We start from the raw sequence: 71,636 nt of genomic DNA, 5'->3' as shown, positions 1-71,636 counted from the left end.
AGGGAAGAACCCAGAGAAGGCACAAACATCCAAAATCATGGGAAAGAGGAATAATACTGGAGCAATGAATGCACACAACCCCACAACATCAGAACCCGATAAAACAGAAAATCAAAGATTTCTAGAAGATCAAATCAGGAAAATAACTGTAGAAATAATAGAGGTGCTTCGAAAAGAACTCAGAGAGAGCCAAAAAGAGATAAAGGATGCAATTAATGAAGTAAAGGCCTCAATTCAAAGCACAAACAACCGATTAGAACACATGGAGAACAGAATCTCGCTCTTAGAAGATGATCATTCTAAAAATGAACGCATAGTTTCTAATCTAGAAAAAAATATCCGACAGCAGGAATCTGATATTGAAGAAATATGGGCCCATTTTAAGAGAGCTAACCTAAGAATAATTGGAATAGATAAGGGAAAAGAAAATGAAACCAAAGGGATCAACAATCTCTTCAAGGAAGTAATATCAGAAAATTTTCCAGACATAGAGCAAGAGGTTGATACACAGGTCCAGGAAACTTAAAGAACTCCCTTTAGACAGGATCGGAGAAGAGGATCCCCACGCCACATAATTGTCAAAATGACCAATGTGGAAGCCAAGCAGAGAATCTTAAAGGCAACAAAAGCAAAGGGCCAAGTGACATTCAGAGGCAAACCAATTAGAATCACTCCAGACTTCCCAAACCAAGTCATGAGAGCCAGAAGGGCTTGGAGTAACATATTCCCAATTCTGAAAGAAAACAACTTCCAGCCAAAAATTTCCTACCCAGCAAAACTTTCTATCAAATTAGATGGAGAAATAAGAAGCTTCCATGACAAACAGAAACTGAAGGAATTTATGTCTTCAAAACCAGCACTAAAGAAAATACTCAAAGAGATTAACTACAAAGAAGAAATAGGTAACACACACCAGAACTAGAGAAACAAGATTTTCCATCCAACAGACAACTAAGATTGGTTATCTGTGGAGATTCATTATTTATGTTAGTCTGTTACCTATCTCTAAAGGGTATTGTTTGCCTTTATTGTTGTTAATTTTTAGGATTTCTAGTTGGAATATTAATATACCTTCAGATATAGCATTTGGAAATATTTTATCCCATTCTATCAGCAACTGTTAACTCTGTTTACATTGTCTTTGGATATACAATACTTTTTTTTTTAGGGAGTTTGTATACTCTTCTGTTGCCTGTGCCATTGAAATCATAACCAAGAAATCACTGCCAATTTCAATGTTGTGAGGTTTTATGACCCAGATTTTCTCCTAAAAGTTTATAGTCTTAAGATTTATATTTAGGTCTTTTATCTATTTTGAGTTAATATTTGTATATGGGATTAGGTAAGGGTCCAATTTTATTCTTTTCCATGTAATTATTATTTTTCAACAATATTTAGTTAAAAGATTATTATTTCCACCACCAAATGTTCATGGAAACCTTTTCAAAAATAACTTGACAATATAGGGAAGAATTTAGCTCTAGGCTTTTATTTAACTCCAATGGTTTATATATCTGCCTTTAGAATAGTACTACACTGTTTCAATTATTGTAGCTTTATATGGTTTGAAATCAGAAAATATATATCTTCTAGCTTTGTTCTTTTTCAAGATCGTTTTGGGTACCTAGAGTCCATATTCCATATTAGGATAGATTTTTTTTCTGAAAAATAAATATATAAATATATGATAGTTTCACCTAAAAAAATAGAAAAAAAATTCTCTGATAAGAAAGAAAGCAAAAAGAAATATTGAAAAGTTATCTTTAAGTCATCAAAAGCTTGGTATCAGACAACTGAAACTGTTATGTGAGATTATCATTTTTAATTTTGGATAAATTGCTATAATACTAGATGTCAACCACTAAGCCAAGCATGGGAGGGAGGGATAGGGAGAGAATGGGGTGGGGATCGGGTGGGGGCTGACTGGGCAATGTGTGCATGTATGTCTACAAAAGTATGTATCCCACTATGATGTATGAATACAGTGCACCAATAAAATAAATAAATAAATTAATTAATTTAAAAAAATAAAAATAAAATTAAAAAAAAAAAAGAATCAGGCATGGTGACGCACGCTTGTAATCCCAGCATTCGAGGGGTGGAGACCAGAGGACCATGGTTCGCAGACAGCCTCAGCTACTTAGTGAGGCCCCCTCACAACTCAGTGAGATCCTGTTTCAAAAAAATATAAAGACTAAAAAATAGGACTGGAGGTGTAGCTTAGAGGTAGAATGCCCCTGGGTTCCAGCCCCAGTACCACACACACACACACACACACACACACACACACACACACACACACAATGTGGGTAAGAACCCAAGTGCTGGTGTATGTACGTGTGGAGCAAGTATAGTGCAGGCTTTAGGAAGTCACTTTACCGCCTAGCTGCAGTTTCCCCGCTCAAAAACTAGAATGATTTCCAGTGTCCTTCCTGGCTTTGCCCTAACCCCATCCTTTCTCCAGGCTGCAGACAGTGCAGGAGCTGAACTCCTCTGCTGAGCCACTGGCCTTGGGAAGCGAGCCCGCGGGTGCGTGGGCCTGCAGCCAGAGGAGGGCAGGAGTAAGGGTTTGGAGCTTTGTTTTATGGGAGGAAGCAGTGCTGGGCCCAGTCCCTGGAGACAGCCAGTGACCTAATAGCTGAGGAATGACCCCAGGAACAATTTTAACTTCAGGGGGAAAGCATTGTGGAGGTTTTTGTGTGGCTCTCCTGAAGAGACAAGTGGTGGTACCCAGATTTATAGACCCTCACGCTCCACGGGGTCCCCCAGGCCTTATTTGGGAGGGCTGCTGGCCAAGCAATGTATCTGAGTCCCAGGTACCTCTGCAGCTTGGGAATCCTGGTGGCAGCTCCACGCCCCCAGCCAGCCCTGGGGCTTCGAGGCCTGGAAAGGGCAGGCCTACCATGTTGAGGTGGGAAGACTGCCAGGCGGTAAGTTGGGAGCTGAGGTCGGAGGAGCTGCTCTAGGCTGGAGCCTCCCATCCCCAGCTTGGCGGAGTAGACTTCTGACAGCGCCTTTCTGTTCTTCCTCCCTTGTTGCTCCCCTGGGCAAGAAGCCCCCTGGCATCTCCCCAGCCTCCTTTCCTCTCCAGGCCTCTGTGTGGGAGGCAGCCGGCCAACGGGAAGGCCCAGGAGCCCAGGTAGGGGATGGACAGGGCTGGGCTGGCCTCTGCAGACTGGCACCAGGGCACATCTCTGTGGAGTGAGGCTGGGAGCTTGCTGAAGACAGAGCTGGTAGCCTCTCCCTCAGCAGCCCTTTCTTACAGGGCTCCCCCACTCAAGGTGACAGATAGACAAAAGAGTTAATGGCTCCAAGCAGAAGATGCTGCCAGTGGCGTCTTTGCCAAGATAGGTTTTGGCAGCTGAGGTGGCCCTGGGCCACACCCAGCGTGTTGTGGATTTTGCCATCTCAAGTTGTGAGTTTTGTGTGGTTTTCCCTAAGAAACCACAGCCTATGTAACTGGCCTGGGATTTTCCCAAACTACTGTATAGTCTTGGGTCAGAGAAGTCCCCTGACATGGGGACCATGTGCCCTGGTCCCTGAGAAAGTAATCGCGGGGTGCAGCTCTTGGGGCTGTGCTCCAAGGAGCAGGCCCATCTCTGCAGCTGGGCCAAGTAGGGAGATTTCGGCTGTGGCTCCCTCTGCCCCAGCAGCTCATCTCTTCCCACATTGGGAAAGCAGCCAAGGCCAGGCCTGCACCTGCCTGCGGGAGGACCCTGGCTAAGCAAAGGCTCTCCCTTACCTCCATGAGGACCTGGCTGGGGGAAAGGCTCCCAGACCATGTAGCTGGGTTTAGGAGGTAGAGCTCAGCTAGCTATAGCCCGCATCTCAGCTCAGCCACTTCCTCTGCATGACATCGGGCAAGCCACCTGGCCTGGCTAGGTCTCAGCCTTGTCATCTGAGAACCGGGGATAGCAGTATTGACTTGCAAGGACTGGCTAAGACAATGTCTATTAAGCAGCTCTGAGGGCCTCACCTACAGGAGACCGTCAATACAATGTTGCTGTATTGTTATTCCTATCCCTTCCCCCTGGGCTTCAGGAAGTTTCTGGCAGGCTGATTACAACACAGCATACAGACCTCTGCAAACACAGGATATGTTTAAGACTTGCTTTATCAGCCTGGAGTGAGGCCCCAGGAGCCCCTCTTGGGGCCTCTGAGGGAGAGCCTTGTCCCCTGCAAGAGGCCTCGTAACCCTGCCCCATGGGAGTTGCAAGTTGTCCAGACCTATTCAGGCCAACAAGGACACTGGCCCGCACTACCCTGCCTCTTCCAATGCAAACTCTCCATCTCTCCTGCCATCTGGGAGACACAGCTGTCCTGCACCCGCACTCCTGCTTCCGAAAGACAAAGAGCTGCGTCTGCTTATTTCAAGACAATCAAGGGTTCAAAGGCACATGCTTTATTTGAACCAGCAACAGTCTATAGCTTAGTGGTTTGGAGATGACACTGTGCGGTGGAAAGTGCTGAGAGGATGGAAATGTCCTGTGCATGCCCAGCCCAGCACAGTGACCACAAGCCATATCCAGTCACCGGCACTTGAGGTGTGGCCAGTGTGGCCAAAGAACTGAATATTTTTTTTGTGTGTGTGTGGTATTGGGGAAAGAACCTAGGGGCACTCTACCTCTGAGTTACACCCTGAGCCCTAATTTTTTTTTTTCTTTATTTGGAAACAGAGTCTCACTGAGTTGCAAAGGGCCTCACTAAGTAGCTGAGGCTGGCTTCCAAACACGATCCTCCTGTTTCAGTCTCCCAAATGCTGGGATTACAAGCGTGGGCCGCCATGCCAGGCTTCAGGGAACTGTATTTTAACTTTAAACAGCCTCGTGTAGTCAGGGGCTGTGGTACTGAGCAGTCATATTCTGCGCATTGGCTCTGGGTCACCCTTTGGCTGGGTGTGATATTGACCGTTCTAGGGCTTTTCTCTTCTCATCTGTGTAATGGAGATCATAATGATGCCTGTCTCATAGAACCGACTTGAGGATTAAATAAGTAAAGAAATGTAGGCACTAGCCCAGTAAAAACTCAGTAATGACCAGCTATTATTGTTGATCTTTACAATCTCTAAGTTTCAGGGTCTTGCTGATTTAGGCACCAAATATCTGACATGACAATCCTTCTGACAATCCTTTCAGATGCCAAGGATATAAAAATGAGTCTTTCATGATTTTCCGTTATATAGATACACTACCTTTTATTTATCCACCCATCTGTAGGTGAACATGGAACTTGTTTCCATGTTTTGGTTAGTATGAACGGTGCTGCAAATGCCAGTCTGTGTACAAGTTTTGTGTGCAAACAGCTGTGTTTTAGTGCAGCATTCTCTCTGCTGTGTCCCAAACATCTGACACTAAAAACCTAGAAGAAAGAGGATTTTATGGGGCAGGGGGGTACAGTTGTGGGGATTTTAGTTCATGTTCAGCCAGCTTCCAAGCAGGAGCTGTGGCTGCAAGTCCTCACAGCATTGTGGGAGAGAGCAGAGAGTGAGAGCTCATTGACAGCTCAGAGAGGCAGCAGAAAAGAGCTACATCCCCAGGGACCCACCCCAGCCACGTGCCATTTTTGAACATGCTGCATAGCTTGACACATGAATTTTAGGAGATATTTAATTTCTATGGTACTCGGGATTAAACCCAGGGGTGTTCTACCTCTGAACTAAACTACACCCCCGGGGTTATTCTATTTGTTATTTTGAAACAAGGTCTCACTAAATTGCTGAGGTTGGCCTCAGACCTGGGATTCAGCCTCCAAAATGCTGGGATTACAGGTATATGCTACCACATTTGGCTTTGGGAAACATAAATTCAACCCATAACAGTCTGTTCTCATTTATGCTAGGAGTGGATTCGTTAAGTAGGATGTGGACATCTTTGGGGCTGGTTATTCTGCCTTAATTCAAAGTTTTGAAAGAATATTTTCTAGGGATCTCTGCCTAAATGAGGGAAACTAGCAGGTAGTCAAGCTCTGTTGTAGAATCACAGGTGAGTTCAAGAAGGACTCTTAAAGAAAACAATGTTACATTTCCCTGTTCAAGTACTTTCATAGCCCCCAAACCCACCACCGCTTGCTCTTGCCTCTGAAACATTTAGTAGCTTCCTTTGCTGCTGTAGAAAACGGCCACAAACTTAGGGCCTTAAAAACTTGTTCATTATGATATAGCTCTGGGAAGCAGATGTCTAAAACAGCCTTCACTGGGCTAAACGCAAGGTGTCAACAGTGCTTGGTTCCTTCTGGAGTCAGTAGGGAAGAATATGTTTCTCTTCTAGCTTCCAGGCTGCCTGCATCGCTCAGCTCACGGCCCCTTCCTTCTGCATCTTCAGGGCTGAGGAGCACCTTGAAATCTCTCTCCCTAACTTCTTTTTGTTTTCACCTTTACATCTCTGTCTCTGAGCCTCCTGCCTTCCTATTTCAAAACCCTGGTAACTACAGGGAACCATCCAGGTTGTCTTCCCATCTCAAAATCCTTACTTTATTTTTTATTTTGGCACTAAGAATTGAGTCCAGGGACATTCTAGCTCTAAGCTACACCCCTAATTTAGCCACACCTGCAAAGCCCCTTTTACCATTTATCACCCCCCTTTTTTTTGGTGGTACTGGGGTTCCTGAAAGCCCTTCTACCTCCGGGCTACACTCCCAGACCTATTTTTATATTTTTATTTGGAAACAGAGTCTCATAAGTCAGCGCTGCTGGCTTTGAACCTGCAGAATCCTCCTGTCTCCACCTCCCAAGTGCGGGGATTACAAGCATGCGCCACCATGCCCAGCATTACCATTTACCCCCCCCCCCTTTTTGTGGTACTGGGGTTGCTGGAAGCCCTTCTACCGCCGGGCTACACTCCCAGACCTATTTTATGCTTTTTATTTGGAAACAGGGTCTCTTAAAGTCAGCGTGGCTGGCTTCAAACCTGCGCGATCCTCCTGTCTCCGCCTCCCAAGTGCGGGGATTACAAGCGCGCGCCACCACGCCCAGCACCATTTACCCCTTTTAAGGGACATTTTTACAGATTCTGCAGATTAGGACATGAATATCTTTCTGTTTGTTTTTAGTGGCTTTATTGAGATGTAATTCACATCATAAAAGATGTCACCTATTTTAAAAACACAATTCAATGGTTTTTAGTGTATTCACAGTTAACCATCACCATTTAATTTTACAAATTAACCATCACCAGTTAATTTTAGAACATTTTCATTACCTTAAGAAGAAACATAGAGCCGGGTGTGGTGGCTCACGCTCGTAATCCTAGCATTCGGGAGGCTGAGGCTGGAGGATCGTGGTTCTCGGACAGCTTCAGCTACTTAGTGAGGCCCTCCGCAACTTAGTGAGACCCTGTTTCAAATAAAGAATAAAAAATAGGGCAGGGGGTGTAGCTCAGAGGTCGAATGTCCCTGGGCTCCATCTCCAGATCCGGGAGGAGGAGGAGGAAGAGAAACAGCCAGGCATGATGGTGTACACATCTAATACTAGGACTTGAGAGGCTGACACAGGAGGATGGCAGGTTTGAGGCCAGTCTCAACAACATAGTGAGATTCACAGTAACTTAGTGAGAACCTATTTCAAAATTTAAAAAATAAAATATAAGACAGGTGTGGTGGTGCACTCTCATAATCCCAGTACTTGGAAGGCTGAGACAGGAGGATCACAGGTTTGAAGATGGCCTCAGAAAAGCCCTCAGCAACCTAGTGAAGCCCTGTTTAAAAAAAAAAAATAGGGCTGGAGGTGTAGCTCAGAAGTAGAATGCTCCTGGCTCAACCTCAGTACCACAAAAAAAAAAAAAAAAAAAAAAAAAAAAAAAATAGGGCCTAGGGTGTGTGGCTCAAAGGTTATAATTCCCTGAGCTTAATCATCAGCACTACAAAAAAAGAAAAAGGAGAAAAAGAAGGAGGAGGAGGAGAAGGAGGAGGAGGAGCAGGAGGAGGAGGAGGAGGAGGAGCAGGAGGAGGAGGAGGAGCAGAAGGAGGAGGAGGAGCAGGAGGAGGAGGAGGAGCAAGAGGAGGAGGAGGAGCAGGAGGAGGAGGAGGAAGAGGAGCAGAAGGAGGAGGAGGAGCAGAAGGAGGAGGAGGAGCAGGAGGAGGAGGAGGAGGAGGAGGAAACTTGTATACTTTGCCTCTCATTATTTTTTTTTTTTAATTTTGTGGTACTGCAGATGGAACCCAGGGGCATTCTACCTCCGAGCTACACCCCAGCCCTATTTTCTATTCTTTATTTTGAAATAGGGTCTCACTGAGTTGCAGAGGGCCTCACTAAGTAGCTGAGGCTGGCCACGAACAGGAATCCCCCTGTCTCAGCCTCCTGAACTCTGGGATTACAAGTGTGCACCACCACGCCCGGCCATTTTTATCCCCTGTCTTAGCAACCGTTAAGCCATTTTCACTCTATACAGATTTCTCAGTTTTGTAATTTCATGGCAATGGAATCATGCAATGTGTAGTGTTTTGCATCTGACTTCCACTTAGCGTGTTTTAATGCTTTCCCTATGGTGTAGCATGTGTCAATAGTTCACTTCTCTGTGCTGCCAAACAATTTTCCATCGTATGGATATACCACATTGTGTGTCCATTCATCTGTTGATGGGCATGTGAGCTGTTACCACATTTTGGTGAGTATGAGTGATGCCGGATGCAAATGTGTGTCCAAGTTTTTGTATAAACATCTATTTCCATTTCTGTTAGATATATACCTGAGAGTGGAATGGCCAGGTAGGATGTGGACAGACATATTTGGTGGAGGATTATTATGTCTTACTTCAAACTCTTGAAAGAATCTGCTAACAAATTCATTCACTTGAGTTAGGCGTGCAGCCACTGCAGCACGAAAAGGCAAATTCATAGGCATACAGAGCGGATGAGATGGGACAGTGCTAGTGACACCTACAACAAGTCAGCCATCGCAACCCTGCGCACACCTCCCTCCCCCCGCAATGGTTAAGAGCTGTCAAGTGGCTACATCCTTTTCCCCTTAAAGTATCTGCAATGAATCCTTTCTTATAATCCTTTGAATTATAAACCTCTCCTTCTGGTTTGAACGGGTCCCTGCTCCTCACTTAAGGTACTAGTAATATGTACCTCGCAAGACAGATCTGAGGATTTCTTCAAGGCTCGATGAGGACTTATATGGAAATGATGAATATGGAGTAGGAACTTGGCAAATATGGCTAAATCTAAATCCCCTGTATATTTTTTTCCATAGATGAAGTTAAGAGGGAGACCCAGGTTGAGTTCAGGCTCTGTTCAAGCTGGATCCATTCCTGGGGAGCCCACACAGCCTCCAGCAGTGTCAACCCCAACAAAATTGGATGCAGGAGGTGGTGGGCGCATCCGGAGGTGACAGGAGCTGCCCATCGGGGGCCCTGGAAGGGCAGATGGGAGAGCGGGTGGGGAGTAGTGTGGGACACTTATGGGATACACCTGGGACTTCCAGGAGCTCTACAGAGAGCCACGTAGGTGTCTAGCCAGGTGGGAGGGCAGAAGCTGGGGTGACAGGGACAGTCACAGTGCAGCTCTCCACAGCCCATGAGGCTCTAGCATGGGATTCATCCAGATTCCCCATCCAGGGGAACAGAGCACTGCACAGGGTGCCTCCTGTGGGCAGGGTGGCAGGGGCAGCACAATGTCTCCTGGCCTGGGTGGGACTCCGGGCAGCCACCTCCACCGGTGCCATGCACTCCTGTCCCCTCTGGACACCTTGCCACCAAAGGCTCTTTCCAGGAGCTGCCTTCAGTGAAAGACTTGAATTCAAAAGGGTCTGACTTTTTTTGCAAGAGGGACAAAGGAAGAGTTGAATCGATCAACCTGGTGACATCACAGGGTAGGGGCTCCGTGAAAATCTGGATAGAATCTGAAAATAACTGTGCCTGCACTGACATGCACAAAGTCACTCTCGTCGTCACTCCCTAACCAATACGAGCATAAAACTGCTTCCAGCCGGGCATGGTGGAGCACTCTTGTAATACCAGCATTTGGGAGGCTGAGACAGGAGGATCGTGGTTTACGACCAGCCTCAGCTACTTAGTGAGGCCCTTTGCAACTCAATGAGACCCTGTTTCAAAATAAAGAATAAAAAATAGGACTGGGGTATAGCTCGGAGGTAGAAAGCCCCTGGATTCCATCCCCAATATTGAAAAATAATAATAATGATAATACCACCTATGCTCACATAACATTCACACTGTATTGGGTACTGTAATCTAGAGATGACTTAAACCACAAGAGGCTTTGCCGTGTCATATAAGGGTCTTGAGCCTCTGTGGATTTGAGGATCTGCAGGGCCATCTTGGAACCAGTTCCCAGTGTATCCAGGGGACAGCTGTACCGTGGGAGATACTATCCCCACCTAAGCAAGAAGTAACCAAGGCTCAGGGAGTGTACACACTTAGACTCACACAGCTGGCACCTGTCTTGTCCCTACCTTACCATTAAATTCAGTGAGGCAAGCCAGGCGTGGTGGCACACACTTGTGATCCCAGTACTTGGGAGGCTGAGACGAGAGAATCACAGGTATGAGGCCAGTTTCAGCAACTTAGGCCATTTGCAACATAGTGAGAACCTGTTTCAAAATAAAAAAATAAAATAGGGCTGGGTGTGTGGCTCAGAGGTATAATGCATCTGGATCCAATTCCTGGTACCACACACACACACACACACACACACACACACACACACACAAAATCAGCGAGGCAGAAAATAGAGTGTAGTCAGGAGCTGGGGAGAGGGGAAGATGAAGGGTTAGTCATGAGTAGTTTCAGCTTAAAAAACGTTCTAGTAATGGATGGTGGTGGTGGTCTCACAACAATGTTAATGTACTTAACTGTACACTTAAAAATTGCGAGGATGGCCGGGCATGGTGGCGCACGGTTGTAATCCCCCCCGCTTGGGAGGTGGAGACAGGAGGATCACGCCAGTTCGAAGCCAGACGTGCTGGCTTAAGAGACCCTGTTTCCAAATAAAATTTTTTTTTTTTTTTTTTTTTTGGTGGTACTGGGGTTCCTGGAAGCCCTTCTACCTCCGGGCTACACTCCCAGACCTATTTTTACATTTTCATTTTTGGAAACAGGGTCTCCTAAGCCAGCGCGCGCGGCTGGCTTCGAACCTGCGCGATCCTCCTGTCTCTGCCTCCCAAGCGCGGGGATTACAAGCGTGCGCCACCACGCCCGGCAAATAAAAATATTTTTTAAAATAGGTCTGGAACTGTAGCCAGGAGAAGGGTTTCCAGGAATCCCAGTACCACCAAAAAATAAATAAATAAATAAATAAATAAATAAATAAATAAATAAAATAAATTGCGAGGATGGCAAATTTTATGTTATATATACCTTACCAACTTCAAAAAAAAAAAATGGCTCCAGTGCCCCCAGGCTTTCCACTTATACCCCTCTGAAGGGAAGGACTCTTCTTTAAGGGAAACAATGATTATTTGCCAGATGCATTGTAACAAATCAACCCTGTCATTAGGGCCACATTCTCTAATTCCTGAATCATCCTTGTGGCCAGGAAAATGGTTCTGGCTGATTTATGTTGGGCCTGGGCTGCTGACTCAGTCACCATGACAAAAGGCTTGGGATTACCCTTAGACAGATGAGGGCTCCAGGTAGGGGTGGACTCCACTTCCCTTTAGTATACAGGGGAGGGGCTGGGGCAAAGGGAAAAGCAGACTGGAGTAGGGAGGGGGACACGAGGTAGACACACGAATTTAAAACAAAATGCAGGTTCGTGAGCTGGGTGTGATGGCACAAACCTGCAATGCCAGTACTTGGGAGCTGAGACAGGAGGGTCGTGGGTTGGAGGCTAGCCTCTGGAATTTAGCAAGGCCTTCATCAATTTAGTAAGACCATGTTTCAAAATAAAAAATAAGCCAGGTGTGGTGGTGTACACTTGTAACCCCAGTACTTGGAAGGCTTAGACAGGAAACAGGAGGATGGCCAGTCCCAGCTACTTAGTGAGGCCCTCTGCAATTTAGTGAGACCCTGTTTCCAAATAAAGAATAAAAAATTGGGCTGGGAGTATAGCTCAAAAGTAGAGTGCCCCTGGGTTCAGTCCCCAGCACCACAAAATACATACATACATACATACATACATACATACATAATAAATATTTTAACGGGGGGGTGTGGTTAGAGGTATAGCTCAGAGGTAGAATGCCCTTGGGTTTAATCCCCAGGACAAAAAAAAATTAAAATTAAAAATGCAGGTAGTGAGAAGAAGGAGGAGCAACGGGGAGAGGGGATACAGCAGAGATGCTGACCATCTTCCAGCATTATTCCCCCCTCGTCCTGGACACACAAGCAGACCAAAAGTCCCAGTCTCCTTACAGATGGCCTCCAGGCTTGGGCCTCCAGTGAGTGGGCTGCCTCCTCGTTCTTTTTACTTTTTCCCATCCCACAGCATGTACCATGTAGAGGACCATGTGGCCGTTAGGGGGATGCCAGAGTGACTCTATGGAGGGAACTTGGGTCTCTGAAACACTGCTCCCCAGACTAAAACCACTCACCTTACCACTGCTGCACATATGAGAAATAAACTTCATGTTTCAGCTGCAGCTAGCTGGGCAGACATGATCCACTGCTTAGTTCTATAAATAAGGTGTTACTGGAACACATTCGGGTCACTCATTCATTTCTAAGGCCACCGCAAAAGTTCTGATCTCGAGTTTCCCCCAAAGCCCGTGTGTCGAAGGTTTGGCCCCCAGCCATGGCCCTACGGGGAGGTGAGAGAACTTTTAGGAAGTGAGGCCTAGCGGACGAAAGTGAGGTCACTAGAGGTGTGCCCTATAAGACATAACAGGACCTTAGTCCCTTCCTGTCTCTCCCCTTGCTTCCCGGCTATCATGACATGAACAGTGCCTACCAGGGGCTCCTATCATGACGTACTGTACCTTGGCCCAAAGCAATCAGGCCCAGTGGCCATGCCTGAAAACCCTGAAACCATGAACCCCAATTTTCTTCTTTTTAAGTTGATTTTTCTCAAATATTTGTTACAGCAATGGACAGCTGACTAATGCAACTGCTTTCTCTGTACAAGGACTGAGCTGAGCAGTTGCAACAGAAACTGTAGAACCGATACAACCTACACTAATTATTCTATGGCCCTTTGCAGAAAAAGTTTGCCATTCCTTGGCATACATCACTATTGGACCTCTTTGTTACAGCACCCTGGCCTTCCCTTAGCTAACACTGTACAAATCAACACTGCAGACCACCCGTGTCACATTAAAGTGTTGTAAATTCAGATGATAAGCCACTTATTCCTAGGAAATAGCCATACGGTCCACTTCAGGTGACTATCAGCCTCTAGGCAGACTTGCACCCATGAGAAACTTTACAGTAGAAGATTTTTAGGGAAATTCAGAGATGAATATACATGCTTTAACCCTCCTCCATGGTTTTGTTTTCTTTGACAGAAGCAGGATAAACTTCCACATCACAGTTATAAGAAGAGATGGAAAAACTAAGCTGACTGGCCTCTTGCTTAAGTAACTCATGTTTTGAGCCCCTTCTAGATAAGACCTCTGGCCCAGCCCGTAACATGGGTCTGAGTATGTTTTGTTGTTGCTGCTGCTGCTGTTTTTACAGTGCTAGGGGTTGAATCCAGGGCCTTGGACACACTAGGTAGCTTCCCTACAAATGAGGGCAGCCCCGGACTTCACGTTGATTCTTCCCTCGGGCTGACTTCTGCCTGTCCCAGCACTTCTGTGACTGACAAGGGGCTCCATAGAAGGGAACTGCTGGTCCTTGGGTTTTCTTAGAAGACAGGACGTTTTCTTTTGGGGTCAATTCTGATCTGTCAGTCAGGTGTGAACTTTTGAGTCCATGGCCTGTGAGTCTCTGGAAGACATGACAAGACATGACGGGTCAGGTTGGATGGAAGCTTGGAGGTGAAAGAGGGAAATTTCCTCAGGCCAACTTCAGCAGACTGGTCTACCAGGTCTGCTGAGAGATAGACAGCTCAGGGGTTAAACCCAAGCACTTAGGAGTCAGGAGTATGGATATGAATTTTGATCTTACTGCCTGCTAGCTCTGGCATCTTGGGAAATTCACATAACTTCTCTGCTTCAAATTCAATAGGGTATGGGTGTATTCATTTCGAGTCACCCCTCCATGCCAGTCTGGTATGGGGCTGTATTTCTTTCTATTTTCTGTATTTCTATCTTTCTAATACACTTCTTTAAATCTTCAAAAAAAATTCAATAGGGTAGGACCACTCTCATAAGGTTTTCATGGACATTACATGAGATCATGCTCAACACATGCTAGAGAGGTGTGTGCATGTATGTGTGTGTATATATGTGTATGTAATATATATGTATTTTTATTGGTGTATTTTAATAGTCCATGATTGTGAGATTCATAGGAATACATTCAGAGGTGCAGTAGAGTTTTTGTTTTTGTTTTTGCAGTACTGGGGATTGAACCCAGGGGCTGCTGTACCCCCAGCCCTATTTTTTATTCTTTATTTGGAAACAAGGTCTCACTAAGTCACAGAGGGCCTCACTAAGTAGCTGAGCTGGCCGCGAATCTGCAATCTGCAATCCTCCTGTCTCAGCCCCCAAGTACTGGGATTACAAGCATGCGCCGCCATGCCCAGCCTTACACACTAGAGTTCTAAACCTCTGACCATGATAAGCTTTGAAGGCCAGACAGATTAACTTGAATGTGTGAGTGCCAAGAGGACTTTGAGAAGAGCGAGCTGCCAGGACATAAGCCTGGCTCTATCAGGATTCTTGGTGTTCAATCAAGAGTAGAACCTAAAAGTGCTATAATGAAGAAGGGGTGGGGATGGTAGAGGCAGGGAGGGGAGGGAGAACTAGCCTATGGCCTCCTTCTAAGAAACTGGCAATAGAATGGGAGTTAACCAGTTCTGGGAAAGTAATTTCTGGGCCTCATCTATATTTGAACCTTGAACTTAAAAAAAAGTTTATTGAAGTATGATGGGCAAATAAAAATAGAATATATATTGAAGGTATATAACATGTACTGATACCTATATTCATTGTGAAATAACTATTACAATGAAGTGAATTAACATATTTCTCATTTCACCTGGTTTCTATTTTCTTCTCTCTCTCTCTCTCTCTCTCTCTCTCTCTCTCTCTCTCTCTCTCTCTCTCTCTCTCTCTCTCTCTCTCTCTCTCTCTCTCTCTCTCTGTGTGTGTGTGTGTTGAGAACAATCAAGATGTACTTTCTGAGTAAATTTCAAGTACATCATACAGTGTTGTTAGCTTAGGTACTATATTATATTTGTAAGATATCCAAGATATCCAGAACTTACTCATCTTGAAACTTTGTATTCTTGGACCAGCATTTCCCGTTTCTCTTTCCCTGCCCCTTCTCCAGCCCCTGGTCACCACTATTCCAATCTCTACTATGATCTTGGCTTTTTAAAATTCCACATGTAAGTCAGGCTTGTAATCCCAGTACTTGGGAGGCTGAGACAGAAGGATTGTGGTTCGCAGCCAGCCTCAGCTACTTAGTGAGGTCCTTTGCAACTCAGTGAGACCCTGTTTCAAAATAAAGAATAAAAAATACGGCTGGGGTTGTAACTCAGAGGTAAAATGCCCCTGGGTTCCATCCCAGTACCACACACATACAAAAAAAAAAAAATCCACATGTAAGAAAGAGAGATCATACAAAATCTGGGTGTGGTGGTACAGGCCTGTAGGCTGAGACATCCTCAGCGATTTAGCAAGCCCCTCCACAACTTAGTGAGACCCTGTTTTAAAAAAAATAGGGCTGGGGATATAGCTCGGAGACAGAATGATGCCCCTGGGTTCAATTGCCAGTGAGAGAGAGAGAGAGAGAGAGAGAGAGAGAGAGAGAGAGAGAGAGAGATCATGATCATACTTTATCTTTCTGTGCCCAGCTTATTTCACTCAACATAAGTCTTCCAGGTCCTTCAATGTTGTCACAGATAGCAGGATTTTCTTCTTTTTCAAGGCCAAATAATAATCGTGTGTGTGTGTGTGTGTGTGTGTGTGTGTGTGTGTGTGTAAGTCATATATATAATTTTTTTTTTAAAGTCCATTTACTGAGTCACAGACATTTGAATAGTTTAACTTTCTAACCAAGAGTAACACTCTAACCTGGCTAAGCTCTTGGAAAAATGCCCGTTCAAAGTTGCTGAGAAGGACCCAGCTAAATCCCTTTCCCCTGAGACTCGGCTTTAGCTTCACCTGCCCAGGGAGCCCTAGGCCCTAGGCTGGATTAGACCTGGAGCCTACTCCCAGGACACCCCACACATTCCCATCATAAACTCATCACATCTATTTTTGTAATTCAATAAAAGTGTATTGCCCATGGCCACGTGCAGTTCCCTGTTTATTATCTGTCTTCCCACTGAGCTCTCTAGGTCAGGGCGAAGCTTGCCACCCCTGACACCCTGGTGTCCTGCTCCAGGAGCTTCTCCACCCAGGAAATATTGTTTTATTGTTCACTGAATGATTCTGTCCCCAAAGTTCAATCACAGCCAACATTTGCTCAGTGCTTTCTATGTTCCAGGAACGGTGTTACCTGTTTACCTCACTCAACAGCTCCATGAAACAGAGATCCCATCCCTCCTTCACAGCCCTGAGCTGCAACCTCGGAGGACCTCACACAGCTGTGGGCAAGTGAATCCGTGCAGCGCAGCATCTGGGGTTAACCACACACACAGCATCTGGGGTTAACCTGGCCAGGTAGAGAAAGAGATATTGTTTTGAATCTCTGATTGAGCTTAGAAAGCAAATACGATAGACCCCAGTCTCCTGGGTTCCCAGGCTCTAGTTGCGCAGGTAGATCCTGGGCCTGCTTCCATCTCCAGGGTCAGGTAGGGACAAAGCATTGCTCACGCTAAGATAAGAGAGTGTGAAACGGAGTGAATCGAGGGTGAATCTCCTTCCTTAGAGCTGATATATGCCTTTAGCCTTGGGGAGGCCCATGTGACCCTCGGACATCTCCTTCAGACACACACACACACACACACACACACACACACACACACATACCCTGCTGCCCTGCTTTAAGGTGCTACAAGTTGGGGCTTCACTGGCTGTTGCCGGATAAAGCAGAGGTAAGCTTAAGTCTGCAAACAGTTGCAGTGTTTGCATAGCCCATGTAGTTTTGTTTTGTTTTGTTTTTTTACCTCTGATCTACACCCCCAGTCCTATTTTATTTTTATTTATTTACTTTCTTTTTTTTTTGTACTGGGGGTGGAACCCAGGGGCATTCTACCTCCAAGCTATACCTCCAGCCCTATTTTTTATTCTTTATTTGGAAACAGGGTCTCTCGCTGAGTTGCAAAGGGCCTCACTAAGTAGTAGCTGAGGCTGGCTGCGAACCACAATCCTCCTGTCTCAGTCTCCCAAATGCTGGGATTGCAAGCATGTACCACCACGCCCGGCTCCCATGTAGGTTTTACAGTCAGGCCAAAGCCCCTCCTGGAAACCCAGAGCCCTTAACCAAGTCCCTGTCAAGATATTTTGCTGTGACAATCCTGGGGAAAGAGATGCTGAAAGCATAAACATTGATTTCCATTTTTGCAAGTCAAAATGATCCCAGAAAGAAAATGTCCCCGCACTGGCCTCCTTGGTGTGGGTGGCTGCGATGGGATGGCTTGGGCAGTCACAGAGGCAAACAGCCCCCTCCCTTCACCACCCAGGCCACTAGAAGAGACCAGAGACCTGGGGGAGAGGACAGAATGGGCTTGGGATGTCCTAATAAATTCAATTCTTTAAACATAAAAACAGAGCTCAGAATCCACCTGAGTGTCTAGTTACCTTCTTAGAAGGAGTCAGGGATTACTGACCAGGAAGGGGCAGGAGAGCTCAGGTTGGTTCTAGACATTCCATAGCCTCATGCTTGCTATTTTTCTTTTCTTTTCTCTTTCTTTCTTTCGTTCTTTCGTTCTTTTTCTTTCTTTCTGTGGTACTGGGGATGGAACCCAGGAGCATTCTACCTCTGAATGACACCCCCAGCCCTATTTTTTATTCTTTATTTTGAAACAGGGTCTCACTGAATTGCAAAGGACCTCACTAAGTAGCTGAGGCTGTCCACGAACCATAGTACTCTTGTCTCAGCCTCTCAAATGCTGGGATTTCAAGCATGTGCCACCATACCTGGCTTTGGACTTGCTATTTTGGTGTCTGCTTGCACCAAAGGAAAACCAGCCCAGGAAGGGCAGGAGGCAGGAAGGTCCCTGAGGCTGGGCTGGAGACTGAAAGAGGGGAAGCGAGTATGCCTCACTTGGCCATGTCCCCAGGTAAAGACAGCGGTGGCAGCTTTCCTGGGAGGAAACTGAACAGAGTCTCTGGATGCCTCAGGAAGGAAGAAAAGCAGGGGACCACCAGAGCTGCTGGGCCTGGCAAGATAACTGGGTCGGCGATGGCAGGCCCGTGGCCATGGCTGGGGCTGAAGGGGTGGGTTCCCAGGACTGTTTTACTGGAACAGTAAAAAAGAGCCCTGCTCCGGAGTCTCATAAATATGCATGTGAATCTCTCTACCTTCAGCTAACGATTCACTAGCCATGAGACCTCCCCTCTCTCCACTGGTCACCTTTGGGCCTCAGTTTCCCCTATGAAGTGGAACAAATCTGGCCAGTCATAAGAAATGCAAGCAGATAGAGGTCTACCACTATCCAACTCTGTAGGCTCAAGGCATGCTCTGTCCTGCGGCCTTGGCTACCTTCCCCTGCTGGGAGGCTTCCTCACCATCGTCCCCGTAAACCAAGCCAAGACGGAGGCTGCAGCCCACAGCAGCACAGGGCTGCGCCTTGGGACTTCACTGCCCCAAGAGGGCTTGTGGTGTGGGCCCTCACACTCTGCCGGGCTCCTAAGCCCAGCACTCAGACCCAAGCCGTGTACACTGGCCTCACACGCCAGCTTCTAGCATCTTCTTTGCTTATCACCATTTATTTTGGAAGCTTTCGGGAAGCGAGATTCCATCTGAGGGAATCTTTGGCTCTGGGAATTTGTGACACCTGAAACTTTGAACTCTCGAGAAAGCCCAAGACACAGTTAACTGCCCTCAGGCCCTGTTATAGGGACAAATGTCACTTTAGAACCCTGGCTTGCAGCAGGACTCTATCCAAAACCCAAGGCAGAGTTTGCAACTGGACCTGCCTGAGCCGGTCACTCTCTAGGAATGGATGTTTGTACAGGTCTCTAATTCTGCACCTCAAAAAATAAATTATAAGCATCTTTGCATCCTCCCTCCCCTGTGATTGTTTGAATTTGCTTTAATATAAAATTAACGTATGGGAGAAGGTTATTTAAATGAGTTGTGGATGTGTTCTTGTAATCACCTATCAGCAGAAATCCCAAATTTATTGCCGTTTGGAAAGCAAAGATGGAGAGGCATCTTTGCTACAAACCTCTTCTCCACCTGGTGAGATGGCACAGGCCTATAATCCCAGTACTCCAGAGGCCAGGACAGGAGGATCACAGGTTCAAAGTAGCACACCGTAACTTAGTGAAATTGTTTCAAAATAAAAAATGAAAAGGGCTGGAGGGGGGGTATAATTCAGTGATAGAGGATGCCCCTAGGTTCAAACCTCAGTACTTGAATAAAATAAAATAAAATCTCTGCTCAGTGAATATCGTTTTGTGTGTATGTGTGGTACTGGGGATGTAACCCAGGAGCATTCTACCTCCGAGCTACACCCCCAGCCCTATTTTTTATTTATTTTGAAACAGGGTCTCACTAAGTTGCGGAGGGCCTCACTAAATAGCTGAGGCTGGCCACAAACCACGATCCTCCTGTCTCAGCCTCCCAAATGCTGGGATTACAAGCGTGCACCACCACGCCCGGCTTGAATATCTTTTCAAATCCCATATTATCTGGCAAGGCACTAGTTATTTGAAATTATAAGAGAGACTTTAAAAGCCCTTATTAAATCTAATGAATGTAAAATAAACAAGATTATTTAGTAAATTTGAAGAGACTAGGGGGTAAACCCTCAAGTTATTCCGAGGACACGGAGATAACATTTGAAGGTGTGTGTGGGTGTGTTGTGATACACTGTATCTACTGGTGTCTATCATAGTTACATTCTCACGCAGGCATTTCCCCAATCTGCAAGGAGATGATCTTTAACTTTTTTTTTTTTTTTTTTTTGTGGTACTGGGGGTGGAACCCAGAGTCCTTCTACCTCTGGGTTATACTCCCAGACCTATATTATATTTTATTTGGAAACAGGGTCTCACTAAGTTGCTGAGAGTCTCACTAAGTAGTTGAGGCTGGCCTCGAACCTGTGCAATCCTCCTGTCTCAGCCTCCCAAGCGCAGGGATTACAAACTGCGCCACCACGCCCAGCGATCTTTAACATTTAACTTCTACATAAGTCCATTCTATGATCAAACAGAGGTTTCATCATAACAATTCCCATTTTGAAATTTAAGTTGTTCCCACTTCTGTTCTTATAAAAATGTTTAATAACCATCTCTGCACATTACTTCAGAACCTACTTAGGATACATTTCCTAAAAGCGGGCTCTCCGGGTCAGAGGATGTGAACATTTTAGAGCTGTCAGCATGCCAAACTTCAGCTAGTTTCTTCCTTTGGTTCTTCAAAAACCATTCCCACTTTGGGATCAAAGAAGTATTTGCTTAAATTTTCGGTAACAGTTTTTCATTATATATGTTTAGATTATAATCCATCTGGACTAATTATAAGATTAATAATAAACTTGGATAATCTTTTGGGTGGGTACTGTGAACTGGACACAGCTAAGAACTTTATAGGTGCTATCTCACCTCACCCCACAATTATGCGAGGAAATATCTTCATACCCATCTTCCATATGAAGAAACTAAGAGTTTTAATTGAGCTTGGTACATGGGACAAGATAGGCATCTAACTTCATTTTCCCATATTATTCCCACACCATTTAAACAGCTAAATATTCCCCTACTGACTCACCACGTTCATCATAAAATAACCAGTTCAGTTTTCCACACAGGACCTGTTCCTGAGCCTCCTCTTCTTTTCCATAGCTGCCTGTCTTTTTTCCATTCCATATTGTTTTTGTCATTGAGACTTTAGAATGTTGTGTGTGTGTGTGTGTGTGTGTGTGTGTGTGTGTGTGTGAGAGAGAGAGAGAGAGAGAGAGAGAGAGAGAGAGAGAGGAGACCGAGAGAATTGAACCATTGAACCCAAGGACATTCTACCATTCTACCTCAGAGCTACACTCCCAGTCCTATTTTATTTTTTATTTTGAAACATATCTAAATTGCTGAAACAGCCTTGCTAAATTGCTGAGGCTGGCCTCGAACCTGTGATCCTCCTGTTTCAGCTTCTCAAGTATTGGGATTACAGGTGTGCATCTCCATGCTCAGCTAAGATGCCTTTATATATCAGTGTGAAGTCAGTCGCCCTGTTCTTTTCTTCCCAGAAATTTTATGATTCTTTTTATACTTTTATTTTTTCCAGGTGTATTATTTCAGGTGAATCCATTTTTGTCCAATTAAAACTAAGCTTCAGCTGGGTGAGGCGGCACACACCTGTAATCCCAGTACTTGGGAGACGCAGACAGCAGGGTCTCAGGTTCAAAGCCAGCTGTCTCAAAAAAATAAAAAGGGCTGGTGGTATATAGCTCAGTGGTAGAGCTCCCCTGGCCGTGATCCCTAGTCCCATGCACAATAATAATAATTAGTAAGCCTCACATTTTTTTTTAAGTTTTTGTAGCTTTATTTAAGCACACGTGCGAAAGCACGCTTGCGGCGTCTACTCGTTTTCCTCGCTGCGCAGCCTGGCGTTGGGCTTGGTGACTCTGATGGCCAGCTGGGCTGCTCTTTCCACGATGGCTTTGTGGTTCTTGGAGGAGACGTTGTGGGCAATCCTGGCACAGTAAGATTTGTTGCACAGCAGGACCACTTGCAGCTCCTGGACGCTGTGGGCCAGGGACTTCCGGAGCCCCTGGGCAGCATGTGCTTGGTTTCTTGTTGCTCCCGTTCCCGATGTTGGGCATCAAGATCTGGCCCTTGAATCGTCTCCGTACCCAGTTGTCAATACCTCTGGGTTTCCGCCAGTTCCGCTTAATTTTGACATATCGGTCAGACTGGTGCCGGGTGAACTTCTTGGTCCTCTTTTTCACAATCTTAGGCTTCACGAGAGGTCTGAGGGCGGCCATTGTGCCGAGTGGGAGATGGCGGCCACCTCCGTAGGCAGCGCCGAGAAAGAGCAAGCCTCACGTTTGTATTAGAATCACATAATAATGTAGACATTTGGGCAATGTCTGCCGATACTTCCAGAGGAGTCACAGACAGCCGCAACGCCTGTAAATTAACCTCTCTGTGTCAAAATGGCAGTCCAGCTAGGAATTTTACAGGTGCCAAGGCATAGGGGCAGGTGCAGAGGACAGAATTCAAGGCTCTGTGGACCTCGGGGAGTCAATTCTCTCTTTGAATCTTTTACTTTGTTCACGGCAACAATATTCGCCTTGGCCAGTTATAGCGTTGTTTGGGGGTTGACAGAGATCATGTTCGTGAAAGTGCTTTGAAAACTGCAGCTAAGTAACAGAAGATCAGAGGCGACTCACGCCAGGAAAGTGGCCCTAACGAGCCCCAGCTCTGATATGCGGTGGAGACATCTGGGTTTCTTAGAGAGCATTATCAGTACTGCTGTCCCCAGCTGCACCTGGTGAACTTGCCCTTTGCCCCGGGGAATGGCTGCTGCGGCCTCCTTTGCTCCACTTCTGAGACTCTGGGCGGGTTGTGCTGACCCAGCTGAAACCGTGATTAAGTGGCCAAATGCTGGGAAGAAGGGTGGGGGCTTGTGGTTCACGGATACCAGGCTCTGGGGTGCTATGAAAATTAATAATTAATCCTTGCCTGCTTGTAGGAGGAGGAGAGCCAGGAACGTCAGTGTGACCGGGAGCAGAAATTGGCTGTCAGGTGCCGCCACCCTCCTCTCTGCCCCATGGCCCCCACTGTAAATGAGGGGCTGGATTCGATGAAAGTGAATTTGCAACTGAGAAATGCTGCATATTGTAATGATTAAGCCAGATCCTGTGCAAGAGATTTCAAAGGCCTTTCAGGTTGTCATCTCGCTCCCAGCATCTAATGCCACCTGTCCTCGGACCCCAGCAGGACTAGAGGGTTCTAGATGTACCTGCCTGTGTGTGCACATGCACGTACGAACACATGTGTGTGCATATGTGTGTGCATACGTGTGTGGTCACATGCATGTGTGCTAAAGAAAGAGGACAAAAGAGCACATCACTGGGAACTTCCTTCCAAATACAGCAGCCGCTCCCTCCCCCAGGATGTATCTGAGGGGTCGGGGTACACTGCGGGTACACTGCGGGTACACTGCGGGTACACTGCGGGTACACTGCGGCTTTGGTCTTCCATCCACACACATCCTCCCTCTCAGACTCCAGGGTGGGGGACAGGGCGGGGTTGCAGGGGATTTGCAGGAGGATTTGGACCAACGGGCTCTCAGAACCACTGTTAGAGTTTGGATCTGAAACGTTCCCCAAAGACCCCCAGTTAAACGCTTGCTCCTCAGCCTGTGGCATTACTGGGAGGTGGTGGAACCTTGAAGAGGTGGGTCCTATTAGGGAGAGATTAAGTTAATGAGGGTGTGTCTTCTGTTGTTTTTTTGGGGAGAGGGGTATTTGTTGGTTGGTTGGTTGGTTGGTACTGGAGCTTGAACCCAGGGGCATTTTACCTTCAAGCTACACCTCCAGCCCTTTTCATTGTTTATTTTGAAACAGGGTCTTGCTAAGTTGCTGTGAATCTAGTTCACTACATTGCTGAGGCTGGTCTCCAACCTGTGATCCTCCTGTTTCAGCCTCCCAAATACTGAGGTTGCAGGTATATTGGGACCCCAGTCTCTCCCTGTCTCTCTTTCACTTCCCAGCCACAACAAGGTGAACTCTCCCACGGCTCCCACCGTGATGTACTGCACTACCACAGGCATGGTGATCGTTAGAGCAACAGAAAGCTGACTAACCCAACCACCTTCTCACAAGAACCCTCCCATTTGCTGGGCAGGAAAGCTCTGCTATCCTCTTCCAACCTCTACTTGCAGGGAACCCTATGAGGTGAGAAAGGCCTTTCTGACTTCCCAGTTCCTAGCTTAGTGGCGAGCATGCAGTAGGAGCTTAATAAAAGACTCTTGGACAAATAAGTGAGAACTCCCATGATTTGCAGAGCTAGGGATGGAACCTAGGGCCTCACACATGTTAGGCAGGCCTCTGAGCCACACCTCCAGCCCTACTTAAACCATTTCATTCTCTCTCTCTCTCTCTCTCTCTCTCTCTCTCTCTCCCTCCCTCCCTCCCTCCCTCTCCTCTCTCTCCAATTTGAGCATCTTCTTTCCTTCTGGCCACTCCTCCAATTGTACCTGCCTGCCTGGGATGCCTCCAGCTGACTCCCCAGCCATGCCCAGATGGGTGGCCCCAGCCCTGTTTTCGGTCCCACCAACAGGCAGCTGAGTAAAAGCTCTGTTCGATGGCAGTGAAGACTATTTATTGAGCAGCATTACAGAGTAGCTTTGCTATACCTGCTTTAAAAAATATAAATGTACACGCTGCCCAAATGAGCCAAGATGTGACTTCTATATGTAGTAACAAATCTCATATTGTCACAATCGCAACCTGGTCCTTGACCAAAGCATTTAATTGGCTAATTAATTGACTGGTTTGGGGGTAAATGTTCAGCTAATCCAAAGTTCAGGTCTAATGAGTTGTTCCACCTCTCCCGGGCCTCTTGGTGATGTGGCCTTAGGAAAGCGAGGTGTCCTCATGTCATTGCTTGGGCACTGAGGGGCGTGCCCACAGATGGCACTCACACAGCTCTGCTCCGGCGATAGCCTGATCCACAGGCTGCGCTGGCCCTGTCTGTCCCTGGCCTTCTTGGGGACCATAGCTGCTGTACCAACAACTGAATGGCCACTTCCTATGTTTCAGAAAACTCTGCCAAGCCCTGAAACTTGCTCATGACCCTCATTCAGGCCAGAACTCATGTGCAGCCTTACACTGTCAGCCAGCTTCACATCAGAGACCCTCTTGGGACAGGCAGGAAGCTGGGTCTCTTCCAGTTTCTTCCAGCCCCACGGCACCAAGGGCTTTGGCAATGTCAAGCTGGGAACTCTCCTCTGTTCCCAGTGGGGCGCCCTCCCCTGCCCACACCCCTCCCATATACTAGAGTTCTCAGTGGGGTCAGGACTCAAAAAAAAAAACAAAAAAAACCTGCTTTTGCCTTTCTCCTCAATCTACTGGACTTAGATCCTCCTGACTCCCCAGCTCTGGGACTTAAGACTGAAGCAGGACAGACAGCATGCAGGAGCTTGACCACCCTGTCCCCAACCTCCCCCATCTTCTTCCCACAATTCCTTGGGCCAGAGGGCCTTTCCTTCCCAGCCTCCATCTTCCTCCAGAAAGTGGCCCGCCTTCCAGCAGCAGCAGCAGAACCACCACCATCTGGGAGCTTGCTGGAAATGCCGGCTCCCAGGCCCCACCTAGACCTGCTGAATCGAATCTGCATCTTAACTAGATGCCCAGGTGACTCCTGTGCACCTGAAGGTCGGAGAAGCAGCCAGTGATGTGGCTTTCCCAAGGCTTGCTTCTTGGTGTGATTATGCACCATCTTCCTGTTGGCCGAGTCCAGCTTCCACCTGAGGCCGTCTTCCTCCACCTTACTCTTTTCTTTTTTCTTTTGTGTGGGGATTGAACCCAGGAGCCTGCTACCTCTGAGCTACTCCCCCAGCCCTTTTTATTTTTAGTTCAGAAACAGAGTCTCACTAGGTTGCCAAGAGTCTTGCTAAGTCGCTGAGGCTGGTCTTGAACCTGCGATTCACCTGTCTCAGCCTCTCAAGTACTGAGGTTACAGGCATGTGCCACCATATCTAGCTCTCCACCTTAATTTTCACATACACATTTTATTTTTGTGGTACTGAGGGTGGAACCCAGGAGCTTTTCTACTTCCGGGCTATATTCCCAGACCTACTTTATACTTTATTTGGAAACAGAGTCTAAGTTACTGATAGCCTCTTTAGGTAGCTGAGGCTGGCTTTGAACCTGTGTGATCCTCCTGTCTCAGCCTCCCAAGTGCTGGGATTACAAGCGTGCACCACCACACCCGACTCACGTGCACATTTTATTAAAACCCAAGTATAAGCCAGCATAGTGTGCATGCTTGTAATCTGGAAGGCTGAGACAGGAGGATCGTGGTTCACAGATAGCCTCAGCTACTTAGTGAGGCCCTTCGCACTCAATGAGACCCTGTTTCAAAATAAAGAATAAAAAATTAGGGCAGGGGGTATAGTTCGGAGGTAGAATGCCCCTGGGTTCCGTCCCTGGTACTACACAAAAAAACCAAAACAACAACAAAAACAAAAACATGTGTTTTTATAAGCCATTTAAAAATCTTCCTAAAGCCAGGCAAAATAATTTTATGGGCAGATAATATTCTAGGTCTTTGAATGTACTTTATCCCATTTAGTCTGTTCCAGTAGTCCTGCCTTTGTTGAAGTCAAAGGGTCTAACCAACCAACCCAATACAGAGCCGCAGATGGGACCTAAGGCAGGGATCTCAGCACTCTGCCCCGTGGGAGGCAGGAACACCTTGCTCAGGGGAGATCTGGATCTGTAGCAAGCCAAGACTCTGCTGGACACTGTGGGGATTCAGCTGGAATGTTGTGAGGAACAGCAGAGAAGCCAAACCCTGGCTAGCTGGGAATCTCTCTCTCTCTCTCTCTCTCTCTCTCTCTCTCTCTCTCTCTCTCTCTCTCTCTCTCTCCCCCCCCCCCTCTCTCTCTCTCTCTCTCTCTCTCTCTGTGTTTTGCTGGGGATTGAACCCAGGGGCATTCTACCCTTGAGTTGTTACAGCCCCCAGCCTTTTCTTATTTATTTATTTATTATTTTTATTTTGAAACAGGGTCTCCCTAAGTTGCAGAAGGCCTCACTAAATTGATGAGGCTGGCCGAGAACCTGCAATCCTCCTGTTTCAGTCTCTCCAGTAGCTGGGATTATAAGAGTGCACCACCACACCCTGCTGGGAACCTTGATGTTACCCCTACTTCCTCCATTAATTGGCTGCAAGGTTGGTAAGGGAGGAACTGGGGCCAGCCAACCCGACACTGGACACCTGTTCTGCTCGCTGTGCGCACAAGGACCTGAGGCAGGGCTGTATTCCCCACCTCGCCGGCTCCTCTATTCAAGCCATTTCCCTGGGAGACTGCATCATGGGACCAACCTCAGGATGAATGTAAAGGATGACACAAGGCAGTGGTCAAAAACAAGAATGAAGGCTGAGACAGTAGGATTGCCAGGCTGAGGCCAGCCTCAGCAACATAATGAGGCCCTAAGCAAGTTAGTGAGACCTGTTTCAAAATAAAAAATAAAACAGGGTCGAGGGTATATCTCAGAGGTAGACCATCCTTGGATTCAATCCCCAATACTAAAACAAACAAAATCCAAAAAACAAGAGTGAAGAGAATTTATATGTACCGATAAGGAAGGATTATTTTTCATTGTAAAAAGCAAGTTAAAAAGCAGCATATAAACCAGGCATGGTGGCGTACGCTTGTAATCCCCGTGCTTGGGAGGCGGAGACAGGAGGATCACGCAGGTTAGAAGCCAGCTACGCTGGCTTAAGAGACCCTGTTTTTTAAAAAAAAAAAAAAAAAAAGTATAAAATAGGCCTGGGAGTGTAGCCCCGAGGTGGAAGGGCTTCCAGGAACCCCAGTACCACCAAAATAAATAAATAAATAAATAAATAAATAAATAAAATAAAAATAAAAAGCAGCATATACATTAAGATTTCTTCATTTCTTCCTTTCTCTCTCTTTCTCTTCTTTCTTTCTTTCTTTCCTTCCTTCTTTCTTTCTTTCTCTCTTTCTTTATACTGCGGATTGAACCCAAGAGCATTCTACCTCTGAGATACACCCCTTACCCTATTTTTTTTAATTTTATTTTGAAACTGGGTCTCACTACATTAGTAAGAGTCTTACTACTTTCTTTTTAAAATTTTTTAAATTTTACAGATAAGTTCAAGCTTTATTCACTACTTTCTGAAACTGTCCTTGAACTGTCAGCCTCATAAGTACTAGAACTATAGGCATGCACCACTTCACTTGGCTTCTAAATGTGTTTTAGATATACATACTCAGCCAGGCGTGGTGGCGCACACTTGTAATCCCAGCGCTTGGGAGGCTGAGACAGGAAGATCACACAGGTTCGAAGCTAACCTCAGTTACTTAGTGAGGCTCTCAGCAACTTAGTGAGACCTTGTTTCCAAATAAAGTATAAAATAGGTCTGGGAGTATAGCCCGGAGGTAGAAAAGCCCTTGGGTCCCATCCCCAGTACCACCAAAAAATAAAAAAATAAAACAATAAATATACATATTCAGAAACATATATAGACATACACATAGGCTCTCATATGTGCAAAGATCCCCGCCCCCGTGTACACATGCCTGCATGCATGCACACACAAGCATGAAGTGTGGAAAAAACATCAAACACCAAATTGTTAACAGCTCTTTCTAGAAAGACAGGTAAAAAGTAGGATTATGAGTGAGACGACATTCATTCGTTGTTATTAGATTGGTTTTTTTTGTCATTGATGTTATCACTGCATAATTTAAAGAAAGATTGATTTTTTTTAAATTGTAATGAATCAAGTCAGCTACCATGAACATTTCCCATGACTGTGTGATTAAGATTCCAGAACACCAAGTTGCACTGTTGGCCTGTGTGCTTGTCTTTGAGGAGGGCAGATTTGTCTCCTGGCTGGTTAGTCACACTGGGAATCAAGCTGGGTTCAGCCTTGGTGGTCTGGGATTTGAGCAGCTCGGGCAAGGCTGTGGCTGTGTGTTAGAAATGCAGGCAAGGGGGTGGGGGGCTGCGTGTATGGCTCAATGGTAGCCCAGCATGTGTGGCGGGTGTGTGTATGTGTGTGTGTGTGTGTGTGTGTGTGTGTGTGTGTGTGTGTACACTCCCAGCATGAGACGGAAGTCCAGGCAAGGATTCTACCAAGGGTACCGCTGTTGGCCCCTCTGAATATAACATTGAATTCAACCTTTGTAGTGCGGGAGGCTCCTGGAAAGCTGACCTCTGTTCTCCCAGGGGAGGGAAGGGAGATGGGTTGGGTGAGGGAGGGGTAAAACAAGCCACACATCCCATCCACTAGCCATCAGCACAGAGGGCCATGAGACCTCTTTGCAAAGAAATCTATCCATCCAATACAGATCCCCATTTCCCCACTCACAAGTCACAGTTAACAAGGATCATCTCTTGCTGGTACATTTAAGTTCTTTTCATTCTTTTTTTTTTTTTTTTTTTTTTGGGAAATGAAACCCTGGGGCCTTCTACCTCCGGGCTACACTCCCAGACCTATTTTATATATATATTTTTTAAATTTGGAAACAGGGTCTCTTAAGTCAGCTGAGGCTGGCTTTGAACCTGTGCCACCCTCCTGTCTCAGCCTCATAAGCACGGGGATTCCAAGCCTGCAGCACCACGCCCGGCCTCTTCATTCTTTTTGAAGTAGCTGCTATGTATCCCCTTGCATTTATCCCAAATTGAGCACAGCCTGTGAGGAACTTTATCCTGTGAGGCTGCTGGGCCCTCACCACGCTGGATCTGCATCTACTTGCCTTTAGCCTCTGGAATGTTTTGAGTGAAGCCAGGAGCTATTATCCACAAGCCATCCTTATGGGAAACTAGATGGCTTGAGGGTGAAGCTGACCTTAGGCCATCGTGTGGACCCAGGCGGTGGATGGCTATTCAGCAGCATGGCCTTGGGCTGGGATATAGCTCAGTGGCAGGGTACTTGCCTAGCATGCAAAACATCTTGAGTTCAAGCCCTGGAACACCAAAAATGAAACAACGAAAACCAAAGAGCATGACTTTGTAGTCTTTTAGAGTTCAGCTATGCCTTTTTCACCTGTGATCTCTGAGCCTCAGTTTCTCTGTATAAAATGTGGAAACTAAGGATACCTGCTTCACAAGAGTGTTATGGTTCCAAATGGAACAAGGAGTAGGAGGCATCAAACCAATGCCTGATTTGCAATCCCTTCCCAACTACCAGTTGTTTGGGCTACAGCATGGAATGCGGTGGGAGTCTGGTCTCCAAGAGCCATAGCACCGCCTAGCGGCCTTTGTCTGCCAGAACAGATCATTAATCTTCAAGTTCAGTGACTTTCTTTCACAGATTATGCTTGGTTAAACTCATTATTGTTTAAATATGTAAGCTCTGTAATGGTAAGTGTTGCTGTCTAGCAGAGCATCTTAGATCTATGGAAGAGATGCTGGAGCGTCCTTTACCCCATGAAATAACCCCCAACACACACACACACACACACACACACACACACATTTTGGGGGGTACTAGGGACTGAACCCTAGTTCAATCTAGGGGCATTCTACCACTGAGTTATAGCCATACATAAATATGGAAGGAGGAGGAGGAGGAAGAGGAAGGGGAGGAGAAGGAGAAAGAGGGAGGAGGAGGAGAAGAAGAAATATATATAGTTTTGAAACAGTGTTTCATTAATTTGCTTGAGCATCTTGCTAAGTTGCTGAGGCTGACCTGGAACCTTTCCTTCTGTCTCAGCCTCCCAAGTACTAGGATTGGGCCACGTGCTCTAAGGAAACCCCCTCCTAACCCACCATCATTACCCTACACCTTCCTAGCTTTAGCATGAACAGGAACCGGGTTCATTTTTGTGTTTTGTGTTTCTGGGAATCAAACCCAGAGTCTTACAGATGCTAAGGTGAGCGTTTTACATTGAGCCACATCCTATATCCCAGGCCCAGGAAACAGGTTTGGTGGGCTTTAGAGTGGGCAAAGAGGACCAAAATGATTAAAAACATCTGCGTTCCCAAGCCTCCACCTACTCTCAGGACAGGCCCTGTTGCTTCTGTTTCCCTCCCCATCGCCCTGGCCGTCCTCCCTCCTCTCCTCCTGCCCCAGCACTCCCACCCTCTTCAAACCCCTTTTGTGGGTTTCCTCTACGCTAACCTCCTGCTGCAACCCTAATCACCGCCTCTTCTGACATCACAGGCCACCTCTCCCACTCCCCTTTCCCTCTTTATTCTGCTCCATAGCACTTATTGCTAACATGCCCAATTTGTTGCTGGTTTAATTTTGCCATGTTTCAATGGGAAAGAATAAGGGCAAGGACTTAAGTGTTCTTTTACCTCTGTATCCTCAGCACCCTAAACAGTGCTGACTCAGCTAGACGTGGTGTCCCATGCTTATAATCCCAGTACTTGAGAGGCTGAGACAAGAGGATCAGGGGTTTGCGGCCAGCCTCAGCTATTTAAGCCTTTCACAACTTAGTGAGACCCTGTTTCAATATAAGGAATAAAAGCTAAGCATGGTGGCACATGCTTGTAATCCCAGTACTTGGGAGACTGAGGCAGGAGGATCCAGGTTCACAGCCAGCCTCGGCCACTTAGGTCCTTAGCAACTTAGTGAGGCACTGTTTCAAAATAAAGAATAAGCCAGGAATTGTGGCACATGCTTGTAATCCCCGCGCTTGGGAGGCGGAGACAGGAGGATCACACAGGTTCGAAGCCAGCTGCACTGGCTTAAGAGACCCTGTTTTCAAATATAAAAAAGTATAAAATAGGTCTGGGAGTGTAGGCCGGAGGTAGAAGGGCTTCCAGGAACCCCAGTACCACCAAATAATAATTAAAAAAAAAATAAAATAAAATAAGGAATAAAAAATCAGGCTGGGAGTGTGGCTTGGAGGTGGAATGCTCTAGGTTCAATCCCCAGCACCACACACACACAAAAATAATAGTAATAATAAAAAGAAGAAGAAATAAGCTGGGCGTGGTGGCATGCACTTGTAATCCCAGCATTCGGTAGGCTGAGATAGGAGAATCCGGATTCTCACGCAGCCTCAGCTACTTAGTGAGGTCCTTTGCAACTCAGTGAAACTCTGTTTCAAAATGAAGAATAAAAAATAGGGCTGAGAGTGTAGCTCAGAGGTAGAATGTCCCTGGGTTCCATCCCCAGTCTCCCACCCAATAAAAAGGAGGAGGAGGAGGAGGAGGAGGAGGAGGAGGAGGAGGAGGAGGAGGAGGAGGAGGAGGAAAGAAGAAACAAAAATACAGCTGGGAGCAGAGTGTGGTGGCGCAGGTTTGTAATCCCAGCATTTGGGAGGCTGAGACAGGAGGATGGTTCACGACCAGCCTCAGCTACTTACTGAGGCCCTTTGCAACTCAGTGAGACCCTGTTTCCAAATAAATAATAAAAAAATAGGGATGGGGGTGTGGCTCAGAGGTAGGATGTCCCTAGGTTCCATCCCCAGTACCGCAAAAAGAAAGAAAGAAAGAAAGAAAGAAAGAAAGAAAGAAAGAAAGAAAGAAAGAAAGAGATACAGCTGGGGGTGTGGCTCAGAGGTAGAATACCCCTGGGTTCAATCTCAAGTACCACAAAAACAAACAACAACAAAAATTCCCAGTGCTGGCTCTTAATAGGTGCTTAATATTTTGTTCATTGAATGAATAAATGAAATGTAGGTGGAGTCTAAAATGGAGAAGACTAAAGGCAATCCAGCATGTCACAAGTTTTAAAGTGAAACTAAAGCTGGGCATGGTGGTACACGCCCGTAATCCCAATACTTGGGAAGCTAAGACAAGAGGATAGCAGGTTCAAGACCAGCCTCAGCAAATTAGTGAGGCCCTCACTAACTTAGTGAAACCCTGTTTTAAAAAAAAAACACAAATAAATATTAAAATTAGAACTTGTTTTTTTAAGGTAGGAAAGGCGTTCCTAATTCCTAAAGGACTGGTTTTATGAGCAGTGATCAGTGCAGCCACACAGCTACACACATGGGAGGACCTGTCGTTCAGAAGAGTTCTTCTCCTGCGGCAGAATGTCTGTGGTTGCATCTTGAAGTCTTCGATCACTTTATCTTTGGATTTGTGGAGCATGGGTGGGGACTTAGAGCCCCAGCTCACTCATGGTCCCACTTTCCCACATCCCTAGACTTCTCAGGATGGTGCTCAGGTTCCTTCCAGCCTCCCCTTTCTACCCATACCCCATGGCCACTTCCCCTCAGTAGGCACCAGGCACAGGCAAGGGGAGGGTCAGGGCTGGGTATCCGGGACAGCATCCTGGGACAAGGTATGGCAGCAGCTGTCCCATCCATTTCCCATGTCCTGGCTGGCAACCGGATGGCATGTCTGATGAGCAGACAGCCAGAGTCTACGTTGTGACAAAGGTTCTCCAGGTACCCTGACCCAGGCACAAAGAAAGTCCCTGCTTGGAGGTTGAGAGATCATTGGAGGTGGCCCATCTGTCATGGGTTGGGGCAGGGGGTTGAGGGAAGATGCCTGGTTAGACTTCTCCAGATCTGGCCTCAGTAGAGATGGTAAGGGAGAGAGAGCAAGAGAGAACTGAGGGAATCGAGCAGGAGTCACAGGTCCCCACGTACCTGGGAGGGTTGGGTGGCTTGTCTCTTTTGACAGGCTTGGGGCACCCTCCAAGGTCAAGCCACAAAATGTGAATTGTGTAATTGCAGGGAATCTACCCATGAACACTCTGGCATCTACACTTAATCCTGGCATTGCACAAAATAAAGATGAATAGTAAAATTTCTACTAATATTCTTAAAATTTTTCTTTACTTCGAATAAACATCACATTAAGGAATGAGACCTTAGAGGAAAGGAAAAAGTTTTATATGTACGTGTATGTGTGTGCACGCACACACTTGTACACAGGCCAGGCTTCTCACAGGTGGCACTGCGGACACTTTGTCAGTTGTTCTGTGCATTGTAGAATGTCTAACAGCATCACTGGACTCCACCTACTGGACATCAGAAGCACCTTCCCCAGTCATGACCATGGAGACCATCTCCAGGCACTGCCCAATGTCCCCTGGAGAGCAGAATCCAAATCAGGACCACCAGGTCCCAGGAATTAATGAGACAGGTTGCAAGACGGCACTACAATGTATGGGCAGAACATAGTTCTCCTGAGCATCAACGCTCTTCCTTACCCTACAAATCTAGAGTCCTAAGTCCATATCCCTCCAACTAAGAGATTAACAAATGCAAGAGACATAAATATAGGAAAACTAAAGAATTATTTTATTTAGTGGGAAAATGACAGCCAGCTCATACTATTAAACAAAATAGAAATAAAAGAATATAGACACAGTGATGAACTCCCAAAGGTAATATATTCTTACTATGATGGAATATTTATAAACAAGATGTTTTGATATTAGTAACAATTTATATACAATCTGGCTAAGTTTACGAACATTTAAAACCACAGACTTGAAATTTAAAACTAGACATGACATTTGCAAGCACCCCGCTCAGTCACTTAAAATGTCTCAGTAAGTTCTATTCCTGAGTAAAGATTTTTTTTCCTAACATTATTTTTTCTTCTAGGATCCTCAACATCACATTTCATATTCTTAGGAGTAATCACACACAGGATTAAAAGCCCAACCAACCAAGAAAGTTATCATGCTTTCTACGAAGCGTTCTTAAAAAAGATGAAAGATGTGGGCATCTTGTATAATTGTTGCTAAATAACAGCAAAAGTAATTCCAAAATATCATGCTTACTGTACAAAGGCATGGCTCATGGAACCAAGTATATTAAGCTACACCAGTTGAATATCAATCTTTAAAGGGTGGCACTACTGAATACTGCACACAGCTCTGTCTCCCTCTGCTAAGCTAGCGCATGCCCAGGATCTGTCTGCTTTTCAGCTGGTAATTTTTTTCTATATCTGACAGAGCTTGCGCCCGCAGCTGGGCATCATGAAGCCTCTTCTTCAGATCCTTGCACTTGGACTTGGAGGTGAGATGACTCTCCGAATTCTCACTTCTCATGACGTTCTCTTTACTTTCCCCACTGAAATGAACTTTCTTCTTAATTACTGAGGATTGAAAATCAAGAAGTTCTTTAGAAAGAAAAAGAAAAAGGGTTTTGAGTTATTTGCATGGGAGTTCAACTCCTACATATATATCATACTTATCAAAAACAATTTACTCTTTCGGTTCACATTTGAAATCTAGATACCTTTCTGATTTCCTCTGGGAAAGGAGGTTAGAGGTGTGGAGCTGGCAGAAACCAATCTGCCTTCTAATCCACGGAAAAAAATAATCCTGGAATATATGCCAAGCATCAAGGAATACGTTTTACTTATTTACCTGTTTATTAATTTTGCAGTGTTGGCGTAAAGCCAGGGCTACTATGTGCCAGGCAGGTGTGCTGCCTCTGAGCTAAACCAACAGTCCATTCTCGTATCAATCACGTTCTTTTAGGGCTAAATGCACTGGGGAAAATGAACACTAGATGCACATTATTTACCCTTTTTTTTTTTTTTTTGCAGTACTGGGTATGGAACCCAGGGGCATTTTACCTCTGAGCTACACCCCCAGCCCTTTTTTTAATCCTTTATTTTGAAACAGGGTCTCACTGAGTTGCAAAGGGCCTCACTAAGTAGCTGAGGGTGTCTGCAAACTGCGATCCTCCTGTCTCAGCCTCCCAAAGTACTGGGATTACTGGCGTGCGCCACCACGCCCGGCTCCTTGTAGGTTTATTTAAAGCAAGCGAACGCTAGGCGTGGTGGCGCACGCTTGTAATCCCCGCGCTTGGGAGGCAGAGACAGCAGGATCGCGCAGGTTCGAAGCCAGGCGTGCTGGCTTAAGAGACCCTGTTTCCAAATAAAAATATAAAAAAATAGGTCTGGGAGTATAGCCCAGAGGTAGAAAGGCTTCCAGGAACCTCAGTACCACCCACGAAAAAAAATAAAATCAAGCAAGTGAACTTTTGTGTGTGTGGAAGGAGCAGTGCTGAGCATTAAACCCAAAGCCTCCTGCATGCTAGACAGGCACTGTACCACTGAGCTCCATCTCCAGCCTTTTTGAAATTGTATTTTGACATGGGATCTCACTAAGTTGCCCAGACTCACCTGGAATTGCAATCCTCAGCTCCTGAGTAGCTGGGATTACCTTTCATCACCACAAATACCTACACATGTACAAACCAACATTATCTTACCAATGGCATTGGTTTTATTTTAGTGGTACTGGGGGTAGGACCCGGGAGCTTTTCTACCTCAGGGCTATACTCCCAGACCTGTTTTATATTTTATTTGGAAACAGGGTCTTTACACTAAGTTGCTGAGAGCCTCATTAAGTAGCAGAGGCTGGCTTTGAACCTGTGCGATCCTCCTGTCTCAGCCTTCCAACCACTGGGATAATAAGCATGTGCCACCACGCCCAGCTCGGCATAGGTTTTATAAGAAATTAAAATGTTTAGAAAAAGATTAACATTTCATTCAATAGAAAAAAAAGAATGGAGGATTCATTAAACAGGAAAATGACCACTTTAAGCTGGGCACAGTGGCACATGTGTGTAATCCCAGTACTTTAGAGGCAGAGAGAGGAGGATCACATGTTTGAAGCCAGCCTCAGCAATTTAGTGAGACCTTCAACAATTTAGCAAGTCAAAAAAATAAAAAGGCCTGGAGGGCTACCTTGGAAGGAGAATGCCTCTGGGTTCAACTCCTAGTATATATAGATATACTAGTATATCTATATCTATATCTATATATAGAAGACAAAACACAAAACACTTTAGCTGTGTGTGGTGGTACAGGCTTGTAATCTCAATACTTGGGAGGTTGAAACAGAAGGATGGCAAGGTTCACCACCAGCCTCATCAACTTAGTGAGGCCCTCTGCAACTTAGTAAGATCATGTTTCAAAATAAAAACTACTGCCGGGCGTGGTGGCTCACACTTGTAATCCCCGCGCTTGGGAGGCAGAGACAGGAGGATCGCGCAGGTTTGAAGCCAGCCGCGCGCGCTGGCTTAGGAGACCCTGTTTCCAAATTTAAAAAAAAAGTAAAAATTTAGGTCTGGGAGTGTAGCCCGGAGGTAGAAGGGCTTCCAGGAACCCCAGTACCACCAGTAACACCAAAATAAAAAACTACTAAGGGGCATGGTAGTGCATTCTTGTAATCCCAGTATTTGGGAAGCGGAGACAGGAAGATTGCAGGTTTGCAGCTAGCCTCAGATACTTCATGAAACCCTGTTTATTTTCAAAATAAAGAAGAAAAACGGGGGTTGTGGGTGTGGTTTGGAGGTTCAATCCCCAGTACCACACACACACCAAAAAAATTGCCAGGATAGTGGCGCATGCTTCTAATCCTAGCATTTGAGAGGTTGAGACAGGAGGATCATGGTTCATGGACAGCCTCAGGACCTTAATGAGGTCCTTTGCAACTCAGTGAGACCCCGTCTCAAAAAAAAAAAAAAAGGACAGAGGGTATAACTCAAGAAGTAGAATGCCTCTGGGTTCCATCTCCAGTATCTCTAAATAAATAAATTAATTAATTAATTAAACAATAGAGCTGGGAGTATAGCTTGGAGGAAGAATGTCCCTGAGTTCAATCTGTAGCTCTTAATTAATTAATTAACTCTAATTTGATCAACCCAAAAGGGTCCTCAATAATTCCCTGGAGTTGGATGCATGAAATTTACAGATACAATTTGCTCTTTACTTCATCAGCTTAATCATGATTTAAGCCTATTTTGTTTTTATGGATGGTCATGTGGAATCAAATATGCCAAAATTTATACTATAAAAATACTGAAATGACAGTGATACTTAGGAGATTCTACTCCATAGAATCCTTGTTTCATTTAGGTCCATCACTAGAGTTTTGTTTACTTCCATCACTTACTCCCTGTGAAGTTACCGTACTCATCAAACTAGCTCGGGGAAGTTTTTTGTTTGTCCATCTACAGAATGCTGTCCCATTCACTGAACTGATCATATACACTCTCAAATTTATCAGATGGAAACAGCAGCCTTCACATATGCAATTCTACATGGAGTAAGAACTCATAAACCTTGATCAAAAATTCAGATGCTAGCCAGGTGTGGTGGCGCACGCTTGTAATCCCAGCATTCGGGAGGCTGAGACCGGAGGATTGCAGTTTGTGGCCAGCCTCGGCCACCTAGTGAGGCCCTTCGCAACTCAGTGAGACCCTGTTTCAAAATAAAGAATAAAAAACAGGGCTGGGGATGTAGCTCAGAGGTAGAATGCCCCTGGGTTCCATCCCAGTACTGCAAAAAAAAAAAAAAAAAAAAAAAAAAAAAAAAAAAAAATCAAATGCTCAATTTTTAAAACCAACAAAAAACTCTGAATTTATGTCATAAAGAAATCATGAGAAAAGACAACATTTTGCAATTGCCCAAATTAAGGGGTAGGTAAAATTAATTTTGGATTCTATGAAATGAAGAAAGCAAGTCAGAGCAGCCATTGGTATAGGCAATCAATCATCACAGGGCACAGTGGAGGGTCGATACCCGCAACAGCAGCGCTGTTAGCAAGCTGACTGCCTTTACTCCAGACTGAGCAAAAGACACACACAGCATGTGCAGGTGCCACTCACGTTCCATCAAATGCACGTGTCAACTTGACAAGGTCTTGGGGAAGATGGAAGGTGATATCCTATTCTGCAGTTGGTTTAGCACATCCTGTGTGTGGGGGAAGATGTGATAGGGTTGAACCCAGGAGTGCTCTATTATTGAGCTACATCCCCAGCCCTTTTTAATTTTTTGAGATAGGGTCTTGCCAAATTGTCCAGGCTACTGGCCTTCAACCTGCAATCCCCTCCTGCTTCAGCCTCCCAAGTAGCCGGGATTACAGGTATATGCTATAGCACCTGGCTTATCACGTGTGTGTGTGTGTGTGTGTGTGTGTGTGTGTGTGTGTGTGTGTGTGTGCGCGCGCGCGTGCACGCGCGCGCACGTGTGGGCATTACTAGGGATCGAACCCATGAGCATTCTATCTGTGAGCTACACTCCCAGCCCTATTTTTTATTTTTATTTTGAAACAGGGTCTCACTAGATTGATGAGAAAAAATGTTTGAAATCAACTACTTGTTAAGGCTGCCCTCGAACCTGTGACCCTTCTGTCTCAGCCTCCCAAGTACTGGGAATACAAGCCTGCACCACCATACCCAGCATTATCACATCTTTTATGAAGGATGAAGTATGACAGTATTAAAAGTGTTAGGATTTTTGCTTGAAAATATAGTTTTAACACACCAAAAGAAAAAATTTGAAATGTACAGTGGTTTTGAAAATGCCCTCATTTAAAAAAAATTAAATACAGCTGGGAGTAATGGTGCATGCTTGTAATCCCAGTACTTGGTAGGCTGAGACAGGAGGATTGCAGGTTCACCAACAGCCTCAGTGAGGCCCTCCGCAACTTAGTGAGACCCTGTTTCAAAATAAAAAATAGGGCTGGGGGTCCCAGTACTGCAAAACAAGCAAACAAACAAACAAATACTAAACATGTAATTTGATAAGATAAAATAAAATTGAAGATGCAGTCATGACTCATTGCCTCAGGTTTATGAACCCAAAAAATAAATTATTGCTATGATAGAATTTTATTTCCATTGAAGGTCATATAGTGGAAGATTTAAATTTATCTTAAATTCTAAGACTTTGTAGAAGAGTTACCAAAGCTGCTCTGAGGGCAACACTGATGTGCAGTTCTTCATTTGCAGCACTAACCTCTGTGCACCGAGTAGATTCTCATACCTGGGTTACTTGCCAGAGACAGGAACTTCTGTTCCTTTAGCAAGGTATAATTCTTCAGCAGACTTTCTGCTCTAGCCAGTTTGTCCTCTGCTAGTCTCTCTCGAACACAAAGTTCACGTTCCTTTTCTTTAAAATGAGAATGGAAAAAGAAAATAAAAATGAGGCATTTTGGCTAGAAAACAATTTACATTTAGTAATCTTATCACTTTTTCTTATCCCTCAAACTGGATGCCTGACCACAGATGAGTAATGTTTTGTGAAAAGTTTCTTATAGCCGGGTGTGGTGGCGCACGCTTGTAATCCCCGCGCTTGGGAGGCAGAGACAGGAGGATCGCGCAGGTTCGAAGCCAGCCGCGCGCGCTGGCTTAGGAGACCCTGTTTCCAAATAAAAATGTAAAGATAGGTCTGGGAGTGTAGCCCAGAGGTAGAAAGGCTTCAGTACCACCAAAAAAAAAAAAAAAAAGTTTCTTATATCCTGGTAAACTGGATTGCGCTAGATTGTAATGTCTTTGTACGTTGTACGGTATCTTATGTTTTCTTACAAGGATCTGAAGTACGAATACAAAGTTAACTTTCACTTGGTCACATTATGTGGGAGTAACTCCTTTGGGAACACAAAAACAAAAGCCACCTCTGCTCTCCATGAGAAACAGGAAACCGCCAAGTTTTAGGGCATCACTGAACTCAGAGCACAACATCTCCTTCTGGTTCAATGGTGGCACTGAAATGGAAGGAGAAACGCTCCACAAGACTCAGTTCTTTGGATTGTAACAGAGGCCACAATTTATTAGTGGCCCCAAATTAACAGTGATCCTATTTCAGTACTGGGAATTAAGCCCATTCTACCTCTGTGCTATACTCCCAGCCTTTTTAAAATTTGTTTAAAAACAAGGTGTCACTTTGTTGCTGAGGCTGTCCTCAAATCTGCGATCCTCCTGTCTTAGTTTCCCAAATACTGGGATTAAGGTGTGTGCCACCATGCCTGTCTAGATTTTTTTTTAGACGGGAAAGTCAAGAGAAGGTTTCCAGGTAAGCATATCTGGAAACATACAATAAGCATATCTCACAGCATTATACAACATTCTTTATTATTATGAAGTAAAACATTAATGAATGAATGCTTTATAAGCACATTTGAAGAGAAAAACATTTAAAGTCTGCATTGGGCATTAAGGCCACAGAAGCACATCAGGGGTGTCACAGGTGGTAGGAGACACATATGGCTCCATCTCTGCCTCTGAATGTTAAAACAAAAAGCCTTACTGCTGTTGCTACCTTGTGTAATCCAAAAACCTTGACACAACTCTCATCTTAGTGGAGTAGACAGACTTAACATCAAAACACAATTCCATTAAATCCATTAATGCTCATCAAGTCAATGCTAAAAATCATCAGAGTAGCCAGGTGTGGTGGCGCACGCTTGTAATCCCCGCGCTTGGGAGACCGAGACAGGAGGATCGTATAGGTTCGAAGCCAGCCTCAGCTACTTAGTGAGGCTCTCAGCAACTTAGTGAGACCCTGTTTCCAAATAAAATATAAAATGGGTCTGGGAGTATAGCCCAGAAGTAGAAAGCCTCTGGGTTCCACCCCCAGTACCACCAAAAAAATAAAAAAAGATGGGAAAAATAATCAGAGTATTATTCTGCATGAATTGCCTAAACATATTCGGTTGGTCCTACGTACGGCTGCACTTTAGAGCTGAAAGTGGGCTGGAGCCTTTTTCAGAAGGTGTTTTGTGTGTGTGTGTGTGGGTGTGGGTCTTGGGATGAAACCCAGAGGCATTTGACCTCTGAGCTACACCCCCTGCCCTGTTTTTTATTCTTTATTTTGAAACGGTCTCACTAAGTTACGGAGTGCCTCACTAAGTAGCTGAGGCTGTCCGTGAACCGCGATCCTCCGGTCTCAGCCTCCCGAATGCTGGGATTACAAGCGTGCGCCACCACGCCTGGCTTCCAGAAGGTTTTTATGTTAGAAGGCGATCCATTCTAAGAATTTCCTTTATAATGGGAAAAACTTGAGGATGTTTATATTAAAGATGGGAGAAAAACAAGTAACAATATAATAAAGCATAATGGCTATTGTGTTAGGGCCGACACAGTAAATGCTCTGAAATACCTAGACTGGCAACTAACTGCAAAGAAAGAAGTCAGTGCAACGTGAAGGTGCCAGCAAGCTTGATTATTTAGTCTACAAAACTTGTTTTGGTTTCTCAAGTGTTTAAAAGAAGGTAAGACCTTCTTCTGTAGGACCTACACATATAAACTATGCTGTTCAAACAAATATGTATACACATCAGAATGACCCACCCACGGTGCTACTGGAGTCCTGCCCACCCCGCACAGACTTACGCTCCAGTCTTTCTTCTCTGGCTTTGAGGGCTCGCTCTCGCTCCTGCAACTGTATTTCCTTTAGTTTCAGCTCACTCAATACAGGAGTAGTAGACTCCTGCAACTTCTCCGGCTCTAATCGTCGGCCTCTCCTCTCGAGATTTCTCTTTTGTTCTTCTGCAACCAAGTCTGCTATCAAAGGGTTCTCAAGAATTTCTTCAACAGAAGGTCGATGGTAATCCTGGGGAAAAACACTCAGTGTCACAGTCAGATTGCATAGCAAAATATTCATCTTACAAAAGCAGTTAAATTAAAAGAGAATGTTAGCCAGTACTTGGGAGGCAGAAACAGGACTGTAGGTTCAAGGCCAGCCTCGCAACTTAGTGAAACTCCTTCAAAATAACAAAAGGGTTGAGAATATAGCTTAAAAGCAGAATTCTGGGTTCAATCCCCAGCACCAAAATAAATAAATAAAATAATTACCAAGGTAAAGAAAAGGACTCCTTTAAGGGTAGGTCCTAAATATGTGGAAAATAAGTTCACTAATCATGAGGTTCTGGGTCCCTGAAAGGACAAATTTTAACTTATCTTTATTCCACCCACCCACCCACTCACCTTCCTACCTACATTCCTTCCTTCCTCCCTCCCCCTCTCTTCTCTCTTCTCTCTCTTTCACTCTCTCCTTTCTCTTTTTTGTGGTACTGGGGATTTAACCCAGGGGCATTCTACTTGAGTTATACCCCAGCCCTATTTTTTACTCCTTATTTGAAATAGGGTCTCACTAAGTTACAGAGGGCCTCACTAAGTAGCTAAGGCTGGCATTGAACTTGCACCACAACACCCACCCTTTTTTTTTTTTTTTTTTTTTGCAGGTTTGGAGATGGAACTCAGGGGTATTCAACCTCCAAGCTACACCCCCTGCCCTATTTTTTATTTTGAAACTGGATCTCACTAAGTTGCAGAGGGCCTCACTAAGTAGTAGCTGAGGCTGTCCGCGAACCACATCTCAGCCTCCAGAATGCTGGGATTACAAGCATGCACCCCCATGCCCGGCAACACCCAGCTTTTTATCGCACCTTTCCAAGGCTCAGTCCCTAAAGTCCCCTGGCACTCCTGCCGTGGGGGCTGCTGTAGGCCAAGTATGTCCTTGCATCTCTCTCTAACCCACGCTTGGCAGCCTCCCTCTCACTAACATTCCACCCTGCCACCTCCCCAGTGCCTTCTTTACAATTCTGCAACATTTCCTTCCACTCCTGCCTCAGCCTAATCCCAGAACATCTCCTTCCCCATCCCAAAGCCAGCAGTCTGCCATGCTTCTATGACCTCTTCAAGGGATTTCCCCCTCTACTTGTTGACTCCCCCTGCCCCCCACCTCTCTGTCAGAGCTAGAGGCCAGGTAATGAAGGCTTATTTCTGGCCCTCCCCTGACCACCTGCCGCTCTGAGGTAGGCAGGGGCACTGGGAACTGAGGATCTGGATCCCATCTGCAATCTTTCCTTGCTACCCACCATCTGTTAGCATGCCAGTGAGTGGGAGGGAAAGAAAGCACAGAAGGTAGGTCGCAAGGATGTGCAATTTGCCAGATTTACATGTTTTCACTTGTGTTAACAAAGTATAATTAGCTAAGGAAATATACTGAATGTTTCTTTAGTTTCCATTGCTGTATGAGAGAGGCTAAATACTCCAGAAATTTAACTGAGAAATAGAAACAGACCATATAAAATCTTAATGTCTTTACCTTTAAATTTAACATCCTTGTAATAATGTCATTTAATTCATCAGAGTAACGGTATGGAATTCGCCTGAATTTGCCTTCTCTGATCTTTCCAGCTAGTTCTTTTTGGCTGAAAGCAGTAAATGGAGGCCTAGAATAATAAAAAGAAAAAAATTTTAATAAAAATATATAACAGGAACTGAATCAAAAGCACTACTTAAGAGCCAAATGCCTGCAATTCCAGCTACTCAGGAGACTGAGGCAGGAGGATCCCAAGTTTAAGGCTAGCCTAGACAACTTAGTGAGACCCCATCTCAAAATAAAAATAAAAGGGCCAGGGATATAGCTTGGTGGCAAAATGCCCCTGGGTTTAATTCCTAATGCCAAAACAAAATGAAAAAAACTCAAAATCCTCAAAAGCACAAATGAAATATCAATTTGTATTTATTTATTTATTGTGGTGATGGGAACGGTGCCCAGGAGCATTCTCTCAGCTACACCCCCACTCCTATTTCATTTTTATTTTCAAACAGGGTCTCCCTAGGTTGATGAGAGTCTCACTACTTGTTGAGGCCATCCTCCAATAACCTGTGATCCTCCTGTCTCAGCCTCCCAAGTACTGGGATTATAGGTGTGTGCCACATGCCCAGATCCAATTTGTATTTATATTTTCACTCTGAGGATTTTTTCCCCTATGCTAAGTTTAATAGTGTCTTGGCAAGACTGACATTTAAAGTAGACTGAGTCTTGCAGTGGGGGCTGCCCTATGCTTTGCAGGATATTTGGCAGCACCCCTGACCTCCACCCACTAGATGCAAGTAGCACTCTCTTCTTGTAACAACCAAAAATATCTCTAGAGAGGCAAATATCCCATGGAGAGCAAAACTGCAAATCCCAGAGGGTCTAGAACTACTATTGGCCAGAATAACTTAGAAGGGAGGGAAAAAATGGTGGCAGGGTTGGAACTTTCCTGTTCTCCAGTAAGATAAGTATCGGTCTAACAGGGAAGCATCTTAACCAGTCACACCCTTCAACAAGTCAGCACCCAGCCTCATAGATAACATTTTTTTTTTTTTTTTTTTTTTTTTTGCAATACTGGGGTTTGAACCCAGGGACATTCTACCCAAGCTATAACCCAGCACTTTTTTTTTTTTGGTGGTACTGGGATTCCTGGAAACCCTTCTCCAGGCTACACTCCCAGACCTATTTTATATTTTTATTTGGAAACAGCGTCTCTTAAGCCAGTGAGGCTGGCATTGAACCAGCGCAATCCTCCTGTCTCCGCCTCCCAAGCACGGGGATTACAAGTGTGCACCACCACGCCCGGCTATTTTTTTATTCTTTATTTTGAAACAGGGTCTCACTGAATTGCAAAGAGCCTCACTAAGTAGCTGAGGCTGGCTGTGAACCATGATCCTCCTGTCTCAGCCTCCCAAATGCTGGGATTACAAGCGTGCGCCACCATGCCGAGCTCATAGGTAACATTCTTAATTTGTAATTTTTTTTGTAATCTGTCCACTTATGTAATTTTTAAAATTTTATAATTCTTTTGGACTATGCTTTCATTAGCATAGATGCTCAAAAAACAGAACCCGTGAAAAGTGAAAACAGCATAACCCTTAAACTAGGAATCTGACTTTATCATACTCACATTAATGCACACAATTCATACAACAAACAGCCCAGGGACCATATATCTGATTTCTCATTGTAGGACATTCGATTCATTTGTTCCTAGAAGGGGAAACACAGTAAACAAGAAGGAGTTGAGTTGATAACTTAGAAAACTTAGAAAAATTATACCTGAGAGAAAAATGGAAACTCCAAGTTTGGTAAAGATTAATTTATAAGACATTAACAAAAGATGAGAGCTGGATATGGTGGCACATGCTAGGAATCCCAGTACTTGGGAAGCTGAGACAGAAGATCACAGATTTGCAACCAGCCTCAGCTACTTAGTGACGCCATCCACAACTTAGTGAGACCCTGCTTCAAAATAAAGAAAAACAAAAATAATAAGGCTGGGGGATAGACTGGGTAGAAAGCCCCTGGGTTCAATCCCTAGTACTGAAAAAAAAAAAAAAAAAGATAGCTTATACTTTATCCTCAATTTATAATGAAAGAAATAGGGATGTGGCTCAGTGTAGAGCACTTGCCTAGCATGAATGAGACCCCAGGTTTGAGCTCTAGCACTGAAAAAAAAAAATTATAATGGAAAAAGGGCAGCTGGGTGCGGTGGCACAGGCCTATAATCACAGCACTTGGGAGGCTGAGAAAAGAGGATTGCAGGTTCACAGCCAGCCTCAGCAATTTAAATGAGGTCCTCCACAACTTAATGAGACTCTGTTTTAAATAAGAATAAAAGCTGGCATGGTGGCACACACTTGTAATCCCAGCGCTTGGGAGGCTGAGACAGGAGGATTGCACAGGTTCGAAGCCAGCCTCAGCTACTTAGTGAGGCTCTCAGCAACTTAGTGAGACCCTGTTTCCAAATAAAGTATAAAATAGGTCTGGGAGTAGAGCCTGGAGGTAGAAAAGCCCCTGGGTTCCACCCCCAGTACCACACACACACACACACACACACACACAAACACACACACACAAAAGAATAAAGTAGGACTGAGGGTGTAGCTCAGAGATAGAATGCCCCATGGTTCAATCTCTAATACCACAGAAATTTTTTTTTTAATGCAAAACAGGCAATGATCTTATCCCAGGATACTTTGTCACATATAATTAATTCCCTTGCTTTCCATTCACAAGTGAAAATGCTTTCTGTAGGACACACATTGACAATTCAAAGGTAAATTTGAGAGTTCTATCCTTAAGGCATTCATAATCTAGAAATCATTTTATTTCATTTATTTATTTAGTGTGGAACTAGGGATGTGTACTATCACACCCACTTGCCTGGCTGACTGGCTTCCCTCCTTCATTTTTTGGTCCTTTTTTAAATTTTGTTTTGTTTTGTTTTTGTGGTACTAGGGACTTTCTACCCTACCAGCCACTTGCCTGGCCCTTTCTTCATTTTTTAGTACTGGGGATTAAACTCAAGGGCATTCCACCTCTGAACTACACCCCAGCCTTATCTTTTATTTGGAAGCAAGGCCTTACTACGTTGTGGAGGCCTAAGTTGCTGAGGTTGGCCGTGAACTTGTGATCCTCCTGTCTCAGCCTCCCAAGTAGTAACATTACAAACATGCACCACCATGCCCAGCTGGTTATTTAGAGACAAGGTTTTGCTATATTACTCAAAATGGTCTCAAACTACGCCATGCCTCACCCTTTCAAGTAGCTGCAACTACAGGCAAGTAACACCAAGCCTGAGTAGAAATTCCATTTTAAAAGAACTAGAGAAAATTTCAGAATAATCAAAATATATTATCGAGCCCACATTTAAGTGGATACAGACATAAATAGCTAACTGAATTATTCATTTGTTTTTTTCTTAGTCCACTGTATAATCCACAGCAGTAACTGGTATTCTTATTACCTGCTCTGCCATTCTTCCACACCTACATTAACAAGTCTACCACAGCGCTGACTCTCAACAGAGGAACCAGAGGCAAGTACCAAAATCTCCAAAAGGATGGCAGCAGGCGTACCTGACACCTCTCCCTAACAATCAACGCTTAGGGAGCTCAACTGATCTAATTACAAGAGCAGGAGGGAAAAGGAACAAAAGAGTTGCACAGGCTTTAGATTTTCCAAGAACCACTTCTGGGTAATTCTCCTTTATGTAAAGACTTTCTGTTTGGAATTTGATACAGTGATAAAACCTCACCATTCTGGTGGTGTCTAATCTTAGTCAAAAACAAAATCATAAATTTGTAGGCTCTTTTTTTCTTGGCAGTACCAGAGGTTGAGTCCAGAGGCATTCTACCACTGAGCTACACCCCTAGTCCTATTTTCATTCTTTATTTTGAAAAAAGGGTCTCAGTAAGTTGCAGGGTGCCTCACTAAGTAACTGAGGCTGGCTGAGAACCTGTGATCCTCCTGCCTCAGCCTCCCAACTACTGGAACTACAAGTGTGCGCCATCACACCTGGCTAAATTTGCAGTTTTATACTACAATCAGATCTGTTAGCATGATTTGAAAAGATTTAGAAAATCCCAGAAATATTTGTAAACTACTAAAGAAATATTTTTTCATCCCTATCGTCTCTTATTTCATATATTAATACAGTCCTTATTGCCTCAAGCTTTTTCAAAGCCAACAGACAACATCTAAAGGCAGCCACAAACTGTCATACACTTTGTTCCAGCATTTCATTTTATGATCTACACTTTTACAAGGAAATATTCAAAAAGGAAGAAAGAGTGCCAGGTACAGTGGTACATGCCTGTAATCCTAGTACTTAGGAGGATGGCAAGTTCAAAGCCAGCCTCAGAACCTTAGACTCTCAGCAATCTAGCGAAACCCTGCTTCAATATGAAAAATAAGCCAGGCATGGTGGCGCACGCTTGTAATCCCCGCGCTAGGGAGGCAGAGACAAGGAGGATTGCGCAGGTTCGAAGCCAGCCGCGCTGGCTTGGGAGATGGAAACAAAACATCCAGCAAGAGCAGTAGAGGCATGAATAAGGGGGCAGACTCTCTTTAGTGCATTTTAAGAAATGGCAACAAAAAAGGAACATACTCAAAGTGTTAACATGTAAAAACATGTTATCTGAAGGGAGAGAGCTTCCTTAGCCTATATCTCCAAGCACAAGAATCCATCTAAAAATAGTCAATTAAAATGCAGTGCCCAGCAGGGCATGGTGGTGTGTCCTTGTAATCCCAATACTTGGGAGGCCGAGACAAAAGGATCATAGTTTGAGGCCAGCCTCAGCCAACTGAGACCCCCTACAACTTAGTGAGACTCTATTTCAAAATAAAAAAATAAAATAGGTAGGGCTGAGGGTGTAGCTCAGAGGCAGAATGCCCCTGGGTTCTATCCCCAGACCACAAAATAAATAAGAAATGCATGAGCTGGGTGTGGTGGTGCACAATTGTAATCCCCATGCTTGGGAGGGTGAGACAGGAGAACTGCACAGGTTCAAAGCCAACCTCAGCTACTTAGGCTCTCAACAACTTAGTGAGACCGTTTCCAAATAAAATATAAAATAGGTCTGGGAGTATAGCCCAGAGGTAGAAAGCCTCTGGGTTCCACCCCCAGTACCACAAAAAAAAAAAAAAAAAGAAAAAGAAAAAAAGAAAGAAATCCATGTCCAAGGACCTTCCCAGAGATTCAAATTCACTGGGTTTGAACTTGGGACCCAGGACTATGCTTTTTTAACATTCCAAGTGAGTCTGAGGTTGCTGTGCCCAGGACCTACACTTTGGGAAACATTGCTGCTCTTGAGGGCAGAGAGAAAACCCATTTCCTCTTTATAATTCCAGAATTTAACACATGGTTGTTATTTAATAAAAGCTTAAGCTGTACTGCTGATACAGAATTTAAGTTAGGTGAATTTAATAATTTAAGGGTTAAGGGTATATATGGAAAAATATAAACTTGAAATATGAAACAGTATTATTGACTCTTTTTTTTTGCAGGTCTGGGGATGGAACCCAGGGGTATTTGACCTTCAAGCTACACCCCTGCCCTATTTTTTTATTCTTTATTTTGAAACAGGGTCTCACTAAGTTACAGAGGGCCTAAGTAACTGAGGCTGTCCGCAAACCATGATTCTCCAGTTTCAACCTCCCGAATGCTGGGATTTACAAGCGTGCGCCACCATGCCCGGCCCTATTATTAACTCTTGTTGATCAGATTTACTATAAACAAACCAACAAAAAAAACCCTAAATTACCTTGTATTTGAATGCTTAACAAAAAGATGTTAAGAAGCATTTATTTGTTTGTTGATTTATTTATTTTGGTACTGGAGATTGAACCAGAGGCATTCTACCTCTGAACTATACCCCCAACCCTTTTATTTTTGAAACAAGGTCTCTCTAGGTTGCTGAGGGTCTTCGCTACACTGCTGAGTCTGTCCTTGAACCTGTGATCCTCCTGTCTCAGCCTCCCAAACACTGGGCTTATAGGCAGAGCCACCACGCCTGGCTAAAAAGAATTTAAATTCTGAAATACTGCCTGGCACCTTTAATTCTAGTACTTGAGAGGCTGAGATAGGAGGACTGCAGATTTGAGGACAACCTCAGCAAATACTAAGATTCTCATCAACTTAGCGAGACCTTGTTTCAAAATAAAAATAAAGCCAGGTGTAGTGGCGCATGCTTGTAATTCCAACATTTAGGAGACTGAGACAGGAGGATCAAGGTTCGTGGACAGCCTGAGCTACTATTTAGTGAGGTCCTTTGCAACTCAGTGAGACCCTGTTTTAAAATAAAGAATAAAAAATTAGGCTGGGGGTATAGCTTGGAGGCAGAATGCCCCTGGGTTCCATCCCCAGTACTGAAAAAAAAAAAAAAAAAAAGTAAATAAATAAAAATAAAATAGAACTGGGGGTGTAGATCAGAGGTAAAATGCCCCCAGGTTCAATCCCCAGTACTCTCCACATACACACACACAAATAATTCTAAAATACTTACAGGAGACATATAATAAGGTGTGCCAACAAATGTTTTTGCAAAACTTGTATCATGGTTTAATATTCTGGCTAGCCCAAAGTCTCCAAGTTTGACATTTTGTTTGCCATCCAGAAAAACATTGGCTGGTTTCAGATCCCGATGCAGCACCGTCAGACCGCCATCACTTCGCCTGTGACATTCCTTCAGGGCCAGAGTCAACTGAGTCATCACTCGAAGAACAAACTCTTCATCTAAGTATTGCCTAAAACCAAAGCAGTTGTACAGCATATAACTTCAGAGTAAGAGCATGACAAATATGGAATAAAGTGAATTATCTGGTTTTTAAAGTGAATAAGCAGGAAAATAAGTTACTAATATGACATATGGGTGTTGATTGGCTGGCAACCTTGTGTTGTGGGCCCATCAAATACAAGAACACTCTTCCACGTTACTAAGTATTTTGTCCCTGATCCTAACACAAGATGCTTAAGAACAACAGACCCCTTTTCAGCTTACATTTACCTTTCCTTGGTTCCTTTTGTAATTACACTAGCCAGGTCCCCTCCTTCGCAATATTCCATTACAATATACAGGGTGGTGTTGGTTCGGTCAATAATTCGATCGTAATATCGGACGATGTTTGGATGTTTCAGTTCACGAAGCAAATTCACTTCAGAAACGAGCATCTGTTTCTCCGTTTCTGTCATAGAGCCATAGTCAAGTTCTTTCCATACTAATATCTGAAATAAAATTTCCAAGGTTGAACTTACTTTCAAAAATAAAGAATGAAAATTTAAAAATTTACCTTTTACAATATATCCTACAATACAAGGCCATGATCATGTAAGTTAGTTAAATAAGCTTATGGAGTCCTGAGTTAATTGCCATATTCTCCCTCTAATTTTTTTTTCTTTCTATTTTTGCAGTACGGGGGATGGAACCCAGAGGCAATCGACCTCCGAGCTACACCTCCAGCCCTTTTTTATTCTTTATTTTGAAACAGAGTCTCATTGAGTTGCAAAGGGCCTATGTGAACTGCAATCCTCCTGTCTCAGCCTCCCAAATGCTGAGATTATAAGCGTGTGCCACCATGCCCAGCTCTTAAGCAGTAAACAATACTACGGGGGCAGGGGTCGAGGAAGATGATAACACTTTAGGAATTCCCAATCTCCTCTCTCAATTGCTTAATAGGAAATTGGTACAAAGGGTAGTTTGGTCAAAGCCAAGGAAGAGGTGGTCAAAGTCCCTATTACAACCGGTTGTGTTTGCCCAGGATGAGAGGCTGAAGATACCTCCAGCGGCGGCCAGGCAGCTTCCTCTCCAGTACTTCTGTACCGGCTCTATTACGTACACCACACTGGGAGAGAGGAGTCCCATCATCCCCAAAATCAGTATTTTAAGTGAGTTCTGACTGCAGATAGAAAGCTCAGAGTCTGGTGGTCCGGCCCTCTTCTGGAGTCTGAAAGGGCTATTCTTATCTAAAGAACTCAGGAGTGAACTGGAGTGAACGCGGAAGGGAGGGAGGAAATCGGAAATGAAGATGACTATGTCAAAGAAAAATCATAGTCTCCCATCTCTTGAGCGATCCAGGGTCTCCTCCGAGTCGTCCGGCACCCGCACCCTCAGCCCGGCCGGGTCCCCTCGGGCTGCGTGGCCCGCTCGGGGCTGGGGCCCCGCGCCCACCTTGCCGTCGCTCTTCCTGCGGATCTTCTGGCAGCGGCCATAGGAGCCGGCGCCGATGGTGTACAGCACCTCGTAGTCCTCCACCCGGGACGGCATGGCCGGGCGCCTCCGGATCCGCGCTGCCCCCCGCACTTCACGCCGCAGCCGCAGAGCTGTAGCCTCGGCCCCCGCGGAGCCCGACACGGCACCGACCCGCCGCCGCCGCCGCCGCTGTGTTTAACCGTCGCACGCCCCGGCCTCGCGAGCTATTGGCAGACGCCGCGGCCACTTCGCCGCTCTGATTGGCTGAGAGCATCACAACACCCTAGGCATCCTGGGAAAAGTGTGTCGCTAGGCGACCGCGTCGGCGTCAGTGTGAGCTCTGCCTTCAGCCTCTAGGAGAAGAGGGCGGAGCTAAGCATAAGGGTGGGCGGGGGAAAGGAGGCGACTGCGTGCTGGTCTGGAAGGTTCTGTTTCAGGCAGCTGTATCCTAGGTAGCTAGGGTCCAGGGACCTCTCCTCAGATTCCTTTGCACACCGCCTTCTGACGCCTTACACTACCTACTCTCATCTGCACAACACCTTCATCTATCTGGTTCCGGAACCCGGAACATATGCGGAACCACGCTGAGTACTAGTGAAAACCACAGTCCCTCTCCAGAGCATGCGCCGATGTGCTTTCTATGCTATCCGGACTGCACTAAGCACTTTGCACGTACTGTCTATTCGTCAACACAAACCTGTAAAAAAGGAATTCGTGTTATTATTATTTCCCATGAGGAAATGGAAACACAGAAAGATTAAATCATTTGCTTTAGGTCCAACAACCAAGAACAGAATTGGTGCAAAAAATAGTGGATATTCATAATAATGATTTAAAGATTCCACATACCTATAGGGTACAATCATCATAGACTATATCTGAACATTAAATTGAGAGGCTGGTTTGACCTACAAAGGAGATGTACAAAAAAACCTTATGGTAAAATGTAGAAGTCCCTGATGTTTTAGAATATCCAGGAGGATAAGATGGATTTAAGGCAGAAAAAGTCAAATTGTATCCATTTTTACTTTTTTTTTTGGGGGGGGGGTCTGGGGATTGAACCCAGAGGTATTCTATCTCCAAGCTCTCCTCCCCCGCCCCCGCACCATTCCTATTTTATTTTTTATTTGGAAACAGGGTCTCCCCAGGTTGATGCGAGTCTCACGTCTTGCTGAGACTGTCCATGAACCTCTGATCCTTGGAGGTAGAATGCCCCGGGTTCCATCCCCAGTACACACACACACACACACACACACACACACACACACACACACACACCAGTTTCTTGAAAGAAATCTCCAGTCTCAGCCGCCCAAGTACAGGGATTTCAAGCGTGTGCCAGCATGCCCAGCTAAATTTTACCTTTAAGACTTCTACACAAGCCGGTTGCCATGGTGTATGCCTGTAACCCCAGTATTTGGTTAGCTGGGACAGAATAACAGGTTGGAAGCCAGCCTAGGCAATTTAGACCCTTTTTCAAAGTAAAAAATAAAATAAAATAAAATAAAATAAAATAAAATGGGGCTGGTGGTGTAGATCAGAGGTAGAATGCCACTGGGTTCAATCCCCAGTAATACACACACACACACACACACACACACACACACACACACACACTTCTACCAAAAAAAAATTTATTAGAAAAGGCTACCAAATAATTGATCTGGAAAGCCGGGTGTGGTGGCTCACCCTTGTAATCCCAGCATTCGGGAGGCAGATACCGGAGGAGGATCGTGCTTTCCTGACAGCCTCAGTTACTTAGCAAGGCCCTTTGCAACTCAGTGAGACACTGTTTCAAAAAAAAAAGGGTGTTGCTCAGAGGTAGGATGCCCCTAGGTTCCATCCTCAGTACCTGAAAAAAAAAATTAATCTGGAGTACCCAGCATGTAATTAATTGACAATTCATTAAACACAGCCTCTTTGGGGCCATTTTTATCTGGAAGAGAAGACCTAGAAAATTATATCCAGGGCTTGTTGGAGGAATCTGTGCATAACTAAGAAGCTAATAACTTGGTAATGCCTAAATAGGTCAATTTTTCTTAAATGTCTGTTCAACATGGGATTGAAATAAACCTGATGTTCTATTAATGAAAATTATAAATCACTTTATGTTAAAAAAAAAAAAGAATTTACTACATGCACTTAACATAATTGGGAATACCAGACAACAGAGCTCTTAAATTAACTTTCAGGAGCACTGTCTTACCTCAAAGGAAAAGGACCAACTTACATTTCTTTTGTGTGTAGGGGGGTACTGGGGATTGAGCTTAGGGACATTCTACCTCTGAGCTATACCCCCAGCCCTACTTTATTTTTGTTTTGAAACAGGGTCTTGTTAGTTTGATGAGAGTCTCACTACTTACTGATCTTGAACCCATGATCCTCCTGTCTTTTGTACTGGAATTACAATCATGTGTCACCACACTGGGCTCAATTTAGATGTCAAAAGTGATGTTAGGAGTTACAAGTGTCTGAGCCCCATAATATATAATTTTAGTGCTTTTGACAGATTTTATTCATGGAGCTCTTTGGCTAGCCTGTCCCAAACCCAGTCTTACACCTTCTCTCTGGCCACTCTTCTGCTCTTACTCTTTACCCCAAACCCAGCATGCCCTCTCAGCTCCTCACCACCACCACATCACCACCTCTGCATCTGTTATTTCATTTGCATAGAGTTTATTTGTCCCCACTTCCTTCCTATCCACTCCCCACCCCAATCATATCTGCCCAGAAGCCATGTCAAGATTCAATTCCAACTTTGTTACTTGTACTCAGAGAAGCCTTTGTAGTGTATGTGAACTGTCAATTCCTCTACCTACAGTGTTCACAGACCACTTTTTACATAAACCAACATTTTATTTTTTGTTTTTCATGATAAATTTATTTATTTTTAATTTTTTTTGGTGCACTGTGGAGTACATCTTAGTGGAGTACAAGATGGTAGAGGCATACATGCACACATCACCCAATTAGTCCTTACCCAATTCCCGTCGTTTCCTCCTGCCTCCCTTCTTCTCATGTTCGGCTTAATGATTGACTTTGAAATGTTTGTTAATGTACATCATGTACATTAGGGAATTTCCCTCTTCCCCCTCCCATCCCCTCAGTTAGGTCACTTTATTTGCTCATCTGTAGAATCTCCTTCTTCATCTAGAGTTCCTCCTATGACCCATTTTCTCCCTAGCTTCCACATATTAGGGAAAGTATCTGATTTCTTATTTTTTGTGACTGACTAATCTCATTTTAGCATAATGTTCTCCAGTTCAATCCCTTTCCCTATAAGTGACGTAATTGTGTTTTTCTTTATGGCTGAGTAAAATTCAATTGTGTACATATCCCATAGTTGTGTAATCCATTTATCTGTTGATGGACATCTTGGCTGGTTCCATAGTCTGGCAATGGTGAATTGTGCAGCTATGGACATAGATACACATGCATTAGTTTAGTAGTTTGGTTTATACTCTTTTGGGTAGATACCCAGAAGTGCTATTGCTAGATCATATGGTAAGTTCATTCCCATTCTTCTGAGGATCCTTCATACAGTTTTCCAAAGTGGTTGCACTAATTTGCAATCCCACCAACAATGTAGTAGAGTTCCCACTTCTCCACATCCACACCAGCATTTGTTGTGGTGGGTTTTTTTTTTTTGTTGTTGTTGTTTTGTTTTTTTGTTTTTTGTTTTTTGGCAGGTCTTGGGATAGAACCCAGGGGCATTCTACCTCTTTGCTACACCCACTGCCCTATTTTTTATTCTTTATTTTGAAACAGGTTCTTACTAAGTTGAAGAGGGCCTCACTAAGTAGCTGAGGCTATCTGTGAACCATGATCCTCCAGTCTCAGCCTCCGAATGTTAGGATTACAAGCGTGCACCACCAGGCCCGGCTCGTTGTTTCTGTTTTGAATGATTGCCATTCTAGTTGAAGTTAGGTAAATCTCAGGATAGTTTTGATTTGCATCTCTCTGGTTGCTAATGATGTTGAGCATTTTTTCTTTTTTCTTTTTTTGGCTCTTTTCAGTTTATTGCATGGAGGAGTTACACTAGTCCAAGTTAAAAGCAAACCCCAAATGGTTACATTATACAAGCTGTGAGGTTTTTAAACTTGTGACAAGGGACAGAAGGGAAATTGTATTCATTGCAAGGAAATCCTCACTTAAGTTTCAGTGAGCCACAAGCACTTAAAACCCACGAACCTTCAGCTGATCGTCCTTAGGCAGTCCAGTCTCTACCAGGAACTGGCATGTGTTCTTGCGCTGGTCGCCCTGTAGCTGAATTACTTCTCCATATTCTGGATGCTCAAGTACAGTACCATTGTAGGCAAATTTCTTCTTAAACGCCTTCACTAGTTTCTTTTTATTGTAATCATCAGCGGTCCCTTGGACAGTAGTAAGAGTCTTCCTGCCGTTTCTCTGTTGAATTCTTATATGGATATAATCCTCAGTCCCAGCAGGAAGCAGGTCATCACCCTTACTTGCATCAGCAAAGGGGTCGAAAGAGTGGAGGTTCTGGATAGCGGACAGGAGAAGGCTGGCGGGAGAAGGCGGGCGGGGGTGGGGGTGGGGTGGGGGACGAAGCGTCAGGAAGCGTGGGGGCTCCAAGGGGAGGCTGCTGAGTCCTCGGCGGCGGCTCAGTGACTGGGGATGTTGAGCATTTTTTCATACATTTATTGGCCATTTGAATTACTTCTTTTGTGAAGTGTCTATTTAGTTCTCTTGACCATTTTTTATTGGGCTATTTGTTTTCTTAGTACTGAGTTTCTTGAGTTTTCTGTATAGTCTAAATATTAGTCCTTTATCAAAGGAATAGATGGCAAAAATCTCCCATTCTTTTGGCTCTCGGATGAGGTTCTTGATAGTTTCCTTTGCTGTACAGAAGCTCTTCAGTTTCATGCAATCCCACATATTGATCCACCTTTTAGTTTGTTGTGCCCTTGGAGTCTTGTTGAGAATGTTTTTACCTGTGCCTATGTGTAGCAGTGTTGGACCTATGCTCTCTTCAAGGAGCCTCAAGGTCTCTGGTCTAATTTCCAAGTCTTTGATTCATCTTGAATTGACTCTTGTGCAGGGTAAGAAAGTGGGGTTTATTTCCATTTTTCTGCATGTGGTTAAGCCGTTTTACCAATACCATTTATTGAGGAGGCTGTCTTTTTCCCAGTGGATGTTTTTGGCCCCTTTGTCAAAAATCAATTAGCTGTAAGTGTGCGGATTTGTTTCTAAGTCTTCTGTTCCGTTCCATTGGTCTATGTATCTGTTTTTGTGCTAGTACCATGCTGTTTTTATTACTATGTCTTTGTAGTATAGTTTAAAGTCAGGTATTGTGATTCCTCCTGTATGGTTCTTATTGCTGAGAACTACTTTGGCTATTCTGGGTTTTTTGTTGTTCCAAATGAGTTTAAGGACTGATTTTTCTATGTCTGTAAGGAAGCCTTGGTAATTTAATGGGTATTGCACAAAAGTGTCTGTAGATCACTTTTGGAAGCATGGCCATTTTTATGATATTTATTCTGCCTATCCATGAACATGGAAGATCTTTTTATCTTCTCAGGTCTTCTTTGATTTCTTTTTATAGTGTTGGCAATGAGATGCTTGGTGGCATAGAATGTATTGTTTGGGTTAGTGACAGCCTGTCGCCTTGCTGGAATGCCAACAAGTCGCTCACCATCTGCTGTAAAGGTCACAACAGAGAGGGTTATTCCGGTACCGTAAGCATTCTCCAGCACCTTTGCTTGTTTACCCTCCATCACTGCCACAGGAAGTTTGTAGTACTCAAATCAATACCAACAACTGCATCCTTGATTGCTTCTGATACATAGTCTTTCCTTGAAACAAACCTAAAAGCCTCATGGCTAAGGTCAGTCCAGAAATCCTGGTGGCAGGCGGCCGTGGGGCCCCGGAAAGCTGCAGCACCTGTGAGGCGGCAGCTGTGGCTTGGCTGGCACTTATCATGGTGGCTCGGGTGTCCGGGAGCCGTACAGCGCAGTGGTGGAAGCGCTTCTGAAATTCTCCAACCCCATGGGGGGGGGACTCCATAAACCAGCACTCTAACTTGTTCTTTATCCTTATCTGTTTCATAGTGGTGAAACCCCAACCTTCATGTATTCAGTTTAAGTCTAGGAATAGAGGAGGCATGCAGTAAAGCTTTGTTAAATGAAAAATCTGAGAAAGCTACACTTCAATAAGTATGCAAGGATTCAAACTGAGTTCTCAGCTATTTAGTTTTCAAATGGCAACATCTCTGTGGCCTCCACTAAATATCTGAGAAGAAGCCATGCCATGTTAGAGAGGCTCCTAGGTGTATGTGTTTATTTAACAAGCATTGACTGAGCACTCACTAGGATCTGGGTCTAATAATAGGCATTGGTATGCTGGGTGTCCCTTAAGTGGCCAAGCATGCTGGCCCATACTTATAATCCCAATACTTAGGAGGCTGAGACAGGAGGATCACAGGTTTTTGGCCAGGCTCGGCAACTTAGCAAGGCCCCCCACAGCTTAGCGAAATCTTGTTTAAAAATAAAAAATAAAATAGGGCTGGGATGTATCTTGGAGGTAGAATGCCACTGAGATATACTGCCAGTATCATACAGAAGAAGAAGAAGAAGAAGAAGAAGAAGAAGAAGAAGAAGAAGAAGAAGAAGAAGAAGGAGGAGGAGGAGGAGGAGGAGGAGGAGGAGGAGGAGGAGGAGGAGGAGGAGGAGGAGAAGAGGAAGGGGAAGGGGAAGGAGAAGGAGAAAAGAGAAAAGAAAAGAAAGAGAGACAGACAGACAGACAGACAGACAGTGGAGCCACAATAAAAAGATGATGTAGCAGGGCGTGGTGGCGCATGCTTGTAATCCCAGCATTCAGGAGGCTGAGTTTGGAGGATCGCGGTTTGAGGACAGCCTCAGCTACTTAGTGAGGCCCTTTGCAACTCAGTGAGACCATGTTTCAAAATAAAGAATGAAAAACAGGGCTGGGGGTATAGCTTGGAAGTAGAATGCCCCTGGGTTCCTCCCCAGTATCCTTAAAAAAAAAAAAAAGTGGTGTAGTCCTGACACATCAACCCTAATTACTGGCCAGAGTTAACCCACATCACTGGTGCGAGAGAGGCCAGGCAGCCCAGCAGAGACCACTAGACACCAGGGTAGATAGAGGTGGCTGAGGAGGATGTGGGAGTCAATGAGGGATGTTTTACAAGAACTGTCCTTGTCCAATCACACCCTTGCCTTCCTTCCTATCTATCTAGTCTTTAGGACTCAGCTCATGCCCAGTGTCTTCCCTGAAAGTATACCTGGGGGACTCCAACCCGCCACGGTGTCCTAATTAATCCCCAAAGTAGAATTTGCCACAGACTGAGTTACATTATTAGCCTCTTGCGTATATCGATCCTGTCTACGCTATCAAGTAAAAAACTCCTCTTTCAACAAATATAAATGGAGGCCCTGCCAGGTGTCAGGTGCTGAGGCCACTGCAGTGGGTGGGAAGGACAGACATGTAGTCCTAAAGGCGGGGGAGAGGAGGCAACATAAGTATCCAGAGAAATGCAACCATTATGAATTGTGGGGTGGATTAAGAAGAAAGCAAAGAGCTGAGACACTGACATTTCAACAGAGAGCTAAGGAATGAGCAGCTCCGAGGGGGGTGGAGGGTGGAGGGAGGGTGGAGGGTGGGCTAGACCTCTTCCACAGCACCCTGCCCGCACAGCTGAACTGAATTCACTGTCTTCACACTTTCTCTTTTTTTGGCCAAATGTGCTGCTATTGTCGGTTTTCTTTTTTTTTTCTTTTCTTTTCTTTTCTTTTCTTTCTTTTCTTTTTTTTTTTTTTTTTTTTTTTTTGTGGCACTGGCGGTGGAACCCAAGGGCTTTTCTACCTCCAGGCTATACTCCCAGACCTATTTTATATTTTATTTGGAAACAGGGTCTCACTAAGTTACTGAGAGCCTCATACATAGCTGAGGCTGTCTTTGAATCTGTGCGATCCTCCTGTCTCGGCCTCCCAAGCAGGGGGATTACAAGCTGCACCACCATGCCCAGTTGTATTGTCAGTTTTCATTTAAGTTTGGTGAAATCGCAAATAAAAGGCTATTCGCATTTGGTATTTTATACTCACAAAAACTCTGCTTAGAAAGCCATTAATGGGCATCTCAAACCTAACAGGCCCCAAATCAAACTTCTGAATGTTGCGCCAGATTTATTCCACAATCTTATGTCTTTTGTCTTAACTAAGGTTATTTATTTATTTATTTTTGTGGTACTGGGGAACCCAGGGGCATTGTACCTCCGAGCTACACCCTAGCCCTATTTTTTAATCTATTTATTCATTTATTTATTTTGTGGTACTGGGGATGGAACCCAGGGGCATTGTACTTCCGAGCTACACCCCCTGCCCTGTTTTTTAGTCTTCTTAGTTTTTTGAAACAGGGTCTCACTGAGTTGCAAAGGGCCTCGCTAAGTAGCTGAGGCTGTCCACAAACTACGATCCTCCAGTCTCTGCCTCCCAAATGCTGGGATTACGAGCGTGCGCCACCACGCTCGGCTAAGGTTTGTGATTTTATTGGGCTTTGTTCACTGCGGTGTCCTCAGTATCTAAATCATTGCTCTCAGCTGCCTCTTTATGTTCTGTTAAAGGTCCACTAGAGGGCGGCACAGCACTGCGTAAAAAGCAGTAGTAGCGCAGGGCCACCTGTAGAGGCCTGTCCTTACAGGAAACCTCAAGATTTAGGTATTCAAAATTTAAAATTAGACATTTTGTGTATAAGCCTCATCTCTACAATTACTTGGAGCAATTTTGGGAGGCATTGGGGATTGAACCTAGGAGCATTCTACCTTCGAGCTCTACCTCTAGCACTTTTTAGTGTTTATTTATTTTATTTTATTTTTTATTTTGAAACAGATCTCACTAAATTGCTGAGAATCTTGCTAAATTCCGGAGGCTGAGTTTGGACCTGTGATCTTTCTGTCTTGGCCTCTCATGTACTGGGATTACAGGCATGCTCCACCAAACCTGGCTACTTAGAGCAATTTGAAGGCAAGGATTGTAGAAATTTCTTAAAGTAAGGATTCTTTACTTTAAAGTAAAATTTATTTATTTATTTATTTTTTTGTGGGTCTGGGGATAAAACCCAGGGGCATTTGACCTCCGAGCTACACCACCTGCCCTGTTTTTTATTCTTTATTTTGAAACAAGATCTCACTAAGTTACAGAGGGCCTCACTAAGTAGTATCTGAGGCTGGCCCCGAACTGCGATCCTCCAGTCTTAGCCTCCCAAATGCTAGGATTACAAGCATGGGCCACCACCACGCCCAGCTTAAAGTAAAAATTCTAAAGTAAGGATTTCTAAAAAGAAACAAGTGAGTCTCTGTTAGTAACAATCATAAGTTAAATTGTTTTTTAAAGGTGCATAACATAGTATATGTTCAATAAACATGTTCATGAAGAAAGAATAAGGAAACAGACCCCTAATAGGAATGTACCACTTGATATAGCAGAAGGACAAGATGAAGACGAAGAGACAGCTTTGGACTTGATGACAGGGAGCTGATGGAAGAATAGGATAAGAAGAACTTTATATTTGAAGCCAAATAGTGTTTAGTTTAGAGTTCCACCACACTGTGTGTGTGTGTGTGTGTGTGTGTGTGTGTGTGTGTGTGTGTGTGTGTTGCTGGGAATGGAACCCGGGGCCTTTTACCTCTGGTCTATACTCCCAGACCTATTTTATACTTTATTTGGAAACGGGGTCTTATTAAGTTGCTGAGAGCCTCACTAAGTAGCTGAGGCTGGCTTCGAACCTGTGAGATCCTCCTGTCTCAGCCTCCCCAAGTGCTAGGATTACAAGCTTGCGCCACCATGCCCGGCTCCACCACATTTTAAAGAGGGGTAGTTTTGAGCTGGGAGTGGTGATGTGTGCTTGTAATCCCAGTACTTGGGAGGCTAAGACAGGAGAATTGCAGGTTTGAAGCTAGTCTCAGCAACTTAGCGAGGCTCCCAGCTACTTAGCATGACCTTGTTTCCAAATGAAAAATAGGTCTGGAGTATAGCTCAGAGGTAGAATGCCCCTGGACTCAAAAACCAGCACCATAATACACTTTTGCTGTTGTTGTTTTGTGGTACTGGGGATAGAACACGGGGCATTGTACCTCCAAGCTACACCCCCAACCCTATTTTTTAGTCTTTTTATTTTTGAAACAGGATCTCACTGAGTTGCAAAGGGCCTCGCTAAGTAGCTGAGGCTGTCCACAAACCTCGATCCTCCAGTCTCAGCCTCCTGAATGCTGGGATTACAAGCCTGCGCCACCATGCCCGGTGTATAATACACTTTTAGACAAAAAGAGTCATTCACAAGTTGTACACACGTTTTTACATTTGTAAATTCAGAATATATAACACTAATAATGTTAGTCATATCAATTGGATAAGAATGTCAAAATAAATCACAGATAATTAGACCTGGTATGGTCTGAATGTTTGCGCTTTCAAATTCATGTTGAAACCCAACCTCCAAGGCCTAGTGGCCTTTGGAAGGTGATTTGGGATGGGATTAGTGTTCCTATAGAAGAGGCCTGTTCACCTCTTCCACCATGTGAGGACACATCAAAAACCAGCTATGAGCTGGGCGTGGTGGCGCACGCTTGTAATCCCCGTGCTTGGGAGGTGGAGACAAGAGGGTCGTGCAGATTCGAAGCCAGCCTCACTGGCTTGAGACCCTGTTTCTAAATAAAAATAGAAAATAGAAAATAGGTCTGGGAGTGTAGCCCGGAGGGAGAAGGGTTTCCAGGAACCCTAGTACCACCAAAAAAAAAAAAAAAAAAAAAAAAACCCAAACAACAACAACAACAACAACAAAAAAAAAAAAACTATGAGATGCACTTTCAGACACCAAATCTGCTGGTAACTTCAGCCTGAACTTCTCAGCCTTCATAACCATGAGCAATAAGTTTCTGTTATTTATAAATTGAGTCTAAGGTATTTTGTTGTAGCAGCCTGAACAACCTCAGACAACAGCCTTAACATGTTTGTAAGGAATTGGGAGCCTCTAGAGAATACCTCTCATTTTCCCTCACCGCGGTTCAAGGACAGCCTCATCTACTTAGTGAGGCCTTTTGTAACTCGGTGAGACCCTGTTTCAAAATAAAAGAATAAAAAATAGGGCTGGGGGTGTAGCTCGGAGGTAAAATGCCCCTGGGTAACATCCCCAGTACTAAAAGAGAGAGGGGGGGGGGGAGAACTGTGTGGCCTTGGGAAATGGTTCTAGCTCTTTGGGCCTTATGAAATAAAGGCATTAAGCCGGGCGTGGTGGCGCACGCTTGTAATCCCAGCATTCGCGAGGCTGAGACCTGAGGATCACGGTTCGTGGACAGCCTCAGCTACTTAATGAGGCCCTCCGCAACTCAGTGAGACCCTGTTTCAAAATAAAGAATAAAAAAAAATTGAGCAGGGGGTGTAGCTTGGAGGTCAAATGCCCCTGGGTTTCATCCCCAGACTCGCAAAAAATAAATTAATTAATAAAATAAAGGCATTAAGAGATTATCTTAAACAACCTTTTCAGCATTAAATGTTATGATTCTATGCCCTCTTACTAACAATTCACCGGAAGCATCATCAGAGAACACTGGAATGCTGGAATGTTCAGACCTGGGTCTGTAAGTTCTTATGCCTGCATTAGCCCTGCCCACGTTTGTTTTCTTCATTCTTTACTGTTACCAGCAACATCTATTGAGAGACAAGTGCAGTGTCAGATGCTAGAGAGCCCTTGGCCTCAAAGGCCTCCACTGGGAAGGTCAGACAGGTGTAAGTCAGCTCTCTCCACATAACATTCCCTCAGAGGAGAGGAACAGACTCTGATGAGGAGGGCGGGATGCGCAGGTCAGGAAAAATGTTCCCAATGGGGTGACGCTTGAATGGCACTCCAAGACGGAACTAAAATTAGAAAAGGGGGAGCCATGGGAAAGTATGGCGGCCTCGGGGATCTGCAAATGGGGTGAGTTGACCAAAGGACGAAGGGCACATGGGCTGTGTTACCCTGAGAGACAGGTGAGCAGGAAGACCCAGACCCGAGGCAGTCCTCTCACCGCAAGGGCGTGCCTGGGAAAGCTTTGATCAGGTGACCATCGCCAGTGTGTGTTCTAGGAAGATCACGCTGGTATAGGATGTGTGTGGGATAGAAGAGTGCCATGTGGGAGGCCAAGGCAGCTCCCCAGGGGCAAATGATACCTATTAAATACAGGTCATGGCTGGGGAATGGAGAGGGAGACGTCCAGAGATGTTTGGGAGGTAGGTTAAGTGACACATGGCGATCACCTGTGCATATGGCAAATAGGGAGGACATGTCCTACTTAAGTGGCCAGTTGGATGATGGTGTCTTTCAGTGACTGAGGGAATGTGGGAGGAGGGCAGGGGTTGGTGAGTGGTGCTGAGCTCAGGTTGAGCCCAAGCGTCTCTGGCGTCAGAGAGCTGGGCATGGGAGGTTAGAAGGGCGGTGTGGGGATGGACCTGTCCCACAAGGGGCAGAGTGAGTGGTAAGATGGGAAGGGAGCCTGGAGGTTATTCCTTATGAGGGGAGGAGGGAAAGCCAGCAAAAAAAAGTGACCAAAAGGGCAGGAGAGAACATGGAGATGTTTCCTATCCCAGGTTCCAACAGAGGACCTGGCTACCTGGAGTGGCCCGTAGTGCCAGATGGTGCGGTGAGCGCAGGTGAGGGGACGCGGCACTTGTCATTTGGAGTGGAGAGTGGCCTCCCTGAGAGCACTGTCAAGTTGAGCGGGGCTGAAGCCAGCCCACAGGGACCAGATGGTGAGGGAGGGTTGATGGAGTGTGTGTGTGGACAGCCCCGGGCAGCCTTCCAGGACAGCCCCAGTGCTGCCTTTCTGCTTGTTTGCAGCATGTTACTGTACTCCAGGAGAATGAGCATCCTGCCCCAGAGGCCTCCTGCCTTCCTTGGTACCGCTCCTGTGACATCAGCCTGCAGCTGAGTCCCTGTCACACATCCACAGTGTGTCAACCCCGTGGGACTGAATACACCGCCCCTCGATCAGTTGTCGGGGAGGTCTCAGGGGGCTGCGACACAGTGAAGGCCAATGGCTACCGCTGATCTGAAAGCAGTCCAGCCCAGACCTTGGGAAGAGCTGATGAGGCCAAGGTGGGGGTAGGGGTGGGCACGTGGGTGGCCTGAGAAGGGTGGTGCACATTTGCTTAGTGTGAGGAGGGTTCAGAAGGCAGTTGGAGCAGGAACTTTTGCTTTGATTAAGAGGGACAGAACTGAAAGTTTCCAGAACCCGCAGGGGCCTAGTCCACAGTCCGCCCACGTGATGAGCCCCTTCCCCCCGCTGTCTCCATCAACAACAGTTGGAATGTCGTCCAGAAAAGACAGCAGTCCAGAAAAGACAGCATGGACTCGGTCCAGAAAGAAAGCTCCACCTTTTTTTGCCATGGCTCCGTGATGATCCTTTGATACAGCCTGGCAGGAGAGCAACTTCCTGCTGCTGCCTTTGGCCAGGAAGGACATCCCTGGGCCGAGGCCGAGAGGAAGGCCTGAAGCTACGGCCTGTTCCCTCCGTTCTCAGAATGCTCCTTCCTGAACTCTGAAGCCAGGCCCCGGTTAAGATCAATGCTTTCCATGCACAGGGACGTGGACCATCGAGGAACTTCAGGCACAAAAGACATTAAATAACGGACACAGGGTGTTAAATGGTAGATACAAATCGAAGCCGGGCGTGGTGGCACACGCTTGTAATCCCTGCGCTTGGGAGGCAGAGACAGGAGGACCGCGCAGGTTTGAAGCCAGACGCACGCGCTGGCTTAGGAGACCCTGTTTCCAAATAAAAATGTAAAAATAGGTCTGGGAGTGTAGCCCGGAGGTAGAAGGGCTTCCAGGAACCCCAGTACCAACAAACAAACAAACAAACAAACAAACAAACAAACACAAATTGAAAGCCAGCTGAGATCCAAGATCTTGAAAGCTGGTTTCCATGCCTTGCTTTAGTTTCGGATGGAGGGGATTTAAAAGACAACAATAACATAACAAAACAACATCGACTCCGTTTCCAGTTTAAGATTTGTTTTAGCAGCTGCACTCTGAGCCCTGGCAGTGTCCTTTAACCAGGTGTGGCCACCCTTGCTGGGCAGGGAGCTGGGCTCCTGCAGAGGTGTGGGCAGTGAGAGCTGTGGGGGCGCAGGGTTCTGAGCCCCTGCTCCTGGCTCACGCCAACTGAGACTGACACTCACACGTGCTGTGGGGGCGACCTGGATCCGTTTCCCTGAGGCCCGGATCCTGTGCCTGTGTAACAGGGGAAATAACTCTCACCTTACAGGCTTTTGTGGAGAGTCAAATGAAATACTATATACAGCATCTGATCTGCTTAATGCCCAGACACAACAGATATTAGGGTTTTTAGAATAATCCTGACACCTGGTGGAATCATGGAGGAAAACACAGTGCTCCAATTTTCCATGGCCTGTGAGGCTCCGCAGGGGGCGTTTTATATAATCTCCAGGGCAGTGGCCTGGCCAGGACTTCTCAGGGCAAACCCTTCCTCAGGTGGCCTGGTTGGCTTCCCCACGTGGCACATCCTGTCCCTAAAGGGCTCTTCAATCTGTATTCAGGGGTGCCCAAGTACAGAATTCTTTCCTGGGTTCAATAAGATGGGGAGCAAGGTGTCCTCGGATGGTGTTAAAGCTACTTCCCCAGCCGGGCATAGTGGCGCACGCTTGTAATCTCAGCATTCAGGAGGCTGAGACAGGAGGATCACGGTTTGAGGACCGCTTCAGCTACTACTTAGTGAGGCCCTTTGCGACTCAGTAAGACCCTGTTTGAAAATAAAGAATAAAAATTAGGGCTGGGGCTGTAGCTTGGAGGTAGAAAGCCCCTGAATTCCATCCCCAATACCGAAAAAAAAAAAAAAAGCTATTTTCCCACTGAGGAGCAGGTACAAACTGCTCCCAAGGACCTGCCACCCTCCTCTGCTGCCCTGCCTGATCCCTCCCTTCCTTCTTTCCTTCCTTCCTTCCTTCCTTCCTCTCCTCCTCCTCTTCTTCCTCCTCCTCCTTTTCCACCTCTTTCTCCTTCTCCTTTTTTTCCTTCTTCTGTACTGTGGATTGAACCCAGGGACATTCTACCTCTGAGTTAGACCCCCAACCCTACTTTATTTTTTATTTTGAAACAGAATCTTGCTAAGTTGTTGAGGCTGGCCTTAAACCTGTGATCCTCTGGGTCTCAGTCTCCCAAATACACACCACCATTTCCAGAGCATGTGCTCTCTCTCTCCCCCTCTTCCTCTCCTTTTTCTTCATGTCCCAGCTACTCTGGGACAGAGAGGAAGCTGAGGAGGAGCTAGGGATAAGGGAGGCCCTGCTCTGTGGCCCTCTGGACCTAATTCCTTCCCTCACAGTCCTCGGGTTTCAGAACTGGCTTCAGAAGGTTTGAGGCACCAAGATGAAAGCTCTCTCTTCCTCTCTTCTTTTTGGGAAACATCTGGAAATATCTGGAAACTCCTTGGGGGAGATCCACCACAAGACCCCCAGTGTACTTTAGCCTCTTGACTACTCTATACTTCTTCTTGTGTTGGATATTATAAGAAAGGACACATATGTTTTTTTCCCAAATTTATAGCTTGAACCCAAAACACAGTGAAATCAGAATTGGCCACACAGAGTAATTTGGGGAAGAGGGCCATTTGTGACACAAACTACTCCTTATTTTGCCAAAGTATTTGCTATTGATTGCTTTAAATACCAGTTCTCCAAAGGGCTATTAAAACGTGCTTTAAATTAAGAGATGTTATTTCCAACTAGGAATGGAGACACTCTAAGACCCAGCTGTACCACTACTAGGTATTTATCCCAAAGAATTAAAGTCAGCACACTATAGCAATGCATACTTATCCATGTTTATAGCAGCACAATCCACAATAGCCACGCTATGGAACCAGCAGAGGTATCTGTCAACAGACGAATGGACAAAATAAAATGGAATATATATATACACAACAGAGTTTTACACAGCCAAAAAGAAGAACAAAACTATGTCATTTGCAGGGAAATGGATGAACTGAAGAGCATTCTGCAAAGTGAAATAAGCCAGACTCAGTAAGTCAAAGGTCATGTTTTCTCCTATATTTTAAATGAGTAAGAGGTGTGGGAATCTCATGGGAATGGAAAGGAAACCAGTGAGTAGAGGAAGGGAACCAGGGGGAAGGGAAGAGGAAGGAAAGGGGGATACTGGGGAATGAATTGACCAAATTATGTTGTGTACATGTATAAATATGCAGTAATGAATCCCACTATTACATATAATCGTAATATAAACATATTTTAAAAATTTTTTAAGATATTTTTGAGCTGGGCAGGGTGGCACAGACCTATTGTTCTAGTATTTAGGAGGTAGAGACAGGAGAATCACAGATTTGTGATCAGTCTCAGCAACTTAGCAAGACTCAGCAACCTAGCAAGATCCTATTTCAAAACAAAAAATAAAAAAGAGCTGGGGATATAGCTCAGAGGTAGAATGCCTCTGCTTTCAACCCCAACACAACAACAAGATTTCCTTCCTTCCTTCCTTCCTTCCTTCCTTCCTTCCTTCCTTCCTTCCTTCCTTTCTTCCTTCCCTCCCTCCCTTCCTCCCTCCCCCCACTTTTTCTTTCTTTTGCCATATTGAGGATGGAACCCAGGAGCATTCTACTTCCGAGCTACACTCCTAGCCCTATTTTTTATTCTTTATTTTGAAACAGGGTCTCACTAAGTTAAAAGGGCCTCACTAAGTAGCTGAGGCTGTCTGCAAACCGTGATCCTCCTGTCTCAGCCTCCCAAATTCTGGGATTACAAGCGCGCCACCACGCCTGGCAACAAGATATTCTTAAACCTGGCATGGTGGTGCATGCTTATAATCCCAGTACTTGGAAGGCTGAGATGGGAGAATTGCAGGTTTGCGGCCAACTTTGGCAACTTAGTGAGACCTTGTATCAAATAATAGTAAAGAATAAAAAAATAGGCCTGGGGTAGCTTGGAGATAGAATGCCCCTGGGTTCCAACCCCAGTACTGCAAAAACAATAATAATAATAATAATAATAATAATAATAATAATAATAATAAATGCTGGGGATGTAACTCAGAGGTAGAATGCCCCTGGGTTCAAATCTCAGTACCAAAAAAAAAAAAGATATCCTTTGTGCTTTTGTTTCTATGGAAGAATTTCTGTTATACAGAGGAGCCATGATTTGAGAGCTCCTGGTGGCTCTTGGACATACATGGCTGGTGCTGGATGGTCACCTCCCCCACACTCCCCTGGGCAGAATCCAGTGAGCTGAAGCCACAGGGCACCTGGCCTGGCTGGAGCAGGTGAGACAAAGCCGAGGTGAGACAGGCTCAGCCCGTCCACGCCAAGCCCTGCACTACTTGCTCTTCTTCCCTCTTCACCACACCCCATGACCAGAGCCTTAGTTTAATTCTCATTTTCCAGGAAAGAAAATCAAGGCTCACGGTGGTTAAGCCTCAGGCCACCATTGCTGCTTCTCATCCAACAGAGAAGGTGCAAATGTGCCTACCCACACTATAGATTCCTGGAGGGCTGGCTCAATAAACCCTTGAGAGCCCCCTTGCCCACCCCCATATCTAGCCCCCACCCCCCGAGTTGCTGCAGGGGGCAGTCCGGAGCCTGGCTTGGTGGATGCGCTCCTCACACCGTAGGTGGGCTGTGTGGGGTGCAGGTGGGGACAAGGGTCATTGTGAAAAACAGAAAAGTGTCAGCTGTCCCATAGCACGCTGCACAGGTGGGCTGCTACCACAAAAAAGGGGAAACTGAACAAAAGCTAAACAAGTGAAGGGAGGCAAGCCTGCCCAGCAGAACGCCAGCTGGGGCAGGCCCAGCAAGAGATGCACATGCTCCCGAATTCTCCTCACATCTTTTCTGCAAATATACAAATCTTCAAAGAGAAAACATTACAGGCGCGGTGGCGCACACCGGTAATCCCACTATTGGGAATCTGAAACAGGAGGACCTTAGGTTTAAAGCCAGCCTCAGGAACTTAGTGAGACTCTTAGCAACCTAGTGAGATCCTGTTTTAAAACAAAAAATAAAAAGGTGTAGCTCAAAGGTAGAATACCCGTGGGTTCATTCACCAGTACCACAAAAAAAAAAAAAAAAAAAAAGGAAGGAAGGAAGGAAGGAAGGAAGGAAGGAAGGAAAAAAGAAAAAGAAAAACACTTGGGACTAAGGTTATAGCTCAGTATTGGAATATGCTTAAGATGCATGAGGTGCTGATTCAATTCCCAACAATGAAAAGAAATAAACAGGTAAATAAATAATTTATTACCTGTGTTTGGTGGTGCATGCCTGTAATCCCAGTACTTGGAAGGCTGAGACAGAAAAATCACAGGATCAAAGTCGGCCTCAGCAATTTAGCCAAATCGTGTTTCCAAATAAAAAATAAAATAGGGCTGGGAGTGTAGCCCAGAGGAAGAATGCCCCTTGGGTTCCATCTCTCTCTCTCTCACATACACACACACAAACACACACACAAATAAATAAGAAGAGGGGAAGAGAAGGAGGAATTGACTGATCAATAGACTCTGAACTGGGTTTTTTTCTCAACCCCATGTGGGTATCTGACATTTTCTCTAGTAGCCATTTGGCATCATTGTGAAACTTAAAATTACTAGCTATGTGCTCACGACAACTGGGCCCTTAACTGGGCCCTTAACTGTGTGCCCACAAAGGCACACTCCCTGCCCGGGAAGAGCCCTTCCTACCTCTGTTTCACAGACGAGAAAGCCAAGACTCTAGAGGGTCATTCGCAAAGATCAGATCACGGGGAGATGCCAGAGCTGGGCTTGACTCAGTTCTCCCTCACTCTGAGACTCACGGCGTACCACCACTAAGAATATAAAACTGTACTGCTTTTGATATATTTTATAATCAAGAAGTCTCCCTGTATGTTGTACCGGAGGGCACAGTTTATCACTACGTCTCAGGGTCTATACACTCAGGACAACTACATACTCTGATTTTCTAGGAATCAAACCAGAGTTGACCAGAGTATGGCTGCGCTCCAGAAAGTACTGTGTGCCGTCTTCATTGTGAAGCGCCTTCGCGGAGCAGCTGGGCGCTTTCCCAGACGCTGTCAAACGTTGGCAAGGTCCTGTGTGTCTCTTCCAGGGCTGTCAAAGCCCTCCTGCTGGGGTGGTTGTGTGGCTCAGTAGTAGAGTGTTTGCCGAGCACGTGCAGGGCCATGGAGGCAATCCCCAGCACTGCTCCCCCTCTCCAAAAAAAAAAAAAAAAAAAAAAAAAATGCCTTGAGCTTCAATTATCCTGTAAGGGAAAAAGGACAAATGTGGACAGATAGACACCCACTCCCTTCCTACTCAGCACATGGCAGGATGGAGACAGGACCAAATCCAGATTGGGACTGTGAGCACTGGGTAAGTCCCTTGGACTGCTGAACTGTGTGATATTCTCTAGACTCCATCAGGGCAGGGAAGCCAGGGCAAGCTATGTGCAGACCCAGGTCAAATTACATGGAAATAAATGTAAAGAAAGTGACCTGGAAGGACTGGGAGCTGGGCATGGCAGAGCACACCTGTAATCTTAGTACTTGGGAGGCAGAGACAGGAGGATCGCAGATTCAAGGCCGGTCTCAGCAACTTAGCAAGGCCCTGTTTAAAAATAAATTTTTTTAAATAAAGGGCTGGTGGCATAGTTCAGAGATAGAACACCCCTGGGTTCAATCCCCAGTACTATAATAAATAAGTAGGCTAGGGATGGGGCCCAGTGGTAGAGTGCTTGTCTAACTTGGGCAAAGCCCAGAGTTAGACCCTGAAGACTGCAAAAAAGGGGAAAAAACCTGAAATAAAGATATAAATATTTAATATAAATATACCAGTGCACAGTTGGGTATGATT

The 71,636-nt window shown here is 45.1% G+C and overlaps 2 protein-coding genes and 1 pseudogene across 6 annotated transcripts; all 3 read right to left on the bottom strand.

Annotated features, from left to right (window-relative positions):
- Positions 1-21,689: 21,689 nt before the first annotated feature.
- LOC308264824 (large ribosomal subunit protein eL32-like) lies at positions 21,690-22,132 on the bottom strand (annotated as a pseudogene). Its single transcript has one exon. The product of its transcript is annotated as a large ribosomal subunit protein eL32-like (transcript).
- Positions 22,133-34,624: 12,492 nt separating this feature from the next.
- NEK2 (NIMA related kinase 2) lies at positions 34,625-51,848 on the bottom strand (the record flags this gene model as incomplete). 4 transcript variants are annotated; one of them, XM_080698430.1, is made up of 8 exons in its annotated part: positions 34,625-34,874; positions 39,486-39,642; positions 41,865-42,084; positions 43,582-43,708; positions 45,209-45,291; positions 50,091-50,331; positions 50,592-50,809; positions 51,753-51,848. In XM_080698430.1, 8 exons carry the CDS (start codon positions 51,846-51,848, stop codon positions 34,625-34,627), a joined length of 1,392 nt encoding a protein of 463 aa, XP_080554556.1. The 4 variants fall into 4 exon arrangements, with proteins under 4 accessions (XP_080554556.1, XP_080554557.1, XP_080554558.1 ...); XM_080698431.1 differs by having other exon boundaries at positions 34,625-34,851; positions 39,517-39,642; XM_080698432.1 differs by having other exon boundaries at positions 34,625-34,827; positions 39,517-39,642.
- Positions 51,849-55,949: 4,101 nt separating this feature from the next.
- Positions 55,950-57,842, bottom strand: LOC308265112 (eukaryotic translation initiation factor 1-like; the record flags this gene model as incomplete). The annotated part of the gene is made up of 3 exons (XM_080698714.1): positions 55,950-56,298; positions 57,419-57,435; positions 57,678-57,842. The coding sequence occupies 3 exons, from the start codon at positions 57,840-57,842 to the stop codon at positions 55,950-55,952; spliced, it is 531 nt and encodes a 176-aa protein (XP_080554840.1).
- Positions 57,843-71,636: the final 13,794 nt, after the last annotated feature.

This window comes from Muscardinus avellanarius (genome assembly GCF_963383645.1).
Source record: "Muscardinus avellanarius genome assembly, chromosome: 7".
NCBI lineage: Eukaryota > Metazoa > Chordata > Mammalia > Rodentia > Gliridae > Muscardinus > Muscardinus avellanarius.
This window is presented reverse-complemented; position numbering and strand designations above follow the sequence as displayed.